General features: G+C 37.0%; 2 protein-coding genes, 2 long non-coding RNA genes, 1 other non-coding gene and 2 pseudogenes across 5 annotated transcripts; 3 read left to right on the top strand and 4 right to left on the bottom strand.

Annotated features, from left to right (window-relative positions):
* Positions 1 to 6,756: 6,756 nt before the first annotated feature.
* Positions 6,757 to 23,805, bottom strand: LOC113696589 (uncharacterized; annotated as a pseudogene).
* A 19,577-nt stretch (positions 23,806 to 43,382) lies between these two features.
* On the top strand, positions 43,383 to 44,355 carry LOC113695588 (uncharacterized). The gene is made up of 2 exons (XR_011816789.1): positions 43,383 to 43,473; positions 44,079 to 44,355. It is a non-coding gene; the product is annotated as an uncharacterized lncRNA (long non-coding RNA).
* A 1,735-nt stretch (positions 44,356 to 46,090) lies between these two features.
* LOC140010051 (uncharacterized) lies at positions 46,091 to 46,537 on the bottom strand. The gene is made up of 2 exons (XR_011817310.1): positions 46,464 to 46,537; positions 46,091 to 46,359 (listed from the first exon to the last, which is right to left on the bottom strand). It is a non-coding gene; the product is annotated as an uncharacterized lncRNA (long non-coding RNA).
* Positions 46,538 to 46,657: 120 nt separating this feature from the next.
* Positions 46,658 to 49,068, bottom strand: LOC113696588 (uncharacterized). The gene is made up of 3 exons (XM_027215982.2): positions 47,253 to 49,068; positions 46,941 to 47,145; positions 46,658 to 46,835 (listed from the first exon to the last, which is right to left on the bottom strand). The coding sequence occupies exons 1-3, from the start codon at positions 49,066 to 49,068 to the stop codon at positions 46,658 to 46,660; spliced, it is 2,199 nt and encodes a 732-aa protein (XP_027071783.2).
* A 2,612-nt stretch (positions 49,069 to 51,680) lies between these two features.
* LOC113697667 (U6 spliceosomal RNA) lies at positions 51,681 to 51,790 on the bottom strand (annotated as a pseudogene).
* A 3,967-nt stretch (positions 51,791 to 55,757) lies between these two features.
* LOC113696587 (receptor-like protein kinase FERONIA) lies at positions 55,758 to 58,814 on the top strand. Its single transcript, XM_027215981.2, has one exon. The coding sequence runs from the start codon at positions 55,937 to 55,939 to the stop codon at positions 58,586 to 58,588; it is 2,652 nt and encodes an 883-aa protein (XP_027071782.2). The 5' UTR covers positions 55,758 to 55,936; the 3' UTR covers positions 58,589 to 58,814.
* Positions 58,815 to 71,240: 12,426 nt separating this feature from the next.
* On the top strand, positions 71,241 to 71,330 carry LOC113697644 (small nucleolar RNA R32/R81/Z41). The gene has a single exon (XR_003449929.2). It is a non-coding gene; the product is annotated as a small nucleolar RNA R32/R81/Z41 (small nucleolar RNA).
* Positions 71,331 to 72,089: the final 759 nt, after the last annotated feature.

The raw sequence follows: 72,089 nt of genomic DNA, 5'->3' as shown, positions 1-72,089 counted from the left end.
CCAAGTAGGGGCCGGACTTCCCTCACCCCTAAAGGAAGAGATGATCCACCTGATCAAGGACCACCGAGATGTCTTCGCGTGGTCCGCTGATGAAGTGGTCGGGGTGCCACCCGAGCTCATGATTCACCAGCTCAACGTCAATCCACAGGCCCGTCCTGTGAGGCAGAAACGAAGGCACTTCGGTCCCGAACGCAGCAAGGCCATATCCGACGAGGTCGACAAGCTCTTGCCCGTCAAGATGATTCACGAGGTCCGATACCCCACCTAGCTGTCCAATCCAGTCATGGTCAAAAAGGACACCGGTGGATGGAGAATGTGCGTGGATTTCACCGACCTCAACAAGGCCTGCCCCAAAAACTGCTACCCTCTACCGAGGATAGACGCCCTCGTCGACTCGGCAATAGGACATGAGATCCTCTGCTTCCTAGATGCCTTCAAAGGGTATCATCAAATAGGAATGAGTGAAGAGAACCAAGAGAAGACGGCGTTCTACACCGACCAAGGTGTCTATTGCTACACCACCATGCCGTTCGGGTTGAAGAACGCCGGAGCCACCTATCAAAGGCTGATCAACCGACTCTTCAAAGATCAGATCGGCCGCAATGTGGAGGCCTATGTGGACGACATTCTCGTCAAAAGTTTAACCACTTCGGCCTTTTTGTCGGATATGAGGGAGGTCTTCGGCGTCCTGCGGCACTCGAGGATGAAGCTAAATCCCAAGAAGTGTGTCTTCGGCGTCACCTCGGGAAAATTCTTGGGGTATCTGGTTTTTCGCCGGGGAATCGAGGCCAATTCCGACAAGGTAAAAGCCATTCAGGACATGTCTCCACCTCGGAACCTCCGAGAAGTCCGGAGGCTAAATGGACGCCTGGCCACGCTGAACCGCTTCCTGTCCCAATCTGTTGAGAAAGCTCTGCCCTTCTTTAAGGTGCTGAAAAAGGCTGATCAGTTTGCCTGGACCGAAGAATGCCAGGCCGCCTTCGACAAGCTGAAATAGTACCTGCATCATCTGCCCACTCTCGCTTCACCTCGGCCCGAGGAGAAACTGTATCTATACCTATCCGTGGCCGATGAGGCTGTCAGTGCTGTGCTCATCTGAGATGAGGGCACCCAAGTACCGGTCTACTACGTCAGCCGAGCCCTCCGTGGGCCGGAGACTCGGTACACCCAGGTGGAAAAACTTGTGCTGGGACTGGTCCACGCAGCTCGGCGGCTGAAACCCTATTTCTTAGCTCATCCCATCTCCGTCAGGACAGACCAGCCCATTCGGCAGATATTGGTGCGTCCCGAGGCTTCCGGAAGCCTCACCAAATGGGTTGTCGAATTGGGAGAGTATGATCTGTCCTACGAGCCACGCATTGCCATAAAAGCTCAAGCTCTAGCTGATTTTCTTGCCGAGCTCACCTTCACGGAAGGTCCTGAGTCCACCTCCGCCGTTGCCGAAGTGTCCACCTCACACTCGTGGACGCTGTACGTGGACGGGTCCTCTAATGGGGATGGCAGCGGAGCTGGACTGCTCCTGGAAGGACCCCAGGGAGAAGTGTGCTCGTACGCCCTTCGCTTTGACTTCCCAGCCACCAACAATGAAGCCGAGTACGAGGCCTTGATCGCTGGACTCTATCTAGCCCGCAAACTCGGTGCACAGCGGATACACGTCCGCAGTGACTCCCAACTCGTAGTGTGCCAAGTCCTTGGTGAGTATGAGGCCAAGGATAAGACCATGCAACGGTATCTCACCAAAGTTCACCAACTCACCGCGTTCTTCCAGTCTTTTGAAATCCAAAGAATTCCCCACTCCCCGAATAGGCGAGCCGACGCCCTGTCCCGGCTGGCTTCCACATCATTCTCTGACCTCAACAAGACCGTCTTTGTGGAGGTGCTGACCGAGCCGGGATACTTGGAAGAAGTGGCCTGCCCCGTCCACTTTGGAGATACCTGGATGAGCCCGTTCATCCTTTTCTTAGGTCAGGGAGTCCTCCCCGAGAACCGAACCGAGGCGAGAAAGATACAACGCAAAGCTGCTCGGTACGTCCTCCGCGACGGGGAGCTGTATAAGCGCTCCTACCTTGGCAAGTGGATGTGGTGCTTCACGCCCGAGGCAGGATGCCAGATCCTCCATGAGATCCACGAAGGTCTATGTGGGGCTCACATCGGCCATAGAATGTTAGCCAAGAAGGCTTTGCTTCTTGGATATTTCTGGCCCTCTGTTCGGCAAGATGCCCAGGACCTCGTTCTCGGCTGCCATTCCTGTCAAGTCCACGCCCCCGAGAACCACCAGCCATCAAACTTTATGGTTCCCATCACCTCACCCTGGCCATTTGAGCAATGGGGGACAGACATCATAGGTCCCTTCCCCAAGGCCGTCGGGGGATATACCTTCTTGGTAACCGCCGTGGATTACTTCACCAAATGGGTTGAGGCCGAACCTCTAAGAACCATCACGGGGCTGGCGATTCAAAAGTTCTTTTGGAAATGCATTGTATGCCGCTTCGGCATACCTCAGGTCATTATCTCAGATAACGGAAGGCAGTTTGCCGAGAACCCATTTAAGAACTGGTGTGAGAACTTCGGCATTAGACAACACTTCACTTCGGTGGGCCACCCCCAAGCCAACGGTCAAGCCGAAAATTTCAACCGAACTCTCTTGCATGGCCTCAAGACCCGACTACACCAAGTTGGATCATCTTGGGTGGAAGAACTCCCCAATGTCTTGTGGTCTTATCGGACCACGCCGAGGTCAGCCACGCAGGAGACCCCCTTCTCCTTGACCTACGGGACCGAGGCTGTCATCCCTGCCGAGATCTTCACACCCAGTCCTCGGCTAATGGCTTATGCAGCCGAGGTGAATGAAGAAGAGAGGCAACTGGATCTCGACCTCGTCGATGAGAAAAGGGACATCGCCTCAGCTCGGATAGCCTCCTACTAAAACACTCTGGCCCGCTATTACAATGCCTGCGTCAAACACCGTCGGTTCCAGCCAGGAGACTTGGTCCTCAGAAAAAACTCAGTCAGCCGAGCTGAGCCACAAGGGAAATTGTGCCCGAAATGGGAAGGCCCTTACAGAGTGGTGGAGTCTAGTCTTAGCGGATATTGTAAACTGAGCTACCGAGATGGCTCTTTAGTGCCGAGGACTTGGCACGCCGAGAACCTTAAGTTGTATTATGCTTGAACATTTTACTAAGTTATGACTTCATATGTCTTGTTATTTTTCGACACTCCGATGTTACACGTCCGTTATCAAAAAATAAGGGGGACAAGCAAGGGACGAAGCGAGAAATAAAAAGTGCCGAGATGAGAAAAAATAGACATTTCATTTAAAGTAACAAGGCAATACAAAAATACATGACCAGAATCAGGAGTGCTACTAAGCACCTCCCACCTCGGCGTCCCACCTAAACACCTACGAGTCCTCGGCTCCATCCCCTGTCTCGGCTGCTTTCTGGGCAGCCTGCTCGCAGGTCTCTTCCCCGCCGGGCTGAAGCTCATCTCCTCCAGGCACTTCACCCACCTTCTCGCCGAGGTCTCTTCCAGTTTCTTCCCCTTTGACCTCCTCGAACACTTCGTCGAGCTCGGACAGCCACTTGTTGAACTCGTCCTGGACTTCGGCCAAGTTCCTCCCAGCTTGGAGGCCCTCGGCCATCCGATCGCACAATTCCTTGAAGTCCTCATTATAGTTGGCATGGTTTTTCAGAGACTCCAAGACTTCGGAGGAGAGGTGAGCGGCGGCCTCGTCTATGGCTGAGGTGAAACCGAACATGAAGCTCGGCATTATCAGCTGGCAGAGATCCCTGGTGAAGGCCTCAGATTTCCGAAAAGCGTCAACGGCCGAGGCTCCAGCACTCTCGAGAGCTTGTTCATGGGATTTCTTCACCTCGTCTCCCTTCTTCTACTCTTCCTCGAGGGCTGATCTGAGACTATTCAAGGTAGCCTCGGCCTCCTCACCCTTAGCTTCGGCCTCTTGAAGTCGCCTCTGAAGCTCCGATTTCTCGGATTCAGACACCACCAGTTTTTTCTCCAACTTGGAGATCTGATTCTGCAGCTTGCCGGTGTCCTGCTCCTCGACCAGAGCACAGTATTGGTGTGTCATCTCGGCCACAAAGGCTGAGTTGGAAGCTGTGGTCACCATGAGACTTTGAACCATCTCGGCCGGGGTCAGGTTCTTCATGAACTCCAAGTCCCTTGGCAAGGTGGATTGCATCACTAGCTCTTGTGCAACCCGAGGATGGCTACACCTGTCGTTGACCTTAACTTTCCAGTTCGGACACCAATGCTCGCCGGGGTGCGTCTTCTCGTTCCCGGGAAACACCGGGGGGCTATGGAAACGATTCCATAGCGAGGACCCCGAGACTGTATTGACCAGAGGTTTCAGCTGCTTGCCTCGGCCATAAGGAGGTGGGAGTGCCGTAGTGACCATTTCGAGGGGTACCCCTTCGGGCACCGACGAGGTGGATCCTGAAGCTGCGGCGGCCGAGCTACTTTGCGCTGCCGTGGTGGGAGTACCCTGGGCTGCCGAGGCCTTGGCCACCTGTCCTTTTTTCTTCTTTAGCTGAGGTGCCGAGGCCTCACCAGAGTCTTTCCTCTTCGACCTCTTGGCCACCCCGGTTGAGCCCGCAGTGATGATGTCGGACAATTTGACCACTGCATAAGAAGCAAACATTATTATTTGCCACAGCCGAAGTGAAAGAAAAGTTATGAAAGAAAAATTACAAGGTCTCGTATGTTTAATGGAAAAGAAGGGAGGCTTGGTAGGACTGATCACGGCTCGGCTGATTCTCCCATCGACCAGCACGGCTTCGGGGTAGTCATTGCTGAACAGCCGAAGTCCAGACCCCATCAACTTTTGGAAGGACCCCTCTTCGTGGTCCCCCGCTGAGGGGTAGGCCTTTGATTTAATGGGCCTCCACCAAAAACCCCAAGGGAAGTCCACGGCTGGAATGAAAACGAAGTCACGCTTCCAGTTCTTTATCGAAGAGGGAGCACTGATCACAAGCTTCGGGATGGTGTTGTTCCGATTGCAGATGTAAAACCATCCCTTGTCCGTCCCGTGTGCCTTGAGAGTGTAGCATCGACGGAAGAGGTCCACGGAGGGAGTCACCTCTTGATGTCGGCACAGCATCTCGAACCCCACGAGGATGCGGACCGCGTTCGGGGTGAGCTAAGTAATCCTCACGTGGAAGTGACGAAATACATCCCTGAAGAACCTCGACGTCGGCATTCTCAGCCCGGCCTCCAGCTGCTGGACGTAGATCGCCACCATGCCCATGGGGGGCTTCTCGGCTGAGTCGTCCGGCCCAGGCGAGGTGATGAGATACCCCGGCCGGAAGGGATATTTTCTTATCACCCTCTCAGCCCTGTCTCTTCCCATACGACTTCTAAACTTCGGCATCTTGCCGAAGTCTATCTTGGCTACATCTTTCGGAGTGACTGGCTGCAATACGCCCTCGTCGTGGGGTATCTCAGTTCCGAGCTCGCTATTGTAGACGACCTCGGAACCACCATCACTCATCTCGGATGACTCCGAATCCGAGGCTGCCTCGCTGGTTCCCACTTCGGCAGACCCCTCCGCATCACTAGGAGTAGATCCCTCTGAGCTGGATGACTTCGGCACCTCCAAGGTGTCCGGTCCCTCCTCAGTCTGGTAGCTCGGTGTCACGGTTTCCTTATGGGTTTTAGCTGTTTTGGCCATGTGTGAAAGACGAGATGAAAAGAAAGATACTTACTATTGACTACGGCATCGGATGCGGTGATGACTTCGGCGGTGATCTCGGCTGGCAGGATTGATCTCGGCAACACTCACGAATTTTGCAAGTCGCAGGGGAAGAAGGGAAAGTGATGGGTCATGCGGTGAAAAGGACCCCCCATTTATAGGGGATTGGGGGAATCCGAAGAGGCGACAAGAAGCCGAAGAGGCGGCTACGTTCGAATTCAAAACGCCGTGTCTCTCTCTCTTTCTTCATTAATGTCCCGTCCTTTCGACTGACACCCTCTCTGATCGAAACGTTCCACTACTTCACGACGTGACGGTTACGTGTCAACTGACTCCCCACGTCCCATCAACTGACATGCCCACGTGTCACGCCCCCGCGTCTTCCGGAGCCTTTATAGGATCCCGACCCTGAATGACTTCGGCACCAGGAAGCCTCGGCACCTCGCTATCCCCGGAGCTCCCGAGGCTTGGGGGGCTTATTGAGGATGCTCACCTCGGCCGGCCCTGCCTTGCCGAGGTGAACCCAGCTCCTCGTCCACTCAAGCACGGTCACGTCCCACAAATGACCCCTGAGGTCGGCCGCCGACCTCCTTGGATGACTTCCAGACTTCCACCTCGACTGCACGCTGATGATGTCAACCCACCTGACACCACCCAGAACCAGTGTGCTTTATCTGAAAAGCACACTGGACGCACTTAATGGCCACTGATCAAGATCCTCCGTCACCCTGCCCAGGCGGCTACAGTGTCAGAGTCAGGCCTCCTGACAAGGAACAGAGCCGTAATGCCAGGTCGTGGGTCCCGCCAGCGTGAGTCCTCCATCCTACCTTCTACTCCCACTCTATAAATATCCCACACACGCTCCCAACAAGTAAGCACACTGTTCATTCTCATATACTACTATTTTTCTCGTTCTCATACTAATTTAAGCGTCGGAGTGATCCCAGGGGAGAAGCCCCGCCATCCACTTCAGACACGCAAATTCACCTCATCTCATCTCAGAGAGGACTGATCTAGGTCGGTCTGTCTACCATCCAAAAATCACCTCTTCAATCTTCCTCCACTATCTCTCTCAATAGTTCCTCTTCAATGTTTTGTGCTTGCCAATGAGAGGGATCCTCAACAAGTTCCTCACTGAATATCATACTTGAAACCCACTCCTTCCATGTAGTTCTACTGTATTTCTCTTCTTCTAGTGTGCCAGCAGCCAGGAACTGATACACATACACAACTTTGTCCTGACCAGGTCGAAAGGCCCGTGCAATTGCTTGCTTGCTCTTTGAAGCATTCCACTCAGAATCCAGTAATATTACTCGTCATGCTGCAATTAAGCTAATCCCTTCAGCACAATAGATGCCAACATAACCTTTGATGGTCCACCAGGCTCCTCAAATTTATCCATCACCCTCCCTCTCTCAAACAGTTCAATGTCACCTTGAAGCACTAGCACATCTTTGCCCTTTTGCCAGTTAAAAACGGTAGCAAATAGCTCAAGAAACAGATTGATTGGAGCAATGTTATGGCAAAAGATCAAGACCTTCTCCCTTCTAAACACACACTTGGGTATATGACTCATAACAAATCTGACCTTTGAACCAAACTTGACATCAAATTTAGTTCTTTCAAGATCCCCCAATTCTTCCGCACTGAAATATTGATTAGAACAAGCAGTTGTTCTTATCAACCAAGGATGAATTGCCCCAAGAGTGATTAATAGTTCTAGTTCCAATGGGAAACCTTTGTAAACACGCCTTTGATTTTGAAGCTTCTCCAAAATTCCTTGTTGAAGAGAGGCTGACTTCATCATCAATGTGTAGCATTGTAAACCAGGGAGATTGTCAGTGCTCCCAGCTTCATATACATCTATAAATCCACCAGTCAGATTCTTCAAAATATTTATACCTTCCAACCTTTCATCAGGTATATTTGAGTCGATCAGCTTTGAAATTTTATCCGTGAACATTTTTCTCGCTCTATTTTCTTGGGAGAAGCGATTGTTTGGACCCTTTTGTTTCCTCTTGTACTTCGGATCCAACTCTTTCAACAACTCTTTCACAATGTTTGGTCTTGTCAAGTAAAGAGTGTTGAAATACTGTTGGATCCTTAATCTAACATTGGACTTATATGTGAATAATTATGTATTGCAAACTGTCAATTAAGGTTAAACCCAATTAAAGTGATCAAATATAGTTTGGGTTTAATGTATCTAATAGAATGTGGGCCCTTTAATGTGTAGAAACTTATGGGCTCCTATTTCAATGATGGGCTGAAATAGGGCTTCAAAAGGTAACAGAAATGTTACCTATAAATAGGGTTATGGTCCCCAGGTCACAGGTATCGTTTTAGTTGTCGTATTTCCTAATACCACAAAATAGCCCTTCCCTGATATCCCATCGTCAGGAAAGATACCAGAGAGAAACTAAAGGCCTCTCTCAAAGGATCGGTGAATACCTGTTGACCTGAAAGGTCACCCCAAATCTCTAGGGATTCAAGTATCAAGTTATCAATATGGATTCAGGTACGCTTCCGCTATTTTACAGTTAATGTATTTCTTAATAATCGCCATACAGATCTTGGGTATAAAGGTGATGGTTTTCACCAGTGGTTAGATTTAGATAACCACCATAACAAGTGGTATCAGAGCCCATATGGTTGATTATTAGGAAATAATTTGGTTTTTAGTAATTTATAGTTTTATTACTATTGGTTTGGTTTTCATGGCTACTGGCTGCGGTCTTTGATGCTAGTAAATACATTATTGTTACGTGTTCAAATCTTCGGTTGCTAGCTGATTCATTGTTTGATTATACATGAACATGATTTTGGTTGCTTTTGCCGCACAAAGAGAATTCAGTTTTGACTCTGTGGTTCTGATCTCGGTCACGATGCCATGCTTGTATGTAATCCAGTATTAAAAAAAAAAAAAAAAGGAATCCGTGGGTTCTGCTCCCATGTTGGATGAGTCTTCATACGGTTTTTTATGTTCATGAGTTCTTGCGTAAGTCAATAGGCATGAACTGCTAGTCTGATGCAATTTATGTGCTTTTGGCCTTCGGTCAAATTCTTCCAACAATCTCAATGCTTTTGACACATAAGTCTTCATACGATTTTCAGCTTATGTTTACTTAAAACATGAATCAAGTGATGATGTAAGTTAATTTGTCTTCTGGCCACGGGAAGTCCTTTGTCTTTTCCTCTGCCATTATGGACAAGTTAATTTTATTTCATGTTAACAATTTTTAGTTCACGGATTGTTAGATTTGCAATCACTTTTGTTCTGATGCATGGCCAATGAATCCAGACTTCTTGTTTGCTTATGTCATTCACGTGCCTTTTACGTTTGATGCTTGTTGTGTGAATTTGTGAACAAACGTGGACCAAAGTTCCATGATGGTCAAATCATGGTTATTGGCTTCGATGTTTTGCACTTTTGCTTGGCCGATTCACTGTTTTTCAATATGTTTATGTTAAGAAAATTAGAGTTTTTTTTAATTTAAGTGAACCCTAATAAAGTTAAATAGGACATTTAAACCCTATAAAATCCATATATGTGGCCCATTAAATATATAGTTTTATAAAGTACTTATGGATTTCAAGAAATTTTTGGGTTTGAATGATAATTTTGGATCAAATTATGGATATGGACTTTTGGTCCAATAAGTCATGATTCAATTTAATTGATTTCACCATGTTTGACCACGTTTTGACCAAAGTTGACCAAAGTTGACTTTGATTAAAATTTTTTATTTATTTTGGATAATTTTAAATTTGAATATTGGTATGATTATATATATTTTAGAATAAATTAGTGGAAATAATATGCCACCAAAGTGATCTCTATTATGAAAATTAATTTATTTTAAAATATAACTGGTTGGGTACTAGTAATTTTATGAATATTGATCGGCCCAAAGGAAGGTCAATATTTAATGAAATTACATGTGCACTTGTGGTAATAAACATGTGATAATTATTCGGCTTTTACATGTGAATTATAAATTGGTCCAAAGGAAAATTTATTTTTGACATGTTATTATTGTCAGTGTTTATTACTGCGCCAAGATATCACTTAAAAGTTAATATTTTGTCCAAAGATAAAATATTAATGGAATATCGATATCTTGAGATGGGGTTACCATTATTTAAATTTGTTATTATTTTGGTTTATGTGAGCATTGTTTTAATTATATTATGTTTTCTGTTCAGTTGCAAATGATCTTACAAATATTACTGCCAACATCAATAACATTCCTATGCTGAATGGCACAAACTTCAAGTCCTGGAAAGAAAACCTCTTGATAGTACTTGGAGTAATGGATCTCGACCTTGCGTTAAGGGATGATTCTCCCCCACCTCTTACAGATCAGAGTACCTCTGATGAAAAGAGAAATAATGAGAGGTGGGAGAGATCAAATCGCTTGTGTCTGATGATCATTAAAAAGGCTGTTCCAGAAGCATTCAGGGGAACAATGTCAGAAACAACTGTAACCGCTAAAGAGTTCCTTCAGGACATTGAAAAAAGATTTGTCAAGAACGAAAAGGTTGAAGTTAGTACGCTCTTGACACGCCTAGTTTCAATGAAATATAGTGGTAAAGGCAATATCAGAGAGTATATCATGGAGATGTCTCATCTTGCTTCGAAATTAAATGCACTTAAGTTGAAACTCTCCGAAGAGTTACTAGTGCATTTGATTTTAATATCTCTTCCTACACAATTTAGCCAATTTAAGGTGAGTTACAATTGTCAAAAGGAGACTTGGTCTCTAAATGAACTCATCTCACACTGTGTAGAGGAAGAGGAAAGGTTGAAGCAAGAGCAGACAGAAAGTGCTCATCTGGTGTCAACCACTAATAATAAAAGTAAGGGACTTAAAAGAAAGAAGGAAAAAGGAGCTGCAGGTACAACGCCACAAAAGAAACAACAAAAGAAATCAAATGATCAGGGAAAGAATAGTTGTTTCTTCTGTGGAGTTGAAGGGCATCAAAAGAAGCATTGCACCAACTATCACGCTTGGCGTGCTAAGAAAGGTATGCTTCTTAATTTGGTTTGTTCTGAGATTAATTTAACTTCGGTACCTAGACACACATGGTGGTTAGATTCTGGTGCAACAACTCACATCAGTGTGTCTATGCAGGGTTGCCTGAATTGCCGAAAGTCTAATGATAATGAAAGATATATCTACGTGGGCGATGGCAAAACAGTTCAAGTTGAGACAATTGGAGTTTTTAGATTATTGTTAAAGACCGGATTTTATTTGGATCTCTATGACACATTTGTTGTACCGTCTTTTAGATGGAATTTAATTTCTATTTCTGTTTTGGACAAATTTGGTTACTTTTGTTCATTTGGAAATGGAAAATTTGAATTGTTTCATGATTCAAAATTGGTTGGTTCTGGTTCTTTAATGTATTACGATAATCTATATTTAATTGATACGATTGCCTCATTTAATGAATCTCTGCATTTGAGTACTAGAGGAGTTAAAAGAAAATTAGCCAACGAGAATTCAGCTGCATTATGGCACAAGAGATTGGGACATATCTCCAAACGGAGAATGGAAAGGCTTGTGTCAAATGAAATTCTCGACCCCTTGAATTTTACAGATTTTAATGATTGTATTAACTGTATAAAGGGGAAACAAACCAATAAAATGAGATTTGAAGCCAATAGGTCTTTAGACGTCTTAGAACTTATATATACAGATATTTGTGGACCATTTCCTACATCTGCTTGGAATGGTCAATAATATTTTATAACGTTCATAGACGATTTTTCAAGATACGGCTACATATATCTCATTTCTGAAAAGTCACAGTCACTGGACGTGTTCAAAAATTTTAAGGCCGAAATTGAGAATCAACTCAACAAAAGAATTAAAAGCGTCAGATCTGACCGTGGTGGTGAGCACTATGGTAGATATGACGGTTCAGGTGAACAACGTTCAGGACCATTTGCTAAATACCTAGAGGAATGCGGTATCGTTCCACAGTACACTATGCCGGGTTCACCCACTATGAATGGTGTAGCTGAAAGACGAAATAGAACGTTTAAAGACATGGTAAGGAGTATGATATGTCATTCTACCTTACCAGAGTCACTCTGGGGAGAAGCACTTAAGACTGCAGCATATAATTTTTAACAGAGTTCCAACTAAAGCAACTATCAAAACCCCTTATGAACTTTGGATTGGGAAAAAGCCTAGTTTAAAGCATCTACATATTTGGGGATGTCCAGTTGAGACAAGGCCTTATAGGCCTAATGAAAGGAAACTGGACTCAAAACGATTAGTTGTTATTTTATTGGATACTCTGAAAGATCCAGAGGTTACAAGTTTTATGATCCCACAGTTAAATTAATTTTTGAGACAGGAAATGCTCGGTTCTTTGAGGATGTCGAGTTTGGGGGAGAAAATACAGTAAGGGACATTGTCTTTAAAGAGAAATATATTAATATTCCCACAGGTGTCATTGCTCTTGCTCAGGACCCTATTCCTGAACTTGATCATGACATGACAAATCAAGACAATGTCGAAGAGCAAACTGTTATAGAAGAACAAACTCTTTCTCTTCAAGAACCAGTGCCATTAAGAAGATCCACTAGAGAAAGGAGAAGTGCAGTGCCAGATGATTACATTATTTTTCTCCAAGAATATGAAGATGACTCTGGATTGATGGAAGATATCCAATCAACTTCCGTCAAGCCATGGAAAGTTCAAATTCTCAAAAGTGGATCGATGCCATGAATGAGGAGATTAAATCCATGAAGGACAATGATGTTTGGGATCTTGTCCCATTGCCAGAAGGTGCGAAACCCATTGATTGTAAATGGATATTTAAAATCAAAAGAGATTCGAAAGGCAATGTGGAAAGATTCAAAACTCGTCTTGTCGCTAAGGGATTTACACAAAAAAAAGGTACCGACTATAAAGAAACATTCTCTCCAGTCTCTTCAAAGGACTCCTTTAGAGTTATTATGGCATTAGTGGCGCATTTCAATCTTGAGTTACATCAGATGGATGTAAAGACAGCGTTTCTCAATGGTAACATTGACGAGACAATTTATATGGTGCAACCAGAAAACTTTGTATCAGGAGAAACAAAGAATATGGTTTGCAAACTTAAAAAATCCATCTATGGGCTCAAACAAGCGTCTCGACAATGGTATTTCAAATTTCATCAGGTGATCATCTCATTTGGTTTCGAGATGAATTTAGTGGATGATTGTATATACCATAAGTTTTGTGGGAGCAAATATATTTTTCTGGTATTGTATGTTGATGATATTTTGCTTGCCAGCAACAATATTGGTCTATTGCATGAAATCAAGAAATTTTTAACTAAGAATTTTGAGATGAAAGATCTTGGTGATGCATCTTTTGTGTTAGGTATACAAATACACCGGGATCGATCTCGGGGTATTTTAGGAATATCACAAAAGGGCTATATTGAAAAGGTTCTCAAAAGATATGGCATGCAAAATTGTAAACCAGGTGACACTCCCGTGACTAAAGGAGACAAATTTAGTCTTGAGCAGTGTCCCAAGAATGCTTTTGAGAAAAGAGAGATGCAAAAGATTCCTTATGCCTCAGCAGTAGGGAATCTAATGCATGCTCAAGTATGTACGCGTCCGGATATTGCGTACATTACTGGGATGTTGGGTAGATATTTGAGTAATCCTGGATTAGATCATTGGAAAGCAACCAAACGGGTCTTACGGTATCTACAGAAAACAAACGACTACATGCTCACGTATCGGAAGTCAGATGAGTTAGAGATCGTTGGGTATACTGATTCCGATTATGCTGGATGCCAAGATACTATGAAGTCAACGTCGGGCTATGTGTACTTGTTGGCTGGAGGTGCCATATCCTGGAAGAGTGCTAAACAGTCCCTCATAGCATCTTCCACTATGGCTGCAGAGTTTATTGCTTGTTATGAGGCATCCAATCAAGGAATTTGGCTGCGAAATTTCGTCACAGGATTACGTGTGGTAGATAGTGTTGAAAGGCCACTCAAATTATTTTGTGACAATAAGTCAGCAGTCCTATATTCCAACAATAACAGGAGCTCGACGAAATCTAAATATATAGATATCAAGTTCCTGGCTGTTAAAGAAAGAGTGCAGAATGGACAATTATCGATAGAGCATATCGGGACAAACTCCATGGTTGAGGATCCGCTTACTAAAGGATTGCCATCCAAAATGTTTCATGAGCATACTGCTCGTATGAGTGTCATATTATTAAATGATGTACAGTTTTAGTGGGAGTTTGTTATTTTGAATGCTCATATGATGTTTTTGGTTATTAAGGATTTAAGAATATTTTATGCATAAATAAAGTTTGGATTTATTTGCACTCTAACTTTGGTATGGTTTGATCTCATAAAATTTAAGGTGGACCAGTTGGAAATAGGCATGTTTTGATCACATTACATGAAATTTCCATGCTACTCATCCACATCATAATTCATGTTATTCAATTGCATTGATATACGTGACCATTGATGGGTCGAGTTACGAAATTGTAACAAAGGCCGCTTTGATCTTATATTGGTGTAATTGATGGACCGAATTGGTTACAGATACATTGTGATAATGACAGTAAAGTTGAGCTCATACGGTTAATTGCAAAATATAATTATAAGGTTACACATATAGTCCAAGTGGAAGATTGTTGGATCCTTAATCCAACATTGGACTTATATGTGAATAATTATGTATTGCAAACTGTCAATTAAGGTTAAACCCAATTAAAGTGATCAAATATAGTTTGGGTTTAATGTATCTAATAGGATATAGGCCCTTTAATGTGTAGAAACTTATGGGCTCCTATTTCAATGATGGGCTGAAATAGGGCTCCAAAAGGTAACAGGAATGTTACCTATAAATAGGGTTATGGTCCCCAGGTCACAGGTATCGTTTTAGTTGTCGTATTTCCTAATACCACAAAATAGCCCTTCCCTGATATCCCATCGTCAGGAAAGATACCAGAGAGAAACTAAAGGCCTCTCTCAAAGGATCGGTGAATACCTGTTGACCGGAAGGCCACCCCAAATCTCTAGGGATTCAAGTATCAAGTTATCAATATGGATTCAGGTACGCTTCCGCTATTTTACAGTTAATGTATTTCTTAATAATCGCCATACAGATCTTGGGTTTAAAGGTGATGGTTTTCACCGGTGGTTAGATTTAGATAACCACCATAACAAATACTCCCCAAAATTATTCTGAAATAGTGTACCCGAGAGTAATACTCTGAGTTTCGTATTAACTTTCATCAAAGCTTTCCTTAGCCTTGATTTCGTACTCCTTGGGTTGTGCCCTTCATCAAGTATTAGAATCCCCGGACACTGCTGTAAAACCTGGGCCATATATTTCCGGTGAGCATAATTTGAACCTTCTCTCGTCAATGTCAGGAATGAGGTATAGCCCATGAGAAGGACACTGGGATGGGAAAGCCACTTCTGCATCTTTTCCAGACAGTCTAAGACATGCATAAAATCTTGGTTTCGAGGAAGACTTGCATTTGAGCGCAATCTTTGCCTTAAGACTTCACCTTTATATGTTTGGCCACCATGAATCTGGTAAAAGGGAATAGGAATGTTCCACTTTATTACTTCTTTGTACCATGTATAAAAGTGTTGTCTTAGGCGCGAGCACCAAAGGTCGAGAACCTGGAAATAGTTTCAAGTAGCTGACAAGGAAAGTTATAATCAACAAGATTTCCCAGCTCCAGGTGTATGAGAAATAACACAACCACCTCTCCTTTTGCTCTTGTCTTCCATAAGGGCTGGTACTAAAGATCCAGCAATGTTTCTCCAGAGAAATTCAAAAGCTCGCTTTTGGTGGACACGCAATTTACTTCTAAGATCAGGAATTAAGGCCCATACGTTGTCTCCACTTCTCCTTCTGATGAAGGTGCCTTGGAGGAAGCTGGAACATGAAAATTATCGAGGCCTCCAGCTCCATTTGGCTTATGCTCTGAATTTTCTTCAGCCCTTTGCTCCTAGTGTACAAACCCTCTTGCAGATGACCACTGCCAAGGTAGTAACAGAGAACCAATCAAGATAACGAAGTTTTGCATGAAAACAGGTGACCTCGAACATAAAAGAGTTCACGGGCAGCATGATGGTTTCGTTTAGTCCCTAGAGACAGATGGCATATCATGCAAATACCCAGTTGGCCCTTCTTCAAGAAGGCAAAAAATATAAAATCCAGTTGGCCCTTATTTAAGCATGCAAGGCTATTTTCACGGGATTACCATTTAAAAGACTCGGAACACATTCATTCTTTCTTGTACAAGCTGTACAGCACCACTAACATCTTAAGCTACACCATTCTAGTTGTTTAAGTTTGTATGCAAAGATTGGTTCATGGTTTTGACATATTCGATAACTCTTTCATCAAATCTTAATTGACTTACAAATGGGGGTGATACATCCTTCATTTCTGTGCTCACAAATCCGCACAGCCGGCAAATAACTCCAATTTCTTCGTTGAGTCGATAATCATGGTTGCATCCTGTTCTACCTTTCTCAGTTGACAGTTTCACTTCAGTTGGAAATGCATGAGAATCCTGTAAATCTTTAAATCGTCATGGTGTTTCTCTTACATTTTAGTGGAAGAAATATCATCATAGACACGGACGAAGTTAAAAATATGGAGAGTTCAAGGTTGACCATTTTGTTGAGGATTTGCATGTGCGTGTTTAGAAGTCATACCTCACCATCATCAAGAAAAAAACAAGATGCCAGGGCAAGTTCCATTTCTTTCCACAACATATCAATTTCAGAGATTTCCTCTTCATGATTCTCTTCAGCTTTGTCATTAGTTTCCTTTTGGTTCTGAAATTTTGTTGACTTGAACTCTGCCCATTGATCAATAACTGGTGGCTGTTCCATATTGATGGTTACGTCAATGTTCTCCATGCATCTTGTCAACAATTCTCTGCATGCAGCAGCACTAAATGATTTCTTTCCAGAAGGCTTCATATTGTATATACTCTCCCATTCGGAACGGATGCAAAATGCATTTCTCTTGTATGTTTTTCTGAGTAAACGTTGTACCACGAATCCACGCTCCTTTCTCATGAAGTTTAACTCAGAAGCCTTATTTTTGCGTCCTTTGGCGGTGGAAGCATTTTCATAAAGATATCTGGAAATCAGGTCAGCAAAATTTCCAGAATGATCTTCAGGATTTTCACTATTTGAAGCGTCTAACTCACGCAGAATTGATTTGCCCTCTAAGATATTGACAAGGAAACCAAAGCAAGCTGTGATTGGTCAGATTGTTCTTCTCTCGAGTTGGTGGGCTTTCACAATTTTTAGAGACAGTTGATCTGTCTGCACTTCCACGTACACGAATATTCTTGTCTGATCTTCTTTTGCAAGAGAAATCCCTGTTTCCATTTTCATCACGCTTCTGATATTTGTGGTCAGCCTGAATTGATAGTGCTGGTGGCATTTCCTGTTAAGGTACAGAAACCAGAGAAGCCAGAACTATTGCAGGAAATAGAAAAGGGACAAGCTCAAGTAATGAACTGATTAATCAATGAATCAATGTAACAGTAATCATATGAATCTGATTCTTCATTGACATAATTTGGTGAACAAATATAAGAACAGAAAAGATGGTTCTAGCTGAGTAGGGGAAAGAATCGAAGGAAATTGGGAGGGAAAAATGAGGATTGCTCCTCTTTACAAATTCAGATGAATCTGGACAAAATGAATTCAAAAAGCTACCTTACTTGAGCAGAGAAGCCTGCTTATAAAGCTAATAAATCCTAACCGAATACTAACTGAGCCACTAGAAACAATACACGTGTTGGATTATATCTGCAAGTTGCATCTGCAAGTTGCTGCTCCTGAGTGTTCTGTTATAGCAACTGAAACCCAGGAAAAGCGTGATCCGTTGGTCACGCTTTTGACAACCTCTCAGTCTAATGCCCACGCCTTCATCTTCTTAATATTCACGCCTTCATGATTCCTGCTTCCTAAGTCATGTTTTGATCTTAGTTAGTTTACTCACTTCATTACAATACCTCCCCCTTGCAACAACCTTGTCCTCAAGGTTGGAATTGAGGAAATTTCTCCCTAATTTGCACAGCATCCTCCCAGGTTGCATCTGCTGGTTCAGTTCCCCACCATTGAATTAACCATTGTGTGATAGCAGTGTTTCCCCTCTTGATCGTTCTTCTGCTTAGTAAGGATTCTGGTTCCACTCGAATGAGTCCTCTGTCATCAGTGTCTGGCAGTTGTAGTATAGGGGCAGTCTTATCCCCTAGTTTCTTCTTCAGCAAAGATACATGAAAGACAGGGTGTATCCTGGACTGAGAAGGTAGCTTAAGCCTGTAAGCAACCTTTCCAATCTTCTTCTCTATGAGGAAGGGACCAAAATACTTGGCAGATAACTTGGTGTTGTTTCTGATCATCACAGTGGATTGTCTATAAGGCTGTAACCTTAGGTACACCCACTCACCAACTTGGAATTCCCTCTCACTCCTGTGTATGTCAGCATATTTCTTCATCCTCTCCTGAGCAGTCTTCAGATTATGCTGCAATAGCTCATCCATCTGTCTCCTGTCCCTTATATAGTCACCCACAGTGGCCACTTTGGCTTGTTCATAGGGGCCAAGAGCTAACTGTGGAGGTTTGGATCCGTACAAAGCTTCAAAGGGGGTCATCTGTATAGCAGTGTGGTAGGTAGTGTTGTACCACCACTCAGCTAAGGAAAGCCATGTGTTCCACCTCTTAGGTTCCAGGTGTGTCATACACCTGAGATACATTTCTAATACCTGGTTGACTCTCTCTGTCTGGCCATCTGTTTGAGGATGGTAGGCTGTACTCAGGTTCAATCCTACCCCCAGCAGTGTGAACAGCTCTGTCCAGAATTGGCTGGTGAATATCTTGTCTCTATCTGAAATCATGCTCTGAGGGATACCGTGTAGCTTACAGATATGGTCCAGGAAGACCCTAGCTATCTTTGTAGCTTCAAAGGGGTGGGCCAAACTCATGAAGTGAGCATACTTAGTAAATCTGTCTACTACTACCAGTATAGTATCCCTTCCCTCAGACTTGGGTAACCCCTCTATAAAGTCCATGGTAACATGACTCCAGGAATGCTGTGGAATAGGGAGTGGTTGGAGTAGGCCTGGGTAAGCTGCACGTTCATCTTTACATTTCCTGCAGGTGTCACATTGCAATACTACTGTCTTGATTTCTTTGAACATACCTGGCCAGTAGAATAACTGTTTAGCTCTCAGCCAGCTGGCTTGGATGCCTGAATGTCCTCCTAGTTGTGAGTCATGGAGGGTAGTGATGAGTGTCTTCCTTATCTCCCCCCCCTTTTCCAACCACCACTCTTCCCTTATACCTCAGAATTCCACTCTGATAGCTATAGTCTGAGGCCTGTCCTGGAAATGCTAGGAGTCCCCTGATGAGGTCCTGAGCCCAGTCATCTCCCTGATAGCTCTCCATTACTTCTTTCATCCATTCTGGTATAATGATGGTAGTCATGGCATTCTCAGCTTCTCCTTTGCCTATTCTGGAGAGGGCATCAGCTACCACATTCTCCTTCCCCTTTTTGTAGCAAATTTCATAGCTTAGCCCCATCAGCTTAGTCAGCCATTTCTGTTGCAGGGGGGTGGTGATCCTCTGCTCCAGTAAGTATTTCAGACTTTGGTGGTCAGTGTTGATGATAAAGTGATGGCCTTCAAGGTAGTGCCTCCATTTAGTGACTGCTGTGACTAAGGCCAGAAGTTCTTTTTCATAAATTGACACAGGAATAATGTCATGCTCTTAAGAAATGATTGTTGATCAACTTAATTTTTTTGTTTAAATTTCATTCTTCGTGAAAGCTCGTGTAAAAATAATAGTTTGACCTCCTTTGCCATAGCAACGAATAATGTCAGGAATAAGCTGGGCTCTCGCTGAAGTAGAGCAAGGCAGGACAATATGCCTGACACTTGCGCTAGCCTTCATTTTCTCATTGCCAGTTAGGTCTGCAGTTTTCATATCCTGTTTCAGGAACTATTTCAGTCGAATGTAAAGAGAATGTTTTGTTTGGTCAAAGAGACAAATTGGGAGAGAAAATGGATGAAGTATTTCAATGTGAACTGTGTAAATTGAAGGGGCAAAACTGAACTAAATCCTACAGCCTGGTGCATAAAATTCTTGGTCACAAACGAACAATATCCAAGCTCGAGAAAAATCGGACATCGAAAAACTCACAGGCGAGTCTTCACTCGAGTCTTTTGTATCGGATGAAGTAGTCAGAACACATACATCAAGGCCGGGTCTCAGGATGCATGAGCAGTCATTAATTGTGGCTTTCCTTGACCTCATTCGGAGATTTGACATTGAAATCATCTCCTCGATCACCTCCCCATTATCTACTACATGCATGGTAATGGCTCCATCCTTAATTCTTAAGCGTTCCACAGCATGCCAAGAACTCCACCAATATGCCTCAAAGGCTGTCAAATGACATAACATAGACATGTCAACTGAACTACCAATTAAGTAGAAGTTACAGCCAAATAAACGGGAAAACAGAGAGCATGAAGTTCATAGATGGGAATTGGTTAGTGCTTACGATATGGATCAAGTGGATGAGTGCTTTATCCAATCACTTCCTCTTCATGATCACTCAACAAACCTGTGGTCAAATTAGAAGGACAGGCCAGTCCATGAGTTTAAAGTTTCAATTTATTGCAAATAATCACTTTCTAAGTCCAGAGACAGGCGTCTTGGCTACAGATATCTACATTTGACAGGGGCGATGTACATACTAGTTAGGGTACTGCAATTTCAGCTAATACTTGTGACCTCGAGACCAAGACCTTTAAATAAGTCGAGTTCCACTGGAATACATAGTAATAGTCGGAACTGGAATACATAGTAATAGTGAAACCGTTGAATAATCGAGGATCTATTATATTCAGAAATGTCAATTTGAAACTCCTGTTTGACGGTGTTAGCTTAAATTAAAATGGTTAAATCCAATCTTTGGAATTTGAAACCCATAGAGAGATTTTGTTAATTGTTATCCAAATGACATTAAGTTTGAAAAAGGATAATCCTTCTTCTTTTATTTTTTCCTCTTTTGTGGTCCAAACTCCAAACAACACTCAAAAAGGAATGTTGAAGTCGAAAGACAAACTTTCCTTAATTCCAAATCACCAATATGGCTTTGAGTAAATGATCTAAACGTATCTTAATTTTTTCTCTCTATTTATTTCCCCACATTTTCCCTGGGATCAATTCAGTTACAGGGCAATACTAAGTCATGACTTTCAATCACACTCGGAAACGTAGAATGGTGATTCAATAGTCAAAATAATCGGACACAAATTTCGACCTTGATTGCCTCATATTTTCCATTTCCTTCTCCTTTTGCATGGGAACCCACCTTCAATAACTTATGTCATAAGCTTTTCTCCCTCTTTCTTTTTTTTTTTTTTTTTAATATTTTTGCCTTTTTTTAAAAATTTTTTAAACTCCTAATAATAATTCTTCAGAATTTCAATCTATTCTTCCTGGACGAGTCTTTTATAGCAAGCAAAAGCAAGGATGAACATTCAAGGTCATCAAAACCTTCAGTTCATTGACGTTTCAATCATTCCGCAAATAATTAGACGCAATGCACGCACTTAATTGCATGTGTACACGGAAATTTATAGATTCACATACCCCTTTCCAAAATGAATATCAGAATCAAAAGAAGCAGCAGATCCGTAACAAAATGAATGAGCAGTAACTCAAAGCTCGTGTACTCATTTATCCATCATATTGATCCCCCTGAATTACCACAGAATTAAATCAGTAAGCAGAAGTAGGAAGAGGGGACAAGAAGAAGAAGAAGAAGAAAGTCAAGTCAACTGCACAGACTTCAATGGAGTTCAATCATTTTCAGGGCGGTTGATCCTAGTGAATGAAATTTGAGGAGTTTGCTTCGCTGGGCCAGACAGTGGAGGTCTAGAGCAGAGCATAGCTGCTGAGTTGGGTGGCGATCAGTGGACTTCACTGATTCATACTAGAAGTAGTAATTGAGCGATGATGGATCCCATAACAATGATATAAATTGTGAGAGAGAGAGAGAGGAGAGAGAGAAGCAGGTGGGGTCAGTTGGTGGAGGACGAAAGCAAACTCCACTGAATTGAATGCGAATCTTGTAATTTTGTGCACTGTGTCTTCCTCTTTCTTGCATGAAAACCAGTTGAAGCGGTGGATAGAGACGTCAGTCCGTCTGGTTTGATAGATCATTGGTTTCTGCATGTAAAGCAGGTGTCGGAAAAGGAGCACCACTCGTGGCCGATGCTCAATAAAAGTAAGAAATGGTGGTCAATTACAAAATTTAACTTGATGGTTATTCCGCAAGTTACTGCAAAGGAGTATGGACGTTAGAAAATTTAGTAAAGGTCCAATCCCAATGCTTATTTGGCGGATTTCCCTGAATCTTTAGGTATTTGGCGGACTTTCAATGCGGCAGATCTTTTTTTTGTGTGATCCTTCCAATGTGAAGCTATATTAAGATTTTGTAAACAACTACAGCTGGAGAGCAGGTTCATTAAATGTGGGAGGGATTGATGCAGAACACGTTGCTAAGGAGTTTTTGGCATTATTGGATCTTGCAAAGAAGAAAAACTAAAGAAGCTGAACGAGCCAAACAAGGAACAATACGAATGGTTCTTTCAAGAAACCAGCGCCACTTGCATCGTCAGCTGGCCACTGACTTTGCGGCAAGGGTAGGTTACACACGAGTCGAGCTATTCGTGAGCAGTTTGAGTCAAAACTCGATTCGAACTCGATTAACATCAAGCTCTCGAGTTCAAATTAACTAAACTGAATTCAATCTCAAAGATACTCATTATTCTGTGGGTGTACCTACGCCACTCCACTATCATTATTATTTTTTTATTTGATTTAACTTGTTCAATTTATATAGATCTAGTAATAATATTATTAATCATTCTTTTGAAGTTTTATCAAAATATTACATCATTTTATCATAACAACATAGTATATTACTTAATTCATACAAATATATTTATATAATAACAATAACATAGCATTTATAGTAAAACCTCTATAAATTAATATTTTTGGAACCATACAATTTATATTAATTTAAAGAGATAATAATTAATTGATAAATTAATAATTTATTAATTTATTAAGTGTACTTAAAATAAACCAATCCATATCTATTTGATTTGTGATAATGGTTAAATTTGCTATCTTTATGAATGTGTTTCGTATTGTTTTTAAGTCGATTGTTAAGATATTTGGTATGAATTGTCCATTTAATGTCACTAAATTGCACCTTCACTTAATAAATGAATTGTTTGTGATTTTTATCATTTTACTCGCAAAGTTTCTTTGTTTTTTATAGGTAAAATGATCAAGCTTAATGGGATGTGAAATGAGCGAGGATATGAAACTTGAGGAGTCACAACAAATGCTACGTGAAGTGGTGGAAAGGAAGAAAGAAAACAAAAAGAGAGAAGATGAAGTGGTGCTAAGTGGATGGTTTCTGCCGCGGATTGTGTCTAGAATGTTGTTTTCGTAGTTGTTCTGCACAATCCCTTGGAGAATCGCTCCAAGGATTCATCCAAGGGATTCCTGGCAGCTGCAAGTTGCCAACTTGCATGCTTCTTGCTTCTTTCTTTTTCTTGGACAAGACATAAAAGGACAATTTGTACCAATTTTTGGAGGATCTAGGAGTTTCTTTTGTGGGCAAAAAGTCCCAGTGGCCCTCAAACTATTATCCGGATGAAGTTTTGGCCCCCAAACAATTAAAAGTAAAGTTTTGGCCCCCGATCTATTCAAAGTACAAATTGTTAGACCTTCTGTCAAATTCATCAGTTAATACCGACGGAATCTACGACCACATGAGAAGCACGCCGAAATACGAAGGGCATTTTTGTCCATAAAGAGCTGTCATCCACTTGGTGAAATGGGACTTCTTCCTGAACTTGAACAAAGAAAAACTCAATTGCAGCCACAAGAGCCGGTATAACCGGCCTCACCATAGCCCAGGCCCTGTCTGGTAACAATGTGCTCGTGACGGAGGCCAGAGAACGAGTGGGCGGCAACATTACCACGGTGGAGAGGGACGGATATCTATGGGAAGAGGGTCCCAACAGTTTCCAGCCCTCCGACCCAATGCTGACCCTGGTCGTGGATAGCAGCCTCAAGGATGATTTGGTACTGGGAGATCCCAAAGCCCCTCGTTTCGTTTTCTGGGAGGGCAAGCTCAGAGCTGTCCCCTCAAGCCCCACCGACCTTCCTTTCTTTGACTTGATGACAGCTCTTTATGAACAAAAATGCCCTTCGTATTTCGGCGTGCTTCTCACGTGGTCGTAGATTCCGTCGGTATTAACAGATGAATTTGACAGAAGGTCTAACAATTTGTACTTTGAATAGATCGGGGGCCAAAACTTTACTTTTAATTGTTTTTTAATTGTTTGAGGGCCAAAACTTCATCCGGGTAATAGTTTGAGGGCCACTGGGACTTTTTGCCCTTCTTTTGTTGACTCTTAACAACAAAGAAACACATTATTGAGGAGAGAGATTGGATCTTGAAGACCAAGAATATATACTACATAGTTCTTCTAGTTTGAGGGTGTAGTGAGTTCAAATTAGCTTAAGAGAGGAGAGAGAGTTTGGAGAAAGAAGAAGAACAACCAAAGGGTTGTGTCTTACCCTTTAAGGAAAGACACAAACCATTAACAAATGTAACTCTCTTTATTTTCTCTTATGTTAGTGGAGGTTAGTGTAGTATAATCTAGTTGTGGTTATTCATTCTTGTATTGGCTCAACAAGGAGGCCAAGGGAGATGAAGAAGGAGAGGTTCAAGAAGTTCTAGTGACAGGTGCCGAACCTGTGCAATAATAATCACTAAAAAGTCCTAATTACCACCGCAGTAAATTATAGAACAAATCCAAGTACTAGAGCAGGGACCCTAGGTATGCAATGGGTTACTTGATTCACCCTGTTCCCGAAGAGTTTGTTTAATCCGATATACCTGAATTGTTTATAAAAATATTAAATTTGCATACAATGGCAAGTAGGGTCGATTCCACAGGGAACGGGTAGGAGGTTGTTTTTTTCCACGTCAATAGAATAAAAGAGAGGGATAATTAATGGGATGAAAATAAAAATAAAATAAATAAAATTCAATAGCTAACTCAACAAGTTCAATTTAGTAAAAATAGCAATTAATAAAATTCTACCCAAAGGATCAACTGCTCAGGCACAGTCCAATTAAATGATCATCGATGCACAGATATTTCATCCATTCATCACTAGATTGGTTATAGTTATCAACAAGCTCTGACAACCGGTTCTTCCTTACTTTTTCGACAGTCAAGGTACGACCATTGATTGCTTCCCTAACTAGAAAACAACCCTAGGTACGACCGTAGGAATTTAATTATCCGGTTGCAGTAAAACTAGAAGAACCCAACCCTAACCAATAAACTCGCTAAGAGGGTTTGTTTAAATCAGATCTCACGTTTCCCCAACATAAAGCCAATTATGGTGGTTGCCACTAGTTGTCAACTAAACGAACAATTACAGATTCAATTTAATTAACGTGGCAGTAGGCTATTATATTAGATCAAATACCCGGCCGTTGATATTCAATTAATAAAATACCCATGAACAATTAATCCAGGAAATGCACGAATAGCAACAAATTGGAAGAAATAATAAAAATTCGATTAGATCTCACAAATATTATAGACCGCGCCCTTGCGTCAACCTTTGGGTAGAGGAGAAACCTAGCCGCTCCTCATCATGTCACTTTCGCGTGATTTAACTGAATTCATTCAATTAATTGCCGATGAATTGGAAAAGTGAAACAATGAAGGAACAGTGATGCGGATGTCCCTTAATTCCTTTTTCTTATTTTGTGTCTGCGCTGGAGCCGCAAGCATAAAAGAAATCTCACGGAATTTAGAAGAGTCAAAAGTGAAAAGCCAAAAAGGGAATCAATTGTACAGAGCCAAGAAGCAATATGCCACTGGCCATTTGGTCCAGTGGTCATCACCATTAAAGGTGATGCTGGAGGTCAGGGGTTCAATCCTTACCTCCCACAAATTTGCCACAATTTGTGGCGGTCTTAATTGACTTTCATCGATGGAGTCTGTACTCACATCGAACCCCCTCCCCTTCCCCTTAGACTAGGCGAAACGAAAAGCTAATCTAAAACCTATTGTAATTGCTGCCCAAGAGAAAGCTAACGTCTGACACCCCAAAAGCCAAAAGCTAATCTAATGTTAAAAGTTCCCATTGCACGTGAATCTGGCCCCCTTACATCTTCAATGGCCGCCGCCCAAAAGAGAGTAAAAGAAACGTCTGGAGCAAAGCTTTGTCTAAAGGGTCTGATCCCATGCATCTGGTCCACGTGGACCCTCTTTGGTTTCCTGATGTTTTTCTCGTTTTACCCATCCCGCGTGTCCGTCCTTGACGTACCTCTTTCGGTCTCTGGCGTGGGCACGTCCTGAGACAAAAAGTCTTCTGGAAATTTGCTCTGCGATGGCACTTTTTTTACACCAACCACCTACACTTTACACAAATGTCAAATATGAGCAAAATATCAATTCTAAGCACCATGAGTAGCCAAAATTAGGACAGAATAATAGTGTAAAATGTGCTCAAAAATCGCTCTATCATCTAGTGACAAGGGTTTTCTTTTTTTCACATCTTTATCTTTGTATTGAACTCTAAGTTTGTTAATGCAAGATTTGGATTTTGTGTTTGTAATGTCATTTTAAAGTGTATGCATTGGGTATTTGGTTGAACTTTCTATGATTGTTTGGTGTTGATTTCTTGGTCAATTGATGCTATTATCTTGTTTGGGTTACTTAGCACTTTTCCTCTTGTAATCATGATTAACTGGCCATTGATTATGATTATCTAAAAGTGTTAGATCTGTAATGAGAATTAGAATTTGACACTAGTTCATAGAAATGTTAAACCTAGGGTGTACACTCACGAATGTAGAGATACACTTTTGTGACTTTTATGGCTTTGTTCCATGTAATTTTCGTAGAACTAAATGAACTTGTAGTTGATTTCATGACCATGAAAGTAGGTATGAATTAACTATAGGTATAGTTGGTACACCGACGAAAGTAGGTATCACGTATATTAGGAAATTAAGCCATAACTTAGCCGAGATTTTGGTACTCATTTGGTTAGGGAGTTGCACTAGCATGAATAGGTAGGGATTCCATTAGCCAATGAGCTTTTATTTGCATTTATCTATCCATTTATATCTTAGTTTATTTGTTTTAATTCGTTGATAGTCTAAATAATAGAGAAATTTTAGTAGTGCCAGTACTTGCTCGTCTTCCTTGAGAGATCGTCCCTTAATACCCTATACTTGCTCTCGACTCGTATACTTGCGGAAAATCACGTGTGGGGTATTTAGGATGTTGTAAATGTAAAACTTAACTGTGGAATGAGCATTATTATGATATGTATTTCTTGTGCTCGTCAAGTTTTTGGTGCCGTTGTTGGGGAAGATTTGTGGCAATATCGGCATGAAGAGTAACTTTATTAGTTTAGACATTTTAATAGTTTTTCTTGTTTATTAATTGAGTCTAGTTTGTTGTGTGTTTGTCGAGTTAGTCTTGAATTTTATTTTCTATTATTTTTGTATTTAATGTGTGTATGTGTTTTATGACCTATTCTTCTTACTAATCTTGCTCTTAAGTTGTTTAAAAATAATTTTAGGTAATGAGGAGGGTAGGTCGATTTGAAAAACAATGCATGAAGAGTGGAAGTTCGGTAATGAATGGTTACTACATGCAAAGTTCCATGGATAAAGGTAACCAAGAAATTACTGAAAATATGTTATTTGATGATGGCTTGAGGTGCTTAAAGGCTAAATGCGATTTTATAACATTAAAAGTTCAATTGAATACCATTACAAATATGCTTGAACAAAAGAGGAATTTTAATGCTTTCAATTCTTATCATGAGATTTGTGACTTGTGTGGAGGTTATCATACTACTCATATATGTAGGCAAGCACAAAATGAACGTTATTATAATGAATTGGGGTATTACAATCCTTATTTTGATCAAAATGGATCTAATTGGAGTAATTCTTATACTTATGGTTGGGATAATCAATGTGCATATAGTAATTCTTCATGTTTTTATGATTACCAATTCGAATTTGTCCAATATGAATCTAAGTCATCTTGGAAATTATCAATAGAAAGATTAGCTAATGCACCTTTACCTTGGCAATTAGAAAGTGAGCCATTAGCTAATGATTCTAATCTATTTTAGGAGTTAGCCATAGAAAAATTTTCTAATCAATTTGATTTAGCTATAGAAAAGTTAGCTAATGCAACCTCTGATCGTTTTACTAGGATTGAGGATAGATTAGATAAATTAACTCCTCATTTTGATAAAATACAAGATCAATTGCATGTTTTGTGTGAAATTATTTCTTCTAATGATATGCAAAATGACCCTAGCATGAATGGTAAGCATGTTGCAAGTGAAAATGGATTGCATTTTGATGCCAAATCATGAATTTAATTTGAATTTCAAAGAGAACATATCCATTTTACATGATAGTACCTTTGGAGCTAATGTCAAACCTCAAGAAGTGAGCTTTAACGACTCATTGTTAACCCCTCTTGAGGAGCATGTTGAAAGTATAGGTTCTAAACATATTATTGCTCAAGAAACCCTCATGGCATCTCCTTTGGTGAGTACTCAAATAATGCACATCCAAGGTAATATCTATGAGTCACTTGAGATTGGTAAGTCACTTCCATTTTTACTCTCATTTAGATATATGACTTATGTAATCGAGTCAACTTTTAATGATCCACCATAACCTAAAATGGTGGATTATTCTTTAACAAAATCTCCTTGAAAAATGAAGTCAAATAGTCAAGCTAATGACTATAAACAAGCACTTGTTGGGAGGCAATCCAACAGTATTTTTAGTTTCATGTCTTTAGTGTGTTTTAAGTGTGTTTGTCTCTATTTTATAGGTTTGAAGAATAAAGACAAAAGCAGTGCTTTCAATAGAGATTTGGTGTGCAACCACAACAAATCACCTATTACGCTAGGGGAGTATTCCTTTTTCTTTCCCTTTACCTTTTCACATTGAGGATATTGTATAATTGAAGTATGGGGGTGAATGGTTGAAATTGGATTCATTCCTTGGTATTCATGCAGAAATTGATGTATTTGTTGAAAATTTGGATAGATGGTGATGTTGGTATGTGTAAATTGTTGAAATTTGAGATTGTTGGCAGGGAGTTTCATCCAGTTATAAGAGGAAACTCTGTCCAAAATTTTTCAAAAAATTTGTTGCTAATAGTGTTTTGTGGTTGTGTTTTAGTCGAATCATGTCAAAAGTACATAAGGAGAATCATTTCTAATTCTTTTTATCTCATTTCTTTTTTTTTTTGTCAAACTTTCTTATTGAGTATAATGTCAAATTTAAGTGCGGGGGAAGGAAGTTTAAATTTTAATTGATGCTTTCATACTTTTTGACATAACCTTGTATGAAAGGACTTTGAGATTGTTATGTGAGTCTAGACTTCTAATTTTAGGAAAAGTAATATCTTATAAAGTGGAGTTTATCATGTCAAAATTTCTTTAAATTCATGAAGAATATTTGTCGCGCCCCATTTTTTAAGAAAAATAATGAATAATAAGTTTAGGAAAATGAATTTTGATTCAATTTTTTGATTGAAAATGAATTTTTGATTTAAAAAGAAAATGAAAAACATAGGTCTAAATGGGACTTGAAAATGCGACGATTTGACCCAAAATATAGTTTAAAAAGGGTTTTTCGAATGAAAAATGGAGTCGCCACTTGGTATAGAGTTAAGGTGTACCAAATCACCTAAAAAATGAATTTTTAAAGAAAAAAAAAGTAGAAAACCCTTTTTAAACGACTCCAAGTCTACGAAAATTAGAGAAAAAGATTCGGGAGTCACATTTGAAGAAAGGGAAGGCAAGGATAAGAATCCAATGCACCCTTTCAACCTAGCCAAGGCTAGTTGCGCGATTTAGTCAAAGATTTTCTTATTTTAACCTAAAGATTTATCACATTTGGATGTACTATATGAATGCAAACCCTAGACCTAGGGGGATATCGGGGGGCAAAATTTCTCTTCAAAGCTTGAATGGTGCCAATCACATTAATTGTGATGCCCAATAATGATCCTTTGGAGAAGTCACGAATAATGCAAAAATATGAGACTCTAAGAAAAGGAAAATGATAAAATAATTATAGAAATATACGTGTCTTAAAGGAATGCATCATGTCGGATACGGGTGACTAATGTTCGTGACTCAATTTTCCCTTTTAATAGAGGGAATACAAGCGTGCCAAGGCTAGAAAGCCAAACTCGTCCATATCCCATATCCAAGGGGTTATCCCTAATCTAATCAAGCAAAATGTACTAACCTACCCCTAACTTTTAAATGAAATGCCAATCTAATGTTATGTATCACACATAGGAGTAAGGAATATACATACATAAAGGGGAATATGGGGAAAGGGGTATACATATATAAGAAAAGTGTCATGCAACATGGTAAAAGAGGCCCTAGAAAGTAAAGATATGCATGAGATGAAGTGTTTTTTGTCACACAATCATGATCTAACGCGCAAAGGGCTCCTAAGGGTCTAGCGTTGGACTAGCCCATATTTCTACTTTCTCACTAGCATTGGACTAGTGAGAAATCGAACAAGGAAGACCACAACTAGCGTTGGACCAGTGTGGTATCGAAAAATGGATCACAACTAGCGTTGGACTAGTGTGATAACGTCACACATTAATTATAATCTCATAAAAACGTAATAAAGCGAGTAAACACATAATGTCACATAACACATAGTCATGATATCTAGATGCAAGACCCTAATAAAGCGGTAACACATAGCACGTAAGCATGCAAAAACACACATAAGGCAAATAAAGCAAATAAAGCTCTAACTATTACATTCGGGGGGAAGCCTACTACAATCTAAGGAGGGAAATGAAAATAAATAAATAAAATAAAATAAACCTAACTATTACAACTTGGCATTCAAATGCCTTTTAAATAACCAAAATGAAGCTAAAATAAATAAACGAAATTAAGACGACTAAAGCGAATAAATAAATAGAATGAAAACATTCGAAAGGCATGCAATCAAGCACATGAATCACATAGATACATAGGGTCAAATAACGTAAAAAATAAGGGATAGAGTGTACCTCCCTTGCAATGGTGATCAAATGAAGGAAAAATAGCTTCAAAACAATAAAAGGGTCAAGGCACCAATTAAATAGTAAAGTATAAACAAAATCATCAAATCCCTCCCAATTGCAACTTAAATGAAATCAAATAATACATAATTTCCAAGAAAGTAAATTATTGATCAAATTTTTAAAAAATAGAAAAAAACTACCAAGGACCCAATTGCAAATATTAACCAAGCATTCAAGCCCAAATAAAACATTTTTAGGAACTTCAAGGGTCCAAGAGCAATGAAAAGGTCAAATAATGATTGAAATTGCAATTACTTTAGGACCTAATTGCAGGAAATTAGAGCATGATTGGGCTTTTGTAGTATTGCTAGAAATTAAGGGGGAGTAAAATGCAATTTTAAAAGCTATTTTTTTGCATGCAAAACATGCAAAGCCACGAGAAGACAAGTTTTCTGCAACAGAATGGCGTTCGGCAGCTTAGGAAGCTTTCTCCAGCAATCTCAAGCTTTCAAACACAAGCTTCATGCAAGACTTCAAACAAGAGCTAGTGAAAAACATCACTCAACATCCTTGGACAACTAAACACCTTGATTAACACAAACCAATCATGAACAACAAACCATTAAAATCAAATGAATAACCAAATGGGAAGCACATGCTGCGGCCGAAAAAGAAAAACCAACTTTCTAAGTTTCCTGGTAAGCTTTCCCTTAGCATATAATCTCAAACAGACGTCAAAATCTCGGCCTTAAGCAATGAAACATCAAACTCATCCAACAAGACAAAACTTAGATTGTAAATATGCAATTCTGGAAAAACTTTCTAACAGAGTTTATGCAAAGTTACGAAGAAGCTTATTTTTCTGCAATTTCCAGTCAATGTTGCTTCCGCAACTCTTTGCTCTTAGGCTTTCAGTGGCCAAAACAAAAATCTGAACGTAGCTTGCTTTCAAATTCACATAGCTTTAAACTAGACACAAACTACATACTCACCATAGCAAACCCCACGGATTCAACAATTCAGTTTGAAATGCAACAACCAGGGACAAGAGGAAAATAAGAAAAGGAAAACCACAATGAAGTGCCAGAATCGTTTGCTAAAAACTTCAACCAAATTTGCGAGAAAACAGACCCAAAACAAGATAAACAAACCCAAAAACTGACAGCTTCAACAACTCCAAACCCTCTTAATGTCAACCAAACCCCAAAAATCCTTCACAACAAAACTATTGAGCAAGACTCCACAAAGGTGTAAGAAAAAAACAGCTACTTAAGCAAACTAACGAACAATAGGAAATAAAATAGAGGCAGCACGAACAAAGGGCAGCAGGTCTGCGTTACCACTGATTGCTGTTTTAAACGCAGCGGTCTCATACATGATTTACTGTTCACCGCCTTTGGATCTGAGGCTTCAGCTTGGGTTCGACTCCGATGAAGAAACCAGAAACTACGTTCTCAGCCTTGGATCTCCTCTTTCCCTTGTTCTTCCTCGAATTTCTCGGTTCCTCAGCCAACCCTTTTTGCTTTTCTTCTCTGCTTCTCTCTCGCTCAGTTTTTCCTTTTCCTTTTCCAGCCGCCGTTTCTCTTTCTATTCTTCCAGCTCTCGATCTACCTCCAACTCCCGACGCCTTCCCCTTCTTCTTCGCTCTCTCGCTCACCCTTTTCACTCTCCCCCTGCCCTCTGTTTCAGCCGTCACTCGCTTTTTCTCCCAGACTTCCGCTCATCACCCCCTTCCAGATTTCCTTCTCTTTTCTTTCGCTTGTTACTCCCTCCGTCGTTCTCTTCCTCTGCTTTTTTTTCGTAAACCTCACTCCCCCGCTGACTGTTATCCGATTTCCCTAGCTTTTCCTACCCAGCCGCCAACTATCCTCTCCCTGTTTCTTGCCGTCTTTCTTTCCTTTTATAGGGAAACCATAACCCCTAAATCATAACCTCAAAGGTGAGGATGAAGGGTTGGTTCCTCCCCATATCCTCAGCCATCCAATTCATCAGAAAAATCACCCATGAAAATGATATCATTTCCCACGCTGCTGCATGCGCGGCTTCTTCTTTTTTTTTTTCACTTAATTAAACAACAATAATACAAAATAAAACTTAAATAAAATGTACAAAACTAGTAACAAAAAATAAAACAAAAAGCTAAGATTTTTCCTGTGTTGGATTAATGATTTTTCCTCTCTTTTTCTCTTTTTCCCGATTAATAAATAGTAAAAAGGAAATAAAACATATTTTTATGAATAATTTGCTCTTTTTGACAAATTTTATGCTAAAAAGTCTTACAATAAAAAATAAATAGCTAAAAGGGCGAAAACGAATACAAAATAAAAATAAAAATAATAGACAATAATAATCTAAAAATACTAAAAGTCTAAAACTAAAATTATGAAATTAACAAATAAAAAATAGATAAGAATTATTACTAAAACAACCAAAAAAAAATTAGGATAAAAAAAAATTATTTAAAAATTTGGTGTCTACAATATTATTCTTAGTATGTTTGTGTTAATAGTGTGATTGGTGTGATTGATGAATGTGAAGCTTTTCTTGTGATTTTCCCCTTCATTCTAGTTTTTGCAAGGATCAAGTAATGTTGGTTTTGTCTTTCACAAAAGAGAAAAAGAGAAAGATTGCTTGATTATTGATCATACAAAATCTACTCCAATGATTCGAAATACTTAGTAATCGGGGGTCTTCATTTAAAAATGTCGACTTTTGCGTAAAACGATACTAGAATTAAGAGTATGTAATGTAGCGAGAGTTTGTGACTTGATCGAGTAACCGGGGGCATTCATCTACCAATGTTTGCTTTCGCATCAAAAAACAAGCTCACTACTTGAGTAAAGCTTAATAAGAGCAAGAAAAAGAAAAAAAGAAAAAAAAATAAAAAGAGCAAAATGTGTGATCAAATTGTGAAAATTTTCTTAGTTCTTGTCCTTGTTGGCTTTAGTTCTAAGGGAAGGTTACAAGTTTAGTCTTTGCATTTGTTGATTATGCTAGTTGCATGACAAGCATGATTAGATTAGGGATGATATATACATGGTATTAGACTTAATCAAATGATGGTATGTTAAGCTTTCCTTTGTCTGATATATATTATCGAGTACTAGAATTGGGATTCGAAGTTCACACAATGATCATTTCTTTTGTACCTTAACATATGAGTCTCTATTGTGTGCAATTCCACTACTTTGGATCATTAGCTTTGGTTTATTTTTGTCCATTGCTTGAGAACAAGCAATGATTTAAGTGTGAGGGGTGTGATAAGTGCTTGTTTTGCATATTTGTGTATTTTAGTGTGTTTTCATTTAAATTTGAGTCAAATAATTAGGTTTTTAGTTAAGTTTTGCATTTTGTGGTTAAGTAAGAAAATTTGCATTTCTATGGATTTAAGTGCTCAAATTTCATGTTTTTTTTAATAGGTTTTGATAATTCAATCATCACTTGAAGGGAAGTGAGAAGATACTTGCATGATTTTTGATGATTTGAAGTGGAAATCATGTGACATGAAGGACCAAAAGATGAAATGCAAGCAAGAAACAAGAAGAAAAGCATTGGCAGCAATGATGCATTTTGGTACATTGGCTATTACTTGAGCTACAAATCTTGGATTGAGATGCTTCTTAAACCATTTTAAAGCTAAGAGGAAGGACTACAATTCTTATGAAGGCACCAAAATCCAGTTCTTACATTTTCATGGCCAAAAGTCCAAATTACTAAAGCACTTTTCTTCAACAATGCTTTCTGACTAGTCATTAGTATTTTAGCCATAACTCAGTCCACAGTTCTCGAAATGACTTGATTCTTGAGCCATTGAAAATCTATCTCAAAGGGCTACAACTTTTGTACTTTGCATAAGGGCTAATTCAGCAGAAACAGGGAGCAATCCTTCAGAATAGCAGCATAACTTGTGCAACTTGCACAATAATTGAGCCTTTCCTTTTCCCTATAAAAGGGACTCCTCTTGGACGAATTTTGTAGAGAAAAAGGGGGAGAAAAACACCATCAAAATGTAGATCTAAAACTAGAAATCCTCAGCTTTTCTAGTCTAGGTTTGATTAGTGTAGGATTAGTTTAGAATTAGTGGGTTGTTCTTCAACTCTTGTATTAGCTCAACAAGGAAGCAAAGAGAGATGAAAATGGAGAAGTTGAGCTCTAGTGACAAGGGTTTGATCTCTCTTAACACTTGAACTCTTGTATTTGATTCCTTTGTTAGTTTTAATACAAGATTGGATTGTATTTTCATTTGCTTTATGTTTAGCTAAAGTTTCATGCCTTGGGTTGGATGAACTTGCTATGATTTGTTTGTGAAATTTACTTGGGAGGATGATGCTATTGCTTTGAATTAGTTATTTAGCACTTTTGTTCTTATGATCATGATTAACTGGCCATTAGTTGTGATTATTTGAAGATACGGGTTTACCAATGATAGTTGTAATTCAATATTAGTTCAACGAAGTGCTAAGGTTAGGTAGTACACTCACGAAAGTAGATGTACACCTTTGTGGCTTGTTTTATAGTAATTTCATAGAAGTTCATGAACTTATAGCTAATTTCATAACCACAAGATTAGATTTGGATTAGTTATAAGTATAGTTGATTCACTACGATAGTAGGTTTCACATACATAAGGAAATTATGCCATAACTAACTGAGGTAGTATTGTTCAATTACCCGAGAGTAGTGTTCAATTACCCAAGTAACTGAGAGTGGTTAGGAATTCCATTCCCTAAGAGCTTTCTATTGTAGTTTTCACTTCATATTTTCTTATGTTTGTAGCTTAGATTTACTTGACTTGCATTTATGAGCGTGTAAATAATAAAGGAGTTCGAATAGCATCGGTAATTGATCAATCTTCCTTATGGGATCGACCCTTAATATTCTATACTCAAACATGACCTGTATACTTGCAGTTGTGTGTGGGGTATTTAGAAAGTTACAAATTTAAAACTTGAGGTATAGATTGTTTTTATATACACGCCCCACCCTTTGTAGATTCACCATGACCTGAGTTGGTGGATTACTCTTTGATAAGGAGGAAATAAAGTCGAGCTTAATGACTTTAACCAAAGCGCTTGTTGGGAGGCAACCCAATGATTTAGTATTTTTCTTGTGTTTTTGGCGTTTTTCATGTTTATATAGTGTAATTTGTATTTTATGTATTTTGTAGGTCGCAACATCAACAAGGTTGTAAATATGGTCAAAATTACGCCTTTCCTCTTAGATAAGTCATAAAGGGAGTTTTCATGCTTATATTATGCATTTTAGGCATGGCATGCATTTTGAGTATTTGATGTTAATTGTAGTGTATAATGCATGTATGTGTGTGATTTGAGTTCAAAATATGGTGAATGAAGTGTGTTTGTATTGTTAAGTGTTGAAACGATCTTGTTTAAACAAGACGAAGTTGATTTGGAGGATATTTTTCTAAATGTTAGATAAAAGTGTTAATTTCGAGATTCTGGTCACAATCCCTTGGAGAAACCCTCGAGGGATATGCCAGGGCAACCAAAATTCTTCTCCAAATGCATTGCCCACAATCCACAGCACAAACCACAGAAAAATCGCGCACGGTTTCTGGTTGGGCAACGATTTTAAGAAGCAAAAATGGCTCTTTTACTTCATTTTCTTCTTCCCCTTTTATAACCAAGTTCCTAAACCACAAACCCACTTCATCAAATCTCCATTTTGCACCATTTAAACCCCCCCAAAATCACCACAAAATCACTTCAAAACATCTTGTGACCAACATTCAAGCATCAAACATCATAAAAAACACCAACTTTGGAGGATTTGAGTCAAGCATCTTAGGCTTCTAGAATGTCGCTTCCTTCAAATTGGAGTTCATTTGAGCTAAGCTTTTGGGGCTTCATGCATCATTTGGCTTACATATCATCACTCTACATGTCCCATGTAAGTCTCTTGACTTTATTTGGCTCAATCAAAATTTCACCATAGTCAAATTTTCTTGAATTTTTGGACGAATTTCTTGGTGAATTTTTGGTGAAATTTGTTGTTGTTTTGATGCTTAGTTGAGCTCATTTAACTTCCATAAGCATGTTAATTTGCCTATTGTAGTTAACAATGGTGCAATGTGAGGAATTAGGCAAAATACCATTTCTTGAATTCTTTGCTAAATAGGCAATTTTCATGAGGAATTTTTTTAGCTTCATTATGGTTATTGTTGGCCTTATATAGCATTTTTTTATGATGTATAAGTGCTTATTTTTCAATATATGAAGCTAATTGTGAATTGCTAATTTGAGGTCTCATGGTAAATGCAAATTCTAGAATAATTTTGGAGCTCATGAATTTGTCTTAATTATGATGTTTTGAGGATATAATGTATATTATTGGAGTTATTTATGCCATTTGGTGATGATTTTCTTTTGGAAAATGTGCTTTTCTTAATATTTGAAATTTTCTTGTCAACTTTGAATTGGTGCTTTAATAGTTTATACTCTTCAATTAAGGTTGCTATGAAATCAATACCGATATTATCCGAAGGAAAAGAGGAGCAACACATACAAGAGGAGATGGCACAAGAGGAAAAGCACCTTAGGATACAAACTCCAACTTCACCTCAACTTTAGCATGGAGATGAAACAATTCATGGGAAAAAAGTGCCCCATTCTTGACTTTGATCTTTTGATATTACATTTGTTGTAGCTCCAGGGATTCATCCAAGAGTTTCCTGGCAGCTGCAAGTTGCCAACTTGCATGCTTCTTGCTTCTTTCTTTATCTTGGACAAGACACAAAAGAACAATTTGTACCAACTTTTGGAGGATCTAGGAGCTTCTTTTGTTGACTTTTAACAACAAAGAAACACATTATTGAGTAGAGAGATTGGCTCTTGAAGACCAAGAATATATACTACATAGTTCTTCTAGTTTGAGGGTGTAGTGAGCTCAAATTCGCTTGACAGAGGAGAGAGAGTTTGGAGAAAGAAGAAAAACCAAAGGACTCAAACCCTTAACAAATGTAACTCTCTTTATTTTCTCTTATGTTAGTATAGGTTAGTGTAGTATAATGTAGAGAAGGAGAGGTTCAAGAAGCTCTAGTGACAAGGGTTTTCTTCTTTCCACATCTTTGTATTGAACTCTAAGTTTGTTAATGTAAGATTTGGATTTTGTGTTTGTAATGTTATTTTAAAGTGTATGCCTTGGATATTTGGTTGAACTTTCTATGATTGTTTGGTGTTGATTTCTTGGCCAATTGATGCTATTATCTTGTTTGAGTTATTTAACACTTTTGCTCTTATAATCATGATTAACTAGCCTTTGATTATGATCATCTAAAGATGTTAGACTTGCAATAAAAATTGGAATTTGACACTAGTTCATAAAAGTGTTAAACTAGGGAGTACACTCACGAAAGTAGAGGTACACTTTTGTGGCTTTTGTGGCTTTGTTCCATGTAATTTCATAGAAGTGAATGAACTTGTAGTTGATTTCATGACCACGAAAGTAGATATGAGTTAACTATAGGTATAGTTGGTACACCGATAAAAGCGGGTATCACGTATATTAGGAAATTACGCCATAACTTAGTCGAGATTTTGGTACTCATTTGGTTAAGGCGTTGTACTACCATGAATAGGTAGGGATTCCATTACCCAAGGAGCTTTTATTTTCATTTATCTATCCATTTATATCTTAGTTTATTTGTTTTAATTTGTTGATAGTCTAAATAATAGAGAAAATTTAGTAGTGCCAGTGCTTGCCCGTCTTCCTTGAGAGATCGACCCTTAATACCCTATACTCGCTCTCGATTCGTATACTTGCGGAAAATAGCGTGTGGGGTATTTAGAATGTTATAAATGTAAAATTTGACTATGGAATGAGCATTATTATTATATGTATACCCTGCGCTCATCAATTTGTATGTATAATTTAATTCTATCAATATCTTCAATTATGTAGCAATTGATATGATTTTTCGATCTATTATCAAAATGTCAAAAAGATTTAGGAATACTAAATGATAGATATCAAAACGATAGATGCCCATTTGTATATAGGATGTTTTCAATTATATTCACCCACATAATGCTTTACGCATTTGTGATCAGTCATGGTTGATTTTGGATGAGATTTAGTTAGATTTAAACTTTAAGAAAAAAAAAAACAACAATAAACTCATATTTTAGAAAAATATAATATGTAATTTTAGTAAGTTATTAATTTATTATATGAATAGGTCCAAAGGACTATATAAAGTTTTCCAAAAAAAATATTATCTTATTATTTTATCAAAATTATTAATTTAGCTCGCTAGCCCAAGTCGGGACTAGAAAAAATTATTTTTAACAGAGTTTATTAATTTATCGAGTATTATTTTATGGAGATATATATATATGTATTGCAGGAACGGTTTTTCGAATGGTTAAATTAGAATGCTCCTAACTCATTCCTTTTTTAAATAGAATTTTGAATTTCTTTAATTGTTATGTATCCTTTCATATCTTTTGAATTTAAAAAATATGAAATGAGTCCGCTTATAGAAGGATTTGATTTGAAATCCATTAATGTGAGGTAAATAAAGAGACATCACCAAACTTACTAAAAGTAAAAAAGTAAATAACAATATTTTAGCTTCAACTTAGTAATCCTAACTAAAAGGACAAGTTATATAGAAAACATAAAGAAAATAATATTCATTGGTCATGGATTAAAAAAATCAGGAATGATACCATTTGTGAATCTTAAATTATGAAATCACTAAATAAAAAAAAAAGTAGTATTGGCGTTTCAACATGAAATTTTTATTCGAAATCTCTATTTTTGATGAAAAATAATATTAAAAACAACACCAATTCTACCAAAAATTTTAAAAATAACAATGCAATTTAAAGCAAAGATATGGAACTTTTGACCCTAAACTATATCTATTTAATTTGTATCTATTTGATCCAAATTCGACCTTAATTAAATTTGAATAAGAGTGCAAAACCCAAGCGCTAAGAATAGTCTTGGGTATTATTGATTATTTTATGTACTCTTATTGTCTTCTTCATATGTAAATCTACAATTGCCATGTTATTTTTATTTTTTTTGGTAGTTAGTTTATAAGATATTATCAGTTTTTTGTTTGCATTTTTAAATGCCAATATTTGCAATCATTGTGATCAATCTTTGGTTTTATATGCTTTTCATGTTATGAGAGGTAAAGCTAAATATATAGTAAAAATGTTTAAATCGAATTGTAGGTTATGGTTTTCTTTTTCTCTTTTGCTTCAAATTTTATCTTTTCAAATTTATTTTGAAAATACAAATATAAGTACATTTTAAAATTGTAAAACCAAATTGCAAGTTATGGATTTTCTTTGCTTCAAATTTTAACTTTTCAATTTGGAGGTTGAATATAGATTCAACAACAATATTTCTCCTTTGAAAATTTAAAATCTTTTAATTCAAAATTAACTAAATTTGGTGTTTTTATACTTTTGTATTGAATTTTCATTTTTATATTTTACTAGCCAAATTCACTTTATAATAGTGTAACATAAACATATGCTAAGTTATATTTTGAATAAATAATAAAGAAATATAAATAGAGAAATATTGGGTGACAAGGATAGGAAGCTAGAGGCTAGTTTTATTGTATTGTATATCTTGTCTTGTATATACAAAGAAAGAGAGGCTACTGTAGCAATCTCTCTTTTTGCCATGTGTATAGCCTCTTCTTTTGACAAGTGGCAGTTTTTATTTTTAGTTGGATTTTTTGCTCCACTATGTTCTTTGGCTAACCAAAAGTCATAAACATCTCTCCTTCCAATTTTTCTCTTCTTCCTTTTTCTGCCTCTATCTTCAACCCTTATCTCCTTCTTTTTTCTTCATCTTTCTTTTTTCCCGTTCAAATTTTTTTCTTTATCATTAATTATATTAAGATTATTTTCTTACTATGTTTTTAGGTGATTATTGTTGACTACGGAAATGTATCACAACAATTAATTGATTTATTTTGTCACTTCCACCTCCATCAATTTTAACTTTTAAATCCAATATTTTGCTTTTTCCCTTCTTCTTTTCTTTCATCCCAATTTTTCTCTGCTTTTCCACCTACTCAGTCGGTGCATCTTTTCCTTTTCTCTCTATAATTAAATGACTATATGTTTTTCTTGCACGAGAATGGATATTTCTTTTCTTTCTTTGTTCAAAAATCATGATTCATGATCATCTTTTTTTTTTTAGCAGAAACATAGAGAATAGATTTTTTACCTCCGCTACTCCTACTATCTGGTGTGTTTGGTTTTCTTTTTATTCCTATTTTTACCCCGTTTCATGCTGCCAAATGTGGACTCAAGTTTTTTTTTCGCTAACTGTACTTTATTTAGCCTTTATCATTTTTCTTTTTTTTTTCCCTCTTTATCTTGTTACCACGATGTATTTATTTATTTATTTTGGCTTGATCTCCTTGATATTCATTAAGCCTTCAATTATTTTGGTTCTGCAAGTCAATTTTCCTTTTGTGAGGTTTGTCTTAAATCTAAATGCAAAATTTGTGTTTTGCATTTCTAACGTTTTAGTTCCCTTTCAATGCATAATTGAATATAACACTTCATCTAGTAATTCTTTGGTACTAAATTTTTGTACCCTTTTTATGCATTGAAAACCTTCCATTTCAATTTCTTCCAAGTTTTATTGTGAAATTGTAGGATGGGAGTTTTTACATGATGGTGTCTTATTTGAAAAGAAAGAGTGGTGAAATTTTATGCATTTTTAATTATAATAGCATGATATTTGAGTTTTATGAAGCATATACCATTTATGTTAACATTGAACTGGTTTTGCATTTTTCATGTGTTTGGTTTTTAAATTCTTTATTGTTATTTATCCATACAATACAACAATATATCTCTACTACATTACAATAGGCAAGTTGGAGCAAACTTTTGGAACATTCTACTAAAAATAAACCTTATTTTTTAGGCTTATTTTTTTGCAATTGTAATTGCTCTATATTTGAAAGCAAATTATAATGTGATGCATTTTAACCAGAATTTTATAGGTAGGGATAAGCTGTGCTTGCACAGGCTGATTCCTTTTAGTTTGTGTGTGTATGTATGTGTGTGTATATATATATATATAAACATACATAGATGTTATACTATGTCAAAATTAAAACGGGGGATGGATCGTGGTACGTTCCCCCATCCCTTGCCCCATTTGAGGCAGGGTTAAAAAAAATCCCCCACTCCCACCCCTGCCTCATTTCTCCTCCTCAGGGTGGGTTGGTTGCCATATCTAACCAGCTATTTGGCATACACTACGGAATAGCAATAGCAATGGCTATCACAAATTCTTCAATGGCAATGAGTATTGCCAAAACCTTATTGATTGTTTGGTATTTAATCAAAAGGAATGGGTTTTCAAATTTTTAATTTTTTTTTCATTTTCCCTTCTTCTTCCTAAGTTCCAATACTAAACCCCAGCCAGCATCACCACCAACGTGGCAAGTCCACCACTTCAACTAGTTCAAAAAAATTATAAGCCAAATGACTATCAAAACAATCATTTCACTTTAGAGAAGTTAAATTTAAAATTAATTTGACATCAAATTGTCCAATAACACATGGAGTCAAACTTAAAATCTTGAAGACCAAAAAAAAAAAAAAACACACACACACACACACACACAAGGTGATGCTATGTTTTGCCTGCAAATCACAAAATTAAGGGTGTTAAGGTTTCATAAAGAAAAGTTTGTCAAAGTCACAATAATTGCCAGAAAAAAAAAAAGCTTCACCCAAGCAACAATGGCCACCAACACCACCGCACCTACTGGCCATCAAAAGAAAAGAGAAAGAAAAAGATTGGAGGAGAGAATAAAGGAAAGGAAGGAACATGAGTATGCTTACAAAAACACAAAAAGAAAAGGAAAAAAGGGGGAAAAACAAGAGTACAAGAAGAAAGAAAGACTGGCGTCGCTATGGACAGATAGCCGTATCTTCATTCTTTTTTGTATTTTTCTTATGCCATTTAGTGTTAAATTCGTCAATGACCATTACCTACTTTTGGCTTTTTGATTGTGATTGAACAATACCCATAGAAGTATATCAAACATCATCTATGGGTATAAAGCACTTTCTATACCCATTGAAGAGTAGAAAACCCACCAACCAAACGGTTGGTAAATCTTTTTTGAAAGTTGGTCTTCTATCAGTTTCATTTAGAAACGGTTCCACATCAAAAACCACTCAAGCAAAAAACGACAATAGCCAATTAATCTGCGAATTGTCTCACTCTAAGATGATGAATCGGATTTTCAAAAGCTTTAATATACGGATAAGCCACTTGTCAAAGTGTGTACACCGGTCAACCTGAACCTAAATCTGAACCACATAGGTGATGACACGTTTCTAATTATCAATATCATTTCGTTATAAATAGGCAAGGCTAGTTCTGTTGTATTTGCTGTTCATATTGGTTTGGCATCAACATACAGCACAATGGCATCAAGAAGGGTTCAATTGGTTTCACTCATCCTCATGACTCTTCTTCTTTCTGGATATTCTAATGGTAATGCTTCTATCTAAGCTGTATCATACATTGATAGAAACTCGAAAGTGGAGTTCACAAATCAATCGAGCCTTTGATCAAAGATTTTGGCAAATGAAATTGGGTGTTTGATTTAAGTCTCAAGTTTATCAAGTTGGAATTTCAAATGGAGTTTAATTTATTTTTTTATTCTACAGATTCTAAGCCCTTGGCATGTTGATGTCTTGGCTTCCAAACATTTTTTTTTAAAGCAAACCCCGTTCACGGGGAGGGGAAGCTAATCCTAAAATTTTCAAACTAATTGGTTGCTTTGTTGTCTCCTGTCATATACGAATAATTCTTCCCATGTGAATGATTTTTATCTTGTATTTAACACTTACATATGCACTTATAAACATATGCCAGTGTGTACCTGTGTGGGTTTGTGTGCATAAATTAAAGAGAGCATTTTTACCAATATAAATAATATAATTTTGAGTATTATAAGATTTTAATTGCTTTTGGATTGGGTATCGAATTAAGTAATAATTCAACGGTGAATTGGTATATATATATATATATATATATATATATATATATATTGTTGCAGAGATTAACGACGACGATATATATATATTGTTGCAGAGAGATTAACGACGATGATGATGGACCGTATAGCGATTGCAAGTTTGTTGGTACATGCACCACAAGACTTGATTGCATCGAGCAGTGTGGCTATGTGGACTTGCACATCAATAATGTTTTATGCGTTCCTGGATTCAGTGGTCGTCAATGCTGCTGCATTGTGCATGATCCAAGATAAAAGAAGCTGTAGATCCCAGAGAGGTCTGCCTATTGTGATGCTTGAATTTGCAATCAATTTGACTAGCATTTAATCAATAAAAATATTTTATTTAATTTGAATTTCAGTTTAATTTTTAATGATCACAGGTTAGTTATTCCGAGTAGAATGGTTATATATGAAAGAGTCTGTCAAACGAATGTCCAATAATGGATTTCAGGTGTTCATATTTTGAATAAAGTAATATTAATTAGAAAAAATATATAAATGTAAGATAGGATAATAATTATTAATGTGTGAATTTATGTAGCTAATAAGGTATGATTTAGGTGTATAGGCACTCGTTAGAAATCTCCTATATGAAAATCTAAGGTATGAACCTAAGTATGGATTCATCACTTGGACCCATCAAGAGAGGTCTCATGCGCAAGCTATTTAGTAAATTAAAATTAAATAAGGAAAGTGCTTAAATTCAAGAAGGACAAGGAGCATAAGTACGTGCTTTCACATTGTAATCTTTGCTATAAATCAAGTGCATTAACTAATGAGTAAATCTTTCCTACACTGACGGTGTATATACTATCATCGTTGGATTCATGCTATGTGTGCAAAAGTTAAATTTCAAATTCAAATTTTGCATAGTTGTCAATCATCCAACGCTGATAGTGTATACACTGTCAGTGTAGGAAAGATTAATCCTTAACCTAATACCATTCTCATTAACAAAAAATTATAATTATTAAAAGATTTTTTAATGTAGAACTTGTTAGTACAACTAAATTACACTTAAATTACCCTATGAATAAATTCAATCATAATTATTGAGCCCCATGTATTTAAACACTTCCTAAATTCACTGTATTTTTTCAAAAAAAAAAAACTAACATTTGAATGTTTGTGACGAGTGCTCATTGACCAACCGTTAGCTAAGTTGATTATTAAATATACAAAATAAATTTAATAATCCATTTTTTAATTTTTTTTGTTACGATTTATCATTTTACTACATACACTCATGTCTATTGCTTTCTTATATTGAGACACTTTCCCTTTTCAAAGGCTAATTCCTCCTATTATTGTTCGAAAAAAAATCGCAACAATAACGTTCTGACAGAGTTCTGGTACGAAACTATGCCTGCCGGGCTGACACAACCCGGCAAGTAAGAGAAATTTTTTTTTTTTTTGGTAAATGTTTGGCTGCCTGGTTGACAAAAAGCTGCCAGGGCACCACCAATGCATTAAGACTTGGTGGGGTGGGAGGTAAGGGTTCAAATCTTACCTCCCACCAATTGCCACAATTAAATGTGGCCTTACTTAAAAAATTCAGACGGATGCGTAGTGCATCCGTCTGATCCGGTGGTGGTTCAGTCCCCTTCGGGTTATCTCATGACCTCTTCAGGCTCTCCCCCTTCCCATAGTGTAGGGAGCTAGCGTATCGATAAAAAAAAAAAAAAAAAGATAGCCTGTAGCTTTTCTTTTTTTTTTAACTTCAAGGCTACCGGGCTTAGTAAGCCAGGCAGTCATGATGGCCGGCTGCAGCTTTTTTTTTTTTTTTTTTTTGAACTTCAAATTAGCCCGGCAGCCTTTTTTTGAGTGGACTTTTCCTCATCAGTAGTAGTAGCAGCAGCAGCAGCTTCTTTGAAATGGTAAGAAGGAAAAAAGAAGCTTCCTGTAACTTCCTACCTTTTTTCCACTCACCTTCCTCTCCACTTGCGTCCCACAATGTTTTCAAACCCGGACCGTCAATCGAACCGGTGAGGTGAAAGGGTCGAGGTTCAACCGGTCGGACCGGTTCAACCGGGGTTCAATAAATAAATATATATATATATATATAGACACACACACCTATGCATAGAATAAGATATAAATGCTGAACCACAATAAATATAAGAGCAATATCCAACAATTAACACACACAATTAACATAGTTATGAAACTTACATGTCCAATTGTCTAAATATTAAAATTAACAAAAAAAAATACAAGTCTAGAAAACAATCAAAAGGTCCAAACGAGTCCAATTTCTGAAGCTTCTATAGTCTTCTTCATAATTCTGGGACAACAAAGCTTCAAAAAAAGCCATCTTGACAAGTCATCATCATCATCCAAGACCATTATATGAATCACTGACAAGTGATAAAAGTATAAAATCATATTAGTTTCATCACACCAACTGATACAAATCTTAAAAATAAAAATAAAAGAGTACAAATAATTCTATACCAATTACCATTTGAACATTTAATGCCAATCATCATCTTCATCATTAAAAAAGTTTCGACGTTGAAATGTTTCTAAATCAACATCTTCTGCTTCCTCTTCATTATCTAAAAAATCAACATATTTAATTATATACATATTCAACAATTGAATATCATATCATACTAGCTTTATTTTTGCATCAAACTAATGATTTATGTCAAACTAACCTTCAAGTTGTTCAGAATTTGAACATTGACCATGAATTGGAAGTTCTTCAAGCTCTTCCTCTAACTCCTCATAGTCAAACTCCCCTTCTTGTTCTTCTTCAACCACCCAAAATTCTGTTTTATCAATTGACTCATAATCAACGGGATCATACGATCTCTTTTGCTGATTATGCCTACAACATATATATATACACACAACATATACACTTAGTTAGTACTAAAATATTTTCTTAAAAAGAATGAAATGTTATTTATAAAAATAAACCATTTACATATACCTATACTGCAAACGCAAATTGTAATGCACATATACAAGATCATTGAGCCTTTGATGCTCCAACCTATTCCTTTTCTTAGTATGAATACGTTCAAAAACACTCCAATTACGCTCACATCCTGAAGAAGAAGCTGTTTGACTCAAAACCCGAATTGCAAGTTTTTGTAAGTTGGGAGCATCACAACCAAAGAGCTTCCACCAATTCTCTGTCATATTCAAAATTTAAATATAAACAAAATATTTATAAATTAGATATATATATATATATATATATATATTAGACAGATTCAAATGCTAGAAAAATATAAATTACCTGGTCTATCTTTCTTGCTAGTAAGAATAGCAAGTTTTCTGCCAAAACTTCCCTCCCGCTCTCGATACATTCCAATTTCTCTTGTTAAATTTTCCACACTACACCAATCCACCTTTGATTCTATGTAATCCAACAAACCATTTGTAATTTCTGGATGTGTAGAGAATGTGGCAGTGTCATATTGAAAAGCGGGATTTAAAAAATATGCCGTAGCATGCAAATTTTTCCTCAACATCCTATCCCATCGGTCATTGATGATATCAATGTAAGGCTTATATAGTCTTTCACTACTCCTGAACAACTTCTTGATTCCAGTAATTGCTCTAAACATACCTTCATACACATACCCCAAAGAAGGCCTTTCATCAGTGTCACAAACTCTCAACAACCGAATAATAGGACCCATTATTCTCACCGTAATCAAACAATTATTCCAAAATCTATCATCCAAAACAATTTGTTTGACCTCTTTTCCTTTGTTCATTTTCAAGAACTTTTTGTAATCCCCGCTAGTGACTAAAGCTTGTAAGCTGTCTTTGTGATCATGTAAGCTCTTTAGTGCAATAAAAGTGGTGGCAAATCGAGTCTCCCCCGGACGAATAATCTCCCTCCACCCATTAGTTTTTCTCAGCCAATTTCGAACATATTTATGATTATACACAAAAACAGTTACTGTAGCAGCAAGAGCCACTAGAGATTTAACAGTACCCATTTCACCAATATCCTTCAAAATCAAATTGATACAATGGGCAGCACATGGAGACCAGCAAATAGTTGGATATCTTTCATTTAATAAAGTTCCAGCAACCTTATAATTGCTAGCATTATCAGTGACTAAATGCACCACATTTTTTGAACCAACCATTTCAACAATTTCAACAAACAGATTGCACAAATTTTCTGCATTTGTCACAATGTCCGATGCATCTATAGACTTGATAAAAGATATACCCTTAGGACAATAAACCAGAAAATTAATCAATGGTCTTTGTCTACTATCTTTCCATCCATCACCCATTATAGTGCATCCAGTTTCAGCCCAAGTATTTCGAAATGAATCAACAACTAACTGCACATCTTTCTTAGCATCTCGCAACAAAGTGACTCGCAAAGAATGATAAGATGGAGCTTTATAACCATGACCCATTGATGCAATTTGATCGATAGCTTTTTGAAAAAATGGAGAATTAACAGCATTAATGGGAATACATGCATCATAGAACCAAAGAGCAATGGCCATATCAGTATTTTGCCATTTATCCTTACTTTGCAAACAAGCTTTGATAGTAGGTTGAGCACTATCACGTCCACCCTTAAAGAAAGCATGAATACCTGTAGGGGCAGTGGTTTTTCTCTTTCCTTTACCTAATGATGTACCAGCCTCATTCATTGAAATTTCCCTTATTCGAGGAGGTGGAACCTCTTGCACTTCATCACCGACAAATTCGTGCACTGGTTGACCAAAAGGACTTTCAACCCCAAAATCTCCTCTTTTTTCTTTAGATTTTTTATCATTCTCTTGCAAACATGTTAATATTGCAAGCCTCACTGCCGGATCAACATTTGGACATGAAGTAACACTGCCCGTTACTCCTGCCAAGTGTTGCTTCATTCGGTGGATGCCACCCCCATGAAACACTTTAAAACAATAAGTGCATGTCATGGTTTTTCTTCCTTGTGCATTTCTGCCCTCAGAAACATATCCCCATGCTATATCTGTCTTTTGCCTATGACCTTGGGGCTGACTTGCAGATCCCTCACTATTGAATGGTCCCCCCGGTGAACATTGTGAGTTACTACCGCTACCAGCCTCCATCCTAAAATGAGATATTTAAAAATAACTAGTCTTAACAAATAATTAATATACACAAACTGAAACAAATTATTAAAGCTATTTGTATTTGGGAACTGAAACTGTCACCAAAAGATCTAAAGGGGTTAATGGAGACAATGAAACAACCGTTTAGCACGAGTGTAGTTAATTCCCTAAGCCTTGTGCATTTCTTGAGGGTGTTAAGTATCTTCACGATAACTGGGTTTTGCACAGAGATTTAAAGACATCAAATATACTTTTAAAAAATAGCACAGAGATTTAAAGACATCAAATATACTTTTAAATAATAGCACAGAGATTTAAAGACATCAAATATACTTTTAAATAATAGCACATTGGGTGTTCCCAGATCCCAAGTATGCAAAATGTATATCAAATGAAGCTATTTAACTGGAAGTGGAATGAAAGTCTTTGCCCTTTAAACACTACATATATATGGTATATCACATGTTTGAGAAGCAAAACGTGAGATCAACACATTTAAGCGAATTGCTAAAACTTGAAGGATAATGTGTGTAATGTTCAATTGGTGCCCTTCCATCCTTTAGCTCACTGACAAGATCCAAATCACAATTAATCACAAACAAGTATATAAGAACTCTTGCCGGGGTTACAGTCAGCTAATAGATTGATCAGCAGATTCACGATACTGAATTCTTATGAATGAAAGCAATCAAAGTACAAGGGAATTTGCAGCAATTTAGGCAAGCGGAACTGATATTTCCAAAGGATTGACAATTCTATAAACTCAAACACGTGAACAGGAAAATAAGCAGCAGCTACAATCAACCCAGTCTGAGTAAACGGATAAACTGACCAGCAAAACACGACACTAAAGAGAATCAATCACAATCAGAGTATATCTACTCACATATGGAACAATATCTAGACAGAGAACATGTTGAAATTAGAAACGAAATGAGGTAGCAATTCAAATTATGAAGATTTGGGACCTGAATGCAGAAGGGTTGATGTCCACCGGCGCTGCACCACCTCAATCACCCTGCTCAGCTGCACCTTCAGCCCACAGTCGACAACGAGCACCGCCAACCAGTGGTCATCTACGCCGCTTCCCCAAAAGTGATCCACACCACACTTTGGAGAAGGGGAAAAGGAACTAGCGAAGGAAGACCGAAGGCCGAAGGGGCGAATCGGCGAGGACCGAAGTGGCGAAGCGGCGAGGTGAAGTCACTGAAGTGCGAAGAGGAAGAGTGGAAGACTGGAGCCGTGGAGCGAACTAGCGAAGGAAGACCGAAGGCCGAAGCGGCGAGGACCGAAGCGGCGAAGCGGCGAGGTGAAGTCACTGAAGTGCGAAGAGGAACTGAGGAAGAGTGGAAGACTGGAGCCGTGGAGCGAACTAGCGAAGAAATCAGAAATGAAGAATGAAGATTAGGGATCGGTCAAAATTGAAGTTTTTGTCAATTTTGACTCAAAAATTGGAAACCGCGGTTCACGGTCCGACCCGGTTTTGAAGATTTGACCGGTTTTTTCCGGTTTTGACCGGTTTCTTATAAAAGTCAACATAAGCTATAGACCGGACCGGACTCATGGCCGGGTCGCGGTCGAACCGGTCGACCCGGCCGGTCCGGTCCGGGTTTGAAAACATTGGCGTCCCACTGCATTTTCACCTGTTCTTACAACTTTTTCATTAAAAAAAATTTATATAAAAGTTAAAAAGGTTTTTAAATTTTTTTAAGAATCTATAAGTAGTATTAGTAGGACAAGTATTACCAAAAAAAGAAAAAAAAAGGAAGAAGAAGCTACCTGTTGCCACGTCCAACTACTGACATGTTACAACTTGCATCTGCATCTACATTTGAGTTTCCCACAAAAAAGAAAGGGATGACTATTTGTATTCGGTTGTTTGGTTTGCATTGGGGCCATGCAGCCCCTTATTTCCGCTTTTGATGGCCGCCAGATATTTTGGAAATTTATCATGGTAACCGGCAGCCAAGCATTTAAAAAAAAAAATTCTCTTGTCAGAACGTTATTGTTGCCATTTTTTTTTCAAACAATAATTAGAGGAATTAGCCCTTTTCAAAACACTAATACTAGAAGCCCCACTTTATTCGTCCGCTTTTATCTCACTTCATTACTTTCTTTTTTTTTTTTTTTGCCCTTTTCCTATTTCATTAACTTTCCTGCAAACACTTGTCGAAAGAGAAAACAAAAGATGTCCCCCACTCTCCACTAATTTATTTTGTGTAATTTCACTGCGAATACCCACAGGCCACCACTCTAGCTTGCCAAGTATTTTTTTTTTCTAGCAACTGAGTCTTTTGTGAAGTAGTCATGTAATTAAGATTGAAGTTTTAAAATCAAAAGTACATAATTCCATGAGTTGTAACTTGTAGATCCGATGAGTTGTAACTTGTAAATCAACTCGTGTTGGTATTTCTTCTGCCATTAAAGGATTATTTTTAGTTTTGTTTTTGGGGGGTAGGGGTTGAAGAGCTTTTTGAATTCTTTGGAGACCAATGCTCAAGAGAAAGGAAATTGCCAAGTGTGCTCTACTATTCACGCATCTTTTGATTTTATCCACCAATCTTTTTTCGAGTTGTATTTCAATACCTAACCATGCAACCAACACCAATAAAAAATTAGAGCATCCTTTTTTTCTCATTTTTGTGTGTCACACTTGCATAGTCTTTGCAAATCTTCTCTATATCGTTCCAATTTTATTGGATGTTCCAAAGGACAGACCATTCCTTTACATTGTATGATAAAGGGAAATGAGCACCTGAACCAAGATATACATAATAATTTTTAATGTTTACAGTATAATTTGATATTTTTTTCGATAGAAAAAGATAATTTTAGTCATTGTAATTTCAAAGATAACTTACAATTGTCTTCTAAAAATGACGATCATTTGAATTTAAAAAAAGTAACGTTGCTCAAAAGACTTGCTCGAGGATGACAAGAAATGATAAGAATTTAACCCCACCACTAGAAAGGAGAAAACTTCTATGTCCTTATTCCTTCTTTCTTGCTAAATTATCATGGATGTTCTCAGCATCTCTGCACCCCAAAATCAAGTTCTGATCAATTAAATGTAAATCCTCTTATTTCATTCTCACAGCTATGGTAAATAGATTTTTGTACCAAGCACCTTCGCCCAAAAATAAAAAAAAATAGACCCAATTAGTCCCTTATTTTTTAGAAAAGATTTTTTCGTGCCCCACACTTACAATGGTATAAAATAAGAGTAAATCTTTTATACACTGACGATGTATTCATTATCACGATCGGATATACGACACATATGCAAAATTTGAGTTTCAAATTCAAATTCGGATTACATGTCATGCATCTAATGGTGAAAGTGTATACACTGTCAGTATATAGAAGATTAATTCATAAAATAATGCCTATTTTGGAAATATACCACTTTAGTCCCATAAATCAAATTCGATCAACTCTCTAGCTAAGAATTACATACCCCAAGCACGCGCTTAATATATTAGGGGCAAAATTGAAAGGTAAAACTCTTCCCCTCTAAAATTCAATGTTTTGAAAATCAGATCGAACCGGCCGGTTCGTAATTCAACAAGCCGTGGCACCGGTCCGGTTCTATAATGAAGTTGACTTTGTAAGAAAATCGGTCAAGACCGATCAAACCCGTCAAAATCGGTGAACCGGGTTGAACTAGTGATTTCCGATTTTTCAACATTCCCCTCAATTTTTTTTAAGTTTTGGATCGAACTCAAAACCTTTGTGATAGAAGACCAATGTAGTAACTATTGTACCAGCACATCCTATTAGTTTTATTTGATAACACATTTATATAAAACAAACATTCATTTTTTTTTCTCCATTTCCTATAAAATCTCATCCTTTCATGACTCTTTCTTTCTAATTTTCAACTCTCTCTCTCTCTCCTCTTTTCTTTTGTCACTCCGTTTTTAATCAAACCTCTTTAGTTTTAATTTATTGATGTTTTCTTCCATCTTTTAGTCTTGTTTTTGTCAATTAAATTGAAAAAAAATTAAAAAGAATTATTTTTCTTTAACCCTAAAGACTAATTATTAAATGCCACAGCTACTCACTTTTATCTCATTTTCGTTTCTTATCAAGTTTGCATTTCTAGTTTTGATTCTCATAACTTCCTTCAAATTCCAAACTTTTTTTTTAATTCCAATCTCTAAATCCCAAAAACATTAATTAAAATTTAAACTCACAATGTCTAAATTCCCATAGACGTGAATTTTGTATAATTTCAAAATATTTTGGTATTTTTGGGTTGGATTTAAGATTTTTTTTTTGGTAGATATAATTGAGATTGAGATGAAATTTATTTGTTTGAACTTATAATTTAAAAAATTTATTTTTGAAAATCCAAGTTATTCGAAAATATTAAACTTTCCATCATATAAAGTTTTAAATTAGTTCATTGCATATCTTATTTTGCGCATTTTTTACAAATTATTTTTTTAAAAATTTGTTGAACCAGGATTGAACCGGTCTGACCAGTTGAACCTGGACTCGAGCACCTCACCGGTTCAATTAACGGTCTGAATTTTAAAGCATTGCTAAAATTAAATGAGAAAATGACCAACTTTGTTCCTCACTGATTTGAAAATATTTTCTTTCATCCATCACATTCAAAAGAATCCAAAACCACCCCTGTCATTTTGAACATGTACCAATTTCATCCCAAAACCAAATCTAAATCAACTTTCCACCCGAGAACATTCAGCCTGACCATGTCTCCATACACTTTCATACCCAACCATATGTAAATCATCTCAAGGCCTATTGGTCAACGAAATGACGAAGCCAAAAGTAGATGTCGCACTAGAATCTCGTTGCTTCACTAGTTATTACATGTTGATTATTTGAAGAAAATATATAATCATGCCCATGGAACAGGAAAAATTCGTCTATGAATCTGTTGATAAAACAACAGATGAGAGCAGTGTAAAAGTAGAGCAAGCCAAAAAAGAAAAAGTAAACATCATTGAAACATAGAAGAATTTTATCTAGCTTTTACAAATTACTACATCAACAATTTGCAGTCGAATTTTTCTGGCTTGGTGGCTATGCATTACTGTGTCCTTCAAATAACGAAACATGTATCAGTCAGCGAAGCAACGAGGTTTAATTCGCCGTTTGCTTTTGTTTTGGTCATTTAGTTAATTAATAGCCTTGAAATATTGTAATGTAGCTAGGGTGTGCAACCCTTTGCCTAGAAGTTGATAAAAACTTGATTTTTGGACGAAATTAGTAGTACATCTTTAACTTGTAAGGGTATAGATTTTGCAAGCTTTAAATATGTGAGACATAAAAACTATTTTGCAAAAATATAAGGGATGAAATTCATCATTTTCTCTTTTAGTTTTGATTGGGAAGAATTTTGTTTTTCCATTTGGCTCCTGATATAATACGCATGTGGTTGGGGCATACGACTCTAAGCCAGAAACTTGGTCGGAATTGGGTTATGGAGCGATATTGGTATGTTTTCAAAATTTAAAGCAAGTTTTGCATGGTTTGAAAGTGACAATTTGGATCATTTTCTCAAAAATAAAATTAAATTACCAAGAGAATGCATCATACTTCTAAGCCAATTTTGCTCCGTAATTCTAGGTTACATAACCATCGATTAATCATGTAAGCTTAGATGAAGAAAACCCCGATTAAGGGTCCGTTTGTTTCGGGTGAAAATGTTTTCCAGGAAAATATTTTCCTAATTTCACGTGTTTGGTTGCACAAAAGTTACTGAAAACATTTTCCTATGTAAAATATTTTCACTCATCTTATGGAAAACAACTTCCCTTCCAAACTTACTGAAGTTGTTTTCCTAAATGTATGCATCCCGCCTGTAGTATGTTCCAAACTTACTGAAAACATCTTATAGTATGTTTTTTTTTTTTTAGTGTAAACAGGAGGACTCGAACCCAAGACCTCTTCCTTACACTCCCTCCCCCGTACCACCCAACCCAACCCAACCCAACCCCCCCCCCCCCCCCTAGTATATTCAAAATAAAAAAAGACCTCATCCTGCTCATCATATGCTAGTAATTAATTATGTATAATAGGGACATTCTTTTCTAGAGAAACTTTCAACAGTGAGAGTGCAAGATATATGTCACAATAAGCATTGCATGTGATTGATATTTGACACTAAATGACCAGCAATTTGTTTATTGCTTCATATATACACTTCTCCAAGATTTTTTAAAGTTAAACAATGAGATAAATTTTCTTATTTTGCATGGGAAGAAGTATGTAGTTATAATGTGTAGAAAGTAAAGATAGAGATAAAAGTGAAAATATTTCAAAAGTTAAACAAATATCAGAAAAATGAAGTAAGAAAATATTTTCAATAAGCTAACCAAACACCTGAAAATGATGAAAGGGAAATGATTTTCATGGAAAATTACTTCCACGGAAAATATTTTCACAAGGAAAACATTTTACTTCCAACCAAACAGACCCTAAATGCAAATCTTAATGACTTCTGCTTGAAATTAAAAGGAGAGAAGTGCAACTAATAATTTGCCATGGTGTAGCTGCTTCTCGTAAGCTTTATTTGGGAGAATAAATCAATACGCGTGCATTTTATTGGCCTAATGACTTGATGCATTAAATCTGCCCAATGACTTGACTTTTCCAACTTAACAAGTCCACGCTAAAGAGTTCATTTTGACACTACCATACTCGCTTCATGATGTTAATTCTACTACTGTTTCCTTCTTCATCTGAATTGGGGACTTTAAATTCCACAACATTTCTTAAAGACATATGGCGAAATCCCAATCCTACAATTCAATGGAATAACGACCAATTTTTCCATCAGAACATTTGAGCCATATATATATATATATTTTCCCTGCAAGTCTGCGTTCCAATGTTCACTCTTCTTGTATACCTCTGCTTTCTCTTCAATTTGTTGTTTGTCATCGCTTCCACTGGCAGCACTCCGCCTTACACCCCCACAGATTATATCCTTATCAACTGCGGCTCATCCTCGAATTCAACCTCAGTTAATGGCCGGAACTGGGACGGTGACGCGGGCTCAAAATTCTCACCGAATGACATGGCAAATATTTCATCAGCAGTCACAGCTACTGAATTCAACTCCTCAGTTAGCGAAGTCCCTTTTTCAAGCGCCCGAATCATCCTTTCTCGATTCTCTTACACCTTCCCAGTCAGCCTAGGCAAAAAGTTCCTCCGCCTTTACTTCCACCCTACCTCGTACTCCGGCGGTCACAAAACAACTGAGTCTTTTTTCAACGTCACAGCTAATAACTACACCCTTCTCAGTAACTTCAGTGCATATCTCACAGCTTCTACCGATTTATTCACACTAGGCTTTGTTAAAAAAGAATATATCATCAACGTTCAATATATGAATCAATTCCTCAATGTTACCTTTTTGCCCTCTTCAAATTCCTATGCTTTCGTTAATGGAATTGAAATTGTTTCAATCCCAGACGATCTCTACATGGGCAACATTGATAACCTCAAAGTCATGGATGGCCAGTTCGAGTTTGTTCAGGACAGGACTGCCTTTGAAGCTCTTTACAGGCTCAACGTAGGAGGTGATGTTGTTTCTGTGGTGGACGATAGTGGGATGTTCCGGGGATGGGCTCCAGATGACGATTTCCTCTGGGACGTTAAAAAAGGAAATCCAGTGAGCAATGATGAAATTGCCATAAAGTACACTCCACTGACCCGAAATTACACCGCGCCCCCAGTAGTGTATACTACTGCAAGGGCGATGGGAAAGTTCAGCACCAACTTCAACTTGAGCTGGATGTTCCCTGTTGACTCTGGGTTTTATTATCTCATGAGGTTGCATTTTTGTGAGATTGATCCTGATTTGATTGCAGCGGGTTACGAACGGGTGTTCATAATATTTATAAGTAACAGAATAGCTGAGCCAGGAGCTGATGTTATTCATTGGGCAGGCGGCCAAGGAATCCCAGTTCTCAGAGACTACCTCGTGTTCGTTCCAAACCCACCAGAGGGTCGCCAGACCAAGCAAGGCTTGTTTCTTGCTCTGCACCCAAATCTTGACGTCAAACCAAAATATGCCGATGCAATCTTGAATGGCTTAGAATTGTTCAAATTGAATACCTCCGACGGCAGTCTTGGCGGGACCAATCCTAATCTATCGAAGGATCCCAATTCTCTGGCATCAAACAAGAAGTCACCGATTAAGGGGAGTCCCGGAAAACCTCGGGTACTGTTTGCTGCCATTGGAGAAGGGGCGGCAGGAGGGGTTTCCTTGATTTTAATCCTTGGTTTCTTAATTTTCCGGTGGCGATGGAAGAGAAGGGTAAAAGACTTGGACCAGAAAAGTGCTCCAAAGTCATCTTGTACCCCACTTTCAACCCCACCAAGGTCAACAAAGACTGGAGCTTCAGGTTCATCGTCGCTTAGGAGATTTTTGTTGGAAGAGATTAGATCCGCTACTGCCAACTTCGATGCCAAGTTTGTGGTTGGGACCGGGGGATTTGGAAACGTGTACAAAGGGTACATAGACAACAATCTAACCACGGTTGCGATAAAGCGATTAAATCCTTCATCAAGACAGGGTGCCCGCGAATTCCAAACCGAGATCCAGTTGCTATCAAATTTAAGACATCTTCATTTGGTTTCTTTGATAGGCTACTGTGATGAAAAGGGTGAGATGATCTTGGTTTACGATTATATGGCTAATGGGACCCTCCGCGATCATCTCTATAGAACAGACAATCCACCGCTCCCATGGAAACAACGCCTTCAAATCTGCATTGGCGCCGCCAAAGGGTTGGATTATCTCCACACAGGCACCAAGCACACTATCATTCACCGCGATGTAAAGTCAACCAACATATTATTGGACGAGACATGGGTGGCCAAAGTTTCGGATTTCGGATTATCCAAACTCGGTCCGAGTGGGATTTACAGCCATATCAGTACGCAGGTCAAGGGGAGTTTCGGCTACATAGATCCGGAGTACTACACGAGACAGCAATTGACGGACAAGTCCGATGTGTACTCATTCGGGGTGGTTTTGTTTGAAGTTTTGTGTGGTCGGGCACCTATTATTCTAGACTTACCCCAGGAGCAGGTGAATTTGGCTGAATGGGCCAAGAAGTGTTACAAAAAAGGGATTATCCATCGAGTTGTGGACCCAGATGTGAAGGGCGAGATTGCTCCCCAATGTTTGAGGATTTTTGCTGAAACGGCCATTAATTGTTTGAACGATCAAGGGATTCAACGACCGGGAATGGATGATGTAGTTGGTGGCCTTGAATTTGCATTGCAAGTCCAGGAGGCAGCTGAAAATGAGGGTGGTCGACCTGATCCATTTCCCTTGCATATGCATGGAGGAGATGTGCAAAATATGACCGATGATGATACGGATGTGATTTCTGAATCAGGAGGTGACCAAGATTCTGCTGGCAAGATCGAGATGGTGGTATTACAACTTGGACATCCACGGCAAGCAGTGACAACTTCAAGGTTTGACAGTGTTTTCTCTGAGATTACGAATCCCACTGGACGGTAAGGTTTTTTAATCAACAAACCAACCTTGAGGCTTGAACCTAAAATATTCATTTCAGAGGACTCAAGAGTCTGGTACGCTGTGTCGTTCTTCTTTGTCGCTGTCTTTTTTTTTTTTTTTTCTTATAGCAAATGTATAGTATTGTGTGGTTTTGATTCATGCAAGCGCTGCGTTAACTCATAGTCAAAGTTTAGTTCTGTATCAAATAAATCCCGTAGAATATGTAAAATTGTGTTGTTGTGCCATATTATTAAGGAAATATTGACAAGATGAAAAACATTTAAACTCAATAACAATCTAAAGGCATCGATTTTTTTTTAAAAATTTTTGTAGGGATTGGATAGATTGACATATTTAGGAGATGTAATCTTATACTAATCTCTTCTCTGTATGATAATCTTATACTAATCTTTTGGTTGAGATTGTCTTGAGTTGAATTGCTATTGAGTAACGAGATTAATTAGTTATTTGTCACTCTTAAATGTAAGTTGCATTTATTATATCCACTGCAATGTTCCTTTTCTTTTTCTTTTCAGTTGATTTTAGTAACACCTTTGAAAATTTGGTTTAGTTTCCTTCATATTTAAACATCATGAGAATTGCCCCATATATGTTCGAGAGAAAAAACTTTTCTTCTTCCAAAATTTCAAGTTAAAACAAAAAAGTTTAATTACTTCATGAAACAACACTTTTTTTATTTTTATTTTTGTCAAACAATCTTAAGAAATTAAGACACACCTCAGAGTGACCTAACATGGTGGGGCTTTAGATGAAGTGTTGATAATAGAAAGGAAGGCCTAAAGTTAATCCAAATATTCCCAACCATACACTCATTATCTAAAGGATGGACTGATAGTGGTTTCAGAAAAAAATTTAAGTCCAAGGAGGCAAAGGACATCAAAGATGGAGAAATCATCCAATAAGAGCAAGAGCCTGTTTAAGCTTAACTACCCAATGGCATGGCTGCTACTTACTACCACAATTCTCCTCAAGTGTGAATATTATTATTTATTGACGATCGCTATCAAGTTTCCATCGATACAAACTCTCTCACTGTCCCTTTGCTAGAATTTTATCATTCTTTGGATTTATTCCCTGATGTATTTGTACTATTTGACTGCTGTATTTGTACAAGTTCTTTTATGTAACTTTTCATATCCGTTTCTTCAAACAAAAAGCTTTCTATGTGCCGACTTGAGTACATGTCATATCTGACAGTTATAATGGTAGCAAATGGGACGGATCAAGTTCAGTTTTGATCCAATTGAATCGAATTCGATCTAATTTTATCAAGATTAAATTCGAATTCGAATTTAATGAACTTTCTATGTAAAATTCTGTAAAACTTGTACTTGAGTTTGAACTTAATCGAACTCAAAAAATTAAAAACTAATTAGTATATATGTTTAAAATAAAAAATATAGACATTTCACTTTAATAAATAATTACAGAAATATGAGATGCATACATGTAACTTCACTGTTAAGGCTGCTGGATTAGCCTGCAAATCCAATGAAATACTGGCCACATGATTCTTTACGTCGCTTTTCGAGTGAAGTCGGCATCTGTCACTGACGGAAATCAATTATCTCATTCTAAACAGAGCTCTTTCCAACTTCTTTTGGAGCTTCAAATGTGTCTTACTTTTTGTGGTTGTTGAAGTACAATTTTTGTTCACTGTTCATGGAAGAAAATGCAGAGAAAACTTTCTTTCTTAATCTAAACAAAATAAATTTGAAGATATTGTTGGAAACTTTTCAAAATTTGTATGAGGTACATACATGTAATTAATGTATATTCATTAATGGTTTTGGTACATGTATAGTATTGTGAATGTTTCTAAAATGTACATTCATTTATGAATGTATTCATGTATATGGGAATTCTTGAATGAAAGCATAGATTCATGTTTGATCTTAAAGATCATGAGATGCATGAATTAAAATGCATGAATGTGTACACAATACTTTGAATCTATTCATATAAGTATTTAATGAGTCCTTTTGTTTCCCAAACAATCTTCCTATATAAAGAGGTCAAGTAGAGAAATCACTTTCCTACTATTCTATACTCTCTCAAAAAGCACTCCTTAGTTCACAAAGGGTTTGTCTTGCTTTGTGCAAGAGTTTAAGACAAATAAACTTCATCTTATCCTAAAGGATATTTGTCCAAGGTTATTGCACGTTATACCGGACAAATAAAGTCTAAAGGAAAGTGATATCTATCACGATTTGAAGTCAATTCTTGTTACAATATTTGCCAGTTCTTTGCAAATTTTCCAACAGATATGATCTGCCGCGAATTCCTTAAAATGCTGGAAATACGGAATGGAAAAGGCGAAATGAGCCATATGAACACATTTTTGTTATGTCTTTCTTTTTTTAAAAAAATTATTTCTAGCAGGAGAGGAATGGAATTTAAAAGATGGGAATTGGAAAGGAGGATTAGATTCCAGAACTTTTAAATTTTGAAATCTCAACCTTAACCACTATATTTCCTCTTCAATATAATACATCATATATACTGGTGTGCCTACACACACAAGAAAAATATGCACAGTAAAAAAACACGTGACCATATTCCTCTTAGTCTAAATTCATAAGTAGCTGATAAAGTTTACTCCTTCCAAGGATACAAAAAATTTGCGGAAAGAACTATTCAAAATGCCAATTTTCTTTGTTCCTTTTTTCTCTCTCCTTTTTTTTTCTTTCCAATGCTCTTCCTTTTATAAAAAAAAAAAAAAAAATCAAGCATGCCTTTTGAGGATAACAAGTGAAAGTGTTCTCGAGTGACAATAAATAATAAAAAAGCGAAAATATTCAAAATCGTAATGCAAAATTGCACACCCTTTGCAGATAATTGGTGAAAATGTTCAAACTTCTCCTTAGTATCAAGCATAAATCCAGCTGCGCCACTGGACTTGCCTTAAAATAACCTTCCCTCCTTCGAATAGGTAAGCATGTATATACCAGGAGAGAGCTCCAAACATATTACTTGATAATGGAAAGGTCAGCTATCTGTTTTTGTTTAAAAAAAAAAAAAACGGAATGACAAATTGTGTTCGTAATTCAAATCAATTTGACTTCTCACCTCTTGGGATGTTAGCTTTATCTGGATACATGATGATTGATCCCAATGAGGTCCCATGGGCGGTAGCCATTTACACATTACTTCTCCAACACTCAAATTCTTCTATCATCCATACACTGAAAATCGACATGAATCAGATATAAGCCAAAGTTTTTGAAACCCCAGAAAGTAATTTAGATAACACTAAAATCAGTATGATGAAAACACACTGGATATTAGACCTCCTCATGTAATACTTGAATAATAAAGGACTAATTTCATTATGTGATGCAGAGAAATTTTATAGTAATATATAGCAAGCATGCTATATCCATAAGTGGCTATATATATATATATATATATATATATATATATATATATATATATATATATATATATATATATATATATATATATATCATGAACAGGCTTATTCACAACAAACATTCTAAGAACATTTATTTCTGGTAAATAATAACCTTAATTTAAATTCTTGGTAAGATAATAAGTAGAAGGTGAATGATAACTATAACCATGATTTCTTGCATGAAATATCTATATGCTTATTAATATAATATCAATATGCTTTTTAAAACCAACTTTTGGAAAATTTCGCTTTATGGAAAATAATCACAAAGAATACATTGTCTAATGAGCAAAACACAAGCAATTTTCCATTCTTGTCATCAGACATTTGTACCTGGAAGTCATCCTTAGCTTTTAAACTTGTTCCAGTAGTAAATTTGACCGAAAAGGCCATTATAGTTCTTGTTATTCAGAATAAACTACTTTGTTCCTTGTTGGGGGATGGTTTTGGGGGGGGGGGGGGGGGGGGGAGAGGGGCGGGGGAGTAGTGAGATGATAGAGATTGTAGGGTAAGAGATCTTAGATTCAAAACCTCCCACTTACAAAAAGGCAAAAAAAAAAATACTTTATTCCTTGAACTATAGCATTTTAGTTATGATTAATTTTTTATACATTGACATAGTAAAAACTCATGCAAGCAGGTTTAAGATGCAATCCACGATTTCAAATATAAGTACAAGGCACTCATTAAGAGCGGAGATATTAGTTTTTTGAAAAAAGTGTAGCTAATTTGAAAAAGTCTATAAATATAGGAGCGCAATAATTGTAATTGTGTTTACATCATATGTTAGGTCTAACTTATATGTGCTAACGAATATATACTGGAAAAATGCTAATTCTTTTATCATCTCAAAATGGAAATCTCAATGTTGTCCCGTGGGGAAAAATTAGAATCTTGATTTCTGTTCCCCTTTAAGTTGTTTTATTACAAGCAGGGCAATCAGGAACAAATCTTGGGAAATCAGGAAAAATAAATAAAAAAAAGAGGTACAAAAATGAAAAAAAGCTAACTCCGGTACGTAGCAGGATGTGTTATGGAGAACTTGTCTTGGTCTGGAATCCTCGTACAAAGCCTCGACCTTTTTTTAAAAAATATATATTGAAATTGTGGTCAAGAGGCCAGCTATAGGATACTATTCGAATAGGACACATCCATAAGATTCATACTAACAAAGATTTTACTGTGTAGAACTAAGTTAGTAGTTAGAGGACGAGTTTTAGAGTTTTCTCTTTTTGAGATTCAAAATTCGAATTGTATACTTAATAGTTGCGATGAAAAGAGTGTGGAGAGGGATGGGAAGGTAAAATGATTATTGTTATCCATTCTAATACTGCCAGTCTAAGTACAATTAATATCGGAGTTCTAATGAAATTCGGTGCATTAATGCCGATATCAATAAAGAAAATGTTATTGTTACAGTATGGCACCATAAAAGCAAGAGCAACACCATTGTTTCAACTTGAACATAGTGAGAGCAGATATGTTGATGTAATATTTTGTGCTTCCTGACAATACCCTCATTAAATAAGTGACCTAATGCCTTTTAATTTTCCATAACTTCCTCTCCTCAATTTATTTTGATTCTCTAAATTCATGTAGTAACTTCTCTTAATTTTCCTAAATTTAAACCCACAAAGAGTGTACCCTTCCCACTACTAATTAGATAATCCTTCAACCAACTATTTTTTCAAGTTCATAGATTCGTTATCATACTTTTCAAAAAATGAGGTAAAATATTTTGGATTTTTCTAACAGGTGCCCATAGGGCATTCATTATCACACTTAATAATCACATAACCTATCATGTATATATACACACTAACAATTATTACCCTCCCATATATTTATATACTTTTCCTAATTAATCTTACTTACCCTCTCTTGTATTTATTTACTTTTCCTAATTAATCTTACATTTTTAAATATATAACATCTGAAATATATTTTAATAAGGCACCCATTAGAAAGACCCAAATATTTTCATGAACTGAAATGCTCGTGTATTGGATCTGTTATCCAAATACTGATATAGATGCTAATGTACTGAAGTATCAGCCCGTTGCCTGATGTAACTTTTCCATTCACAGTTTCTAAAACATCTGTGGAGAGAAAATTTGGTAACCAATTCTAGCAGCATTAATTCGATAAATACACAATTAATGATGCAAATTTTCTTACTATTCTTATTAGACATGATAAATTTTATGAAATCACATCTCAATTTTGATAGGGGGAAATACCTCGAGAGAATCCATCAAAGAACCCAATATGTAAGTCAGAAATCCAACTCTGATCCAAAAACTTAAATCATTAGGTTTTTGGACCCTTATTTACATATTAATCACTCTTTCTCCATCTCTCGGACTAATATGGGATGTAAACTTTTTATTCATGAATCTAACAAATCTCCCTTTTCACGAGTAACCCCCACATTAAATCCAAATTTATAAGCCCTTCTTCGATCCCATTTTAATACTCAACGCAAACCTACCTTATCACATAAGATCACCTCTTCTCCCAAATATGGACCCACTCTTCTCCAATATCAAAACTGAATTTTTTTGGACCTCTGCCAACCCTTGGCTCCATCTTACACCAACTGGACCCCCTGCCAAACCTATGGCACACCTGGTCCAACACTAGCCAAACTCCTTAACACTTTGATCTACTATCAAGAAAAGAATTTTCACCGATCCAACTCCGAAAAGAATCCACTTGCCCATGAGTAGTCTAGTCTCACAACCTGAAGTTTTGATACCAATTTGATATGAGAAAATACCTCGAAAGAATCCACCAAAGAGCCCAATATGTAAGTCAGGAACCCAATTCTAACCCAAAATCTTAAGTCGTTAGATTTTGGACCCTTACTTACATATTAATCACTCTTTCTCCATCTCTCGGACCAATGTGGAATATAATCTTTTTTGCTCATGAATCTAACAAGTTTTAGTGATTTACTTACTAAAGTAACGTATACTATATGATTAATACAATAAACACAAGATTTGGCATTAATAATCAAATCTTTACGTTGGTTAAAGTTTCAATATAAATAAGACCATCTGGAACACTTTGTAGGATGTAGTATTCTAGCTTAACCAAAAGCAAGAAAGACAAAAAAACCAAAAACAAGAAGATGGCAAAGGCATTGATGTTTTTTCTGCTCTTGATGACCTTTGATTATCGTGCCACAGGTACACTATATAGGTTACGACGTGTGTTTGCTTTCTTGCTAAAGTGAAATGCACAGTTATACATTTTTATGATGCAAAAAAAAAAAAAAAAGAGGAACAAAAAATTTTAAAATTGCAATTAATAGCTTAATCCTGATAGATTATCACTGGAAGTATTGAAGTGATTTTCTAGGTTGCAATTAGTTACTGTACATAGTTTTTTTTTCCAGTATTGAATATTGTCCATTTTCAAAGATTAGCTTAATCCTGATAGATTATCACTGGAAGTATTGAAATCATTTTCCAAGTTGCAATTAGTTACTGTACATAGTTTTTTTTTTTTCAGTATTGAATATTGTCCATGTCAAAGATAAGCAATATAAATTATTTTCAAGAACCACACAGATAAAATTTTGTTCAAAATTTTTAGTTACCATAAGTTTTTTTTTTCAAATACGAACAAATATTAGATCGATCCACAATTGAAGCTTCCGAAAACACACACACACACAAAGAAACGAAGAACAAAAGAATTGACCATTTGGTTTGACATCCATGGGTAACTTTCTCCTTAATTCGTCTTTACTAAATTCATGATAAATAGCAAGTAGATTTTTGTGTGATTACTTTTCTAGGCTATTATATCCATATTATAGACTAACATTTTCCATTTTCAAATGCAGTAGAGGGAATTCGAACCATGGCTTTGGACCATCCTGACATTGTTTGCTAACTCCATTTTCCTGGACCGTGTGATGTTAAGTCCAATTTACCATGCCCAGATCTTTGTAAATCGAAAACTCCAAAAGATTGGAGCTATATTTCTGGCTATTTTCTGGGAAATTCTACCGAGTCCAATTGTCTTTGTGAGAATGAATGTTAGAAGAAGCCGATGTGTTTACATCTTGAAACTCTACATTTTTCATTAATAAAGACTAATAAATTTTCTTGATTTTAAGCTTTGTTGCAATGCCAAAAAAAAAAAGGAAACCTTTGTTGGAATTTTTATAGCTGGACATGCAACACACCAGTTGAGTTTATGATTTTAAAACCAAAAGGGGTAATTTTTGCCAAGTGCCAGGTCGGGGTATTAAGTATTAACCCTTCCAAGACTTTAAAAAATATATTTCCTGCATTCTAAAAGTGAAAAGTTCCTAGATAAGTCTTTAAGAAAAATACATTAAAAAAATTACATTATATTCTCAGGGGTGAGATGGATTGGGTGGTATGGAGGTAGGGAGTATAAGTGAGAGGTTCTGAATTCGAATCCTCTTATTTACACTAAAAGAAAAAATTACATTATATTCCCTTCGCTTCCCTACTCTCTCACCCTGCCCCAGAAAGATTTTTGTAAAAGTAGAGCCTTTATCGATTTGTCAAACTAATATTTGCCCTCTGGTCCCAGTGCCTAAATCCTTCTCAGTCCACTACTGCATCTTAGAGTTCTGCATTCAAATTTGATTGACAGCAAACATTTTGATAGATGAACATACCAAATGCAAATGATAGCTCAACATTTAAAAAAAAAAAAAAACCCGAGAAACCAATTACATAGCAGTCTACCAAGAAGAGGTATAATAGTTCTTTTGAAAATTCCTCTAAAGGAAAAATTTTTAGAATCTGCAAATACAAAGAATCTCATATGTAATATCGAATAATTGTATTCAACAAAAATATTCGGAACTGAATTTTATACAAACTTGTATGCACATTTTCACAGGGATGACATCGATTGTGATGATTTTGTTAGCTTGATTTCAATCTTATACAGAACCTATGCATAGACCAAGCCAAAAGGAGCGTATCATATATACTCCTTATGTTGGTTCTCAATAACTATTAAGCCAGCTGACACAATTTTTTATTTTTTTTGCTTAAAATTTGAATGAATTCGACTCCAATCATTACCATGGTTAGACTATATTCTTTGGATCATAATCCATAAGTTGCATAGTTTGTTTTTACAAACCACCTATTAATATAATCCTTATTGAGATTTTACACACGCGGGATTCTTGTTAAGGATGTCAATGCTTGGTTTGGGTTGAAATTTCCGAGGCTCAACTTCATAAGAGATAATTTGGTTGGATACAAACTCTAATAGCGCTAGAGGTAAAACCCATACCGGAGCCTAAATGAATTTGGGCTTGGGGATCTAATTCGTCATTAGACCATCTTAGATCCACACCAAAATTAATTTGTTTAGATTCAAACCCGGGTCCAAAGGTGTTCAAGGGACCTAACGGGTACGGACCCATGACTATCCATAATTTCACACAATTCTTGTGACTTTGGGTCATTGACCTATTTTATTTACCATGATTAGTGTTCTACAAAAAGTCGTCTGAGAAAAAATTTAAATTTTAATAGTTTTGAAACTTCCTTGAGGAAAAGTATATTCTGATTAACAAAATATATGGTGAAAGAATGACAAAGATTCTTCCAAAAATAAATGCGTTAACATGAATATATGTAGTAACTATAATACAAAACATGCCTATGTACATATACATATATGTATGTATGCACTATTATGTATACAACATTCTATGTGGTATTATCTAAATACATATAAATGGGTGAAAATTTATATATGTGCTATTATGTTAATACTATTTTGTGTTATTATCTATGCATTATAGGCTGAGTTTGGGTTGGGTTTAGATGGTAAAAATTTAGATCCCAACCAAACACATACGTTGTCACCCTAAATTTGAGAAATACTTCATGGGCCACACTTTTTGATTTCCAACTAAAACATTTCCATTTTCGCATTTTATACCAAATGTAATTATAAGTACGGCTGGCAATGCTGTCAGAGCAATAATATTCTTGCCAGAACAATATTTATCCAAATACCAACATTACTCTCAACTATTCAACACCATATATTCTCATTGATTCTCTTGGGCCCATTATCTGCCAATTATTTATTTCGTCTCTCTCTAGTTAATTGAATAGCTTCCCTACTTCTTCTATCTCTTTAATTTGTTTATCTATTATTTTCATAACTCATTGATTTGGTTTTGAGTTTTTTACCATATTTTTTTCTTAGATTGTAATTCTTTTACTTTAAAGCACTCTTATTTTTAATTTTCAAAGTTGTACTTAAAAGTTATTTTTTTTGCAAATGCGATATGATTTAACTAAAACAACTAACAATCTAAAATGAAAATAGTCCAAAAAAATGTACACACACTTTTCCTTCTATATTCATGAGATATAGAACATAATACAATTAAAAATAAATTTAATCTAGTTATTAGAAAATATGGACACATGAAAATCAAGATTCATATAATAATTAGAAAAGCGGAAAAGATAGTGAAGTTTATAAGAAGATCAATTGCACACTAATACATTAAACAAGCAAAATTCAAAGAAATAAAGCATGTTGCATACATCATAGGATTGAGTTTGAATGACATTATAAAACCAATCGCATAGTTTTTCCATGATCTTTAATAAAAAAAATACGAATTAAAAAAAGATAGTAGACCCTCAAGGTTCTAATTTTATAATATGCAAAAAATGACTTTAGTATGGATGAGTAGATGTGGCCTAATGACCTCCCTCTTCTCTTGCTAATGAATATGAGCTTGTCCACTAAAGCAACCATTACACCGTAAAGATTTAAAGTTTAGTTAAAATTGATGAAGCCATTCAAAAGCAGGTAAAGCACTCATAATAAGAAGCACCTGGAATATGGAGGAGTTATAAGCAAATTGATGAAATTTGTAATAATGTGCTGATAGTGATGGAAAACATAATGGAATAAAAGAAAAAATTGTAAGTAGAGATTATTTAATAGAAAACATAATGGAATAAAAGCAAAAAAGGAAGAAAAAAAGAAACACTTACTGATAGTGATGGAAAAATAGCAAGAGCAAAGCGGAGAAGAGTATTATGCAAAAGATCTTGAACCACACACTACAAAAGTCTCAACAAAATGAAACCAAATTGTAAAATAGGAAATAGCTAGGGAGAGAGATTGGAAGGCAAGAATTGGAGAGGAAGTGAGAGAAGTAGACAAAACCTCGTTCTGTCAATGAGAAAGAGAAAGAAAATGAGTAATTCGTGAATAATGAGTTCAAAAACAACAATTAAAATATAAGGCATTAACTAATTGAGAGTAATGTTCGTGTTTGGATAAATATTACTCTGACAAGAAGATTATGGCTTTAGCAGTATCGCTAGCCAATTAGTACTCATCAATTCTATTGCCCTATGAGTATTAATCACAATTATATAATTAATGTTTCAAAAAAATGTACCAAGGCTAAAACTGGTGCAGTACAGTTCTAGTTTGAAAACCAGCATTTACTTCATTTTTCCATTCAAATGGATCCTTATCTAACAAGTCAGTTAATATTCAAATGGTTAATTTTATATGCTAGAAGTATGCTAAGAGGTCATGCTTTGCAATGTAGAAATGATCAGAAGCCATTTCGTTGTCAGTCATTATATGTAGAAAATAATCTAATTGACTAGAAACGAAGGTGGATTTGGAGAGTTTGGCTGGTAAAGGGAGTGTAGTCTCAAGGTTCTCAAAACACTTCGGAGGTCAGATGGGTGAGTTTTTACTCAAGGACTTAAACTGGGATGATCTTAAAAAAACCAGACATAATCAAGGATTGTGCAACAAAAAGATTCATGGTGCTTCTAAGGCCAATAGTTCATTAATCATTACTCAATGAAAATGGTAGAATTTGGATTCCTACAAACCTATTTGTGTTACAAAATACAAAATTTGTCTTTGATTAATCAACCATACACTTCTTGTAATACAAAATTTGTCTTTGATTGTCATGTCATTTAATTTAGGCTAAAAAACGCAACCACTCAAAGATAGTCTTTTTGAAAGATAGAATTTAGATGCATATTTTGCTAAATTCACATGGAAATTAACCAGTGAAGTGCATGTATACAAAGTAGAGAATTTGTAGTGGTGTAGCTGATTCATAATTATCTTCTGTTTGAGTGGATAAGATTTGTACGCGTGCATTTGTGGCTTTCCTGATTAGGACAACTAGCCCTCTAAAAGGATCTCTTAAAAATCAAGTCTCCAGATGGATTTTCTAGCTTGAACCTAGTCAGAATTATGTAGCAAGTGAAAAGATAAGAATAAACCTACTATCCTTGTACCCTCTAGAGCTCAACCACTTGTATCCAACTCTCAAATCCTTAACTCCCAAGTTTATCAACAAAATTATGGTTTTTAATGCAACTAGAAAGTGATGTGAATTGCTTGGACAAACAATCCCGCAGTTTTTAGTATGTTTAACATGGATAATTACCAGATTTATGTTTCTAGCTGACTAGGTTTAGCAGTTGTATGCTTCTGCCAAATTAACATGCATGAGATTGACAGATTCGCCATTCTTTTTTTATATGGACAAATAATATCATTATATTCGTGAACAAAAAGTTGAAAAAGAGAGATCAAACAGGATACCTACTGAGTGAAAAGGTTGAAGAAAGATGACCTCTCAAGTTTTGTTGGTTATCTATCTTTCATCTGACCCTATATCGTGACTAGGTTCATCCATTCTCCAGAAAACAGCATGTGGCTTGTGAATAGTAATTACATGCAGAGACTGCATGTGTGGAGACCGGAGAGCCCTATAAATGGAGTGACCTAACAAGGGGCAAAAGCATAGATTAGATAATAGAGCATTAGATGTTCTCTAGAGTTCCCTCGAAACACTTCAATGGGGACAATTATTTTCTGTCTCAGTTAGGCCAAAGAATTCAGCCTAGTGAAGTGTTTGGGGGAACTCCTGAGTTCATTTGATACATATCAACAATTTTGACAAAGTGATTTTTTTTATAGGCGCTCTTAGAAGACCTCATCATTATTCTCTCTCCAGTGTTTTTTTTTTTGTTATTTTTATCTTTTTCAATACTGGATAAATTTTTTTCAACAAATTTCTCTCTTAGCCCTCCGTGGATGCTTTTTCATGTTAAACAACTATGTAAATCTCTTACCTTTTATCTTTTGCACTTGCAGGTATGTTAGGAAGGTTTCAACCTTGTATATTAAGGAGGATGAATATGATGAAAGTAATAAAAGGTATTGATGAAATTTCTTCATTTTATTTATAATAGTCTTTGCTACGTTCTTTCTGATTCATTCTCCAAATTAATAGAGGAAAAAAAAAACATATTTCCACTTAAACTAAAGAAAACGTACAAGCAAAACAGATGCCCGTGCAAAGCACTAGGTGACAATTAGTTAGTAATGAGATAGTTGGCATGGCCACATTCCAAAGCATCTTTTGCATAAATTAATTATTTGTACGATAACATAACAACTAGTTGAATTTTGAAGCTCTTGTTTTGGTAAGTTAGGGAAAGGAAAAATTCGTGAACTATTTTGTCTTTAAAGCTTGGTTAGTTAACTTCATATTTTGATGCTCCATTTTAGAAAAAAGGAAAATGGCCATTTTGGTCCATTATCTTCGGAGTTTTGATCAATTTAGTCCCTTATTCATCGCTGCAGCCATTTTAGTTTTTTATCTTTACAAAAAAAAAGAGATAATCTAGGATATCAAACAGAAAAAATGAAAATCTCTAATGGAATTAGTTAAGGCAAGCCATGTGAAGTGCTAAAAATGACTATTTTGGTCTATTACCTTCAAGATCTTGTCTAATTTTATCTTTTCAGTAATTTAAACTCGCATTTTCACAAAATAAAATCAATATAGGACTTTTAATGAGAAACTAGAAAACCATAATAGACATATAAGGGACAAATTTGGACACAATTTTAAAGATGATGGACCAAAACCATCATTTCTAATAATGCACATGCCTTATGTGCGAGTAATTAAGTTAAAAATTTCTAATGTTCCATTAGAGGTCCTAAATTGGCATTTTTTGTAAAGATAAGAGA

The sequence above is a fragment of the Coffea arabica genome, chromosome 6e (genome assembly GCF_036785885.1).
Source record: "Coffea arabica cultivar ET-39 chromosome 6e, Coffea Arabica ET-39 HiFi, whole genome shotgun sequence".
In the NCBI taxonomy this organism is placed as follows: domain Eukaryota; kingdom Viridiplantae; phylum Streptophyta; class Magnoliopsida; order Gentianales; family Rubiaceae; genus Coffea; species Coffea arabica.
This window is presented reverse-complemented; position numbering and strand designations above follow the sequence as displayed.

Excerpts from the sequence above, each read along its gene's own strand:
- LOC113696588 (XM_027215982.2), bottom strand. The coding sequence starts at position 49,068 with ATGGAGGCTGGTAGCGGTAGTAACTCACAATGTTCACCGGGGGGACCA. Across the intron at positions 47,146-47,252 it reads TAGCAAGAAAGATAGACCAG|AGAATTGGTGGAAGCTCTTT; the intron begins GTAATTTATATT and ends TGAATATGACAG. Across the intron at positions 46,836-46,940 it reads AATTTGCGTTTGCAGTATAG|GCATAATCAGCAAAAGAGAT; the intron begins GTATATGTAAAT and ends TATATGTTGTAG.
- LOC113696587 (XM_027215981.2), top strand. The coding sequence starts at position 55,937 with ATGTTCACTCTTCTTGTATACCTCTGCTTTCTCTTCAATTTGTTGTTT.